Below are 72,089 nucleotides of genomic sequence, written 5' to 3' on the forward strand. Positions count from 1 at the left end.
ACTTGCCTTTTCCTTCTTTGGACTAGAGAATCAAAAAATGGAAAAGCTTAGTCCTAGGTATGTCATATGCCTCCAGATAAAAATTATGGGCAAATCAAGCCTATGTTTGATGACCTGTCTCAAGAATTTTTCTCCTATTCATTGCAGACATTTGAAGTGTCAAGAAGTAAAATAGAAGTAAAAGAATAATTAGATCTAAGTTATGCAGTACTGTTAGACAAGGTAGATTAGTTCTGCTTGCTTTAACTGGACAGAATTGGAAATCTTTCTCTAATTCTCTGACTACAATGGGAGTGATGCAAAAGACGCAAAATGCATTTTGGCTGAACTCATATTTATCACAGCGTAAGAGTAAAAAAATTTGAATGGTAAATTTAAAATAAGAATAATATTGTAAAATTATAATGAAAATCAAAATTTATTAAACGCATGGACCTAGATATGGTAGTATTACAGTCATCTAGCTGATTTTAAGGTGATAGAGCATTATCCCATTATCTGGTAATTTCTACACAAAGTTCATACTCTTGTTCAGCTGCAGCATCTCTATTTAGACAGAACAAAGAACTATTAGAGAAGTTGCTGTGAAGTCTGTTCCATATAATTAAAAATAGAAGTGCTTTATTTCTTCTCTTGCTTTCTTTAGCTTCAAAGGTGAAACACAGAATTTTCATTTGTCTTTGCTAATCTCACTTTGTCTGCTAGGCAGAAAAAAACCTGTCACACCTCTTTTAATGCAGATATGTGTAGACTATTATAAAACTACAACCTAAATTTGTCTTGAATAAGAAAAAAAGATGCATTTTTCCAAAACTTTGCTCATTACTAATCTGTTTAAAATATTTTGTCATAAATGAAGAATACCTGAACTTTTCTGACTCTTCTTCCATAAAAGTCTTAGTCTGTTGTCTAAAGAGGAAATAGCACTTCCTTGACTGTTCTTCTTTTTATACATTGAAGAATTGTGTTTTCTCACTTAGTTACAGTTTCATACTAGAAATTCACATTCAGTCAGCCACCTACCATGAACCTGAAAGTCTTAAGTCTCAACCCTGTGCACTGTGAAGTGACTTAGATTCCTTGTTCCCAACAAAGAACTTGTTTCTAGATGTGGAATGTAACCCTAGATCTCAACATTAGAGACGCCTGCACAGTTACTGGGCTATGAATTCTGTGGTGGTGGGTTTTCATTCCCTTTTGACATTGTATCCTTGCTTATTTTGTTATGAAAGCAAATAATTTTTTTCTTTCCGTTATTAAGAGTTGAGAGGGCTGGTGGGATGTTCTGGGTTCTTTACCATCAAAAGCATTCATAAGCCAGTCAATCACGAGGCTCCCCTCCCCAGTGAATGAAAGTTATTGAGGAGCCTTCTTTTTCATTTTCCCTCTTGATATACCTTAAAAACATCACTATTTTCTATCTCACTCAACACCAATCCACCTGGCATGGAAATGCCTTGTTGAACACAACAGGGAGAAAACCCGGGTTTAGGGAATTTGATTTCTAGAGAAACTAGATTCATGAACTGCTTTCAAACAAAGTAGTAACAGCAATCAGGCACATCAATTACCGATTCCCATAAATAAATAAATAAATAAATCCACATGAGATAGAAAATATTTTGGAATAATGAATTCTCAATTTGTTTCAGAGAATATTTTATAAATATTTTCTAGAAAACATAAATTATTATTTAAATAATACCATGAGGTAAGTGTTTAACTAACATAAATTCAAAAATAAACATTAGAAAATAACCTGAGAAAAATAAGTAATACAGTACAATATTTAAAGTTGGGGTTATTTTAAACACAAACGTACGAAATTGAAATAATATTTATCATACTTTTGTGTCTTATCTCAGTTTTTTGCTAACAGTACAGATTTTCCTCTGCTTGTTTCAAGCTTTGAGAACAGCAGTATGAATTCTGCTAAGTCATGTTAAGTGGAAAAGAGATTATTGAAATGTTCACCTTTTTGCTAGCGGAAAGTTCTGTCACATGCAGTGCTTGAGCATTGAAAGAGTTGAATAGTTCTGTTTGCTAGGGCTTCAGGGTCTCACTAAACTCACATCACTGCATCTTGAGGTACATCAACAACAGGCGATCTGTAAAAGAATCCTAATGTTAGTTTTCTCTCACTTTTTTGCTGATTTTTGTAGGCTTTTTATTATCTGAAACTCTACAATTTCAGTTTTCAAGAGTGAGTGGTATTTATTCCTGCAGCTAGACTAATAATTCAGGTAACAAGCTGTTCATGGGCTTAGAAACAACTCATGTTTTTTGTTTCTAGGTAGCTGACACATCTCTCTTGCTCAACTGTAATGGCAAATATCTGAGACTCAAGAGAAATGCAAGTCATAAACTAGATGCAAAGGAAAGCACACCCCCCACCAAATTCTAAAAACCTTGATCCAATAGTTAACTTGTTCTGAAGTCAATTCAAAATGTGTACGACTTTTCTGGGGGTTGAAGGGAAACAATAACATTTTTTAATTGCATCCAGTATTGTCAGTGGTAGAATTTGGTATTGATATTTTATTTGTGTGTAGAGTACGGTAGAGTGTTTTCTGCAAATACAAATACTGTGTTATATCCATGAACAACTAGATTAAGTGTGGAGCACTTTTCTAAGAAGCAGAGAAAGCCAATATTGGAGGCCATTTTTAATTCTTTTTTCTGTTTTTCTCTAAGCTGCTGGCAGCAGAGGATATGATTGAAACCTTGCTTCAATGGTAAGTCAGTCACCTACAGCAAACACCTAATTTACTTTATCTTTTGTTGTAAATTAGAAGGGATTCTACTGTGGATTCAGTCATGCACAGATGACCTCATATTTATTTCTTAATTATAACCATGAAATTCTGAAATGCTACTGAGGTGTCACAGCTGAGACTGGAGTAGCCCAAAATGTGACTTTTCAGTCCTCTGACCATAATGAAGTCAGTTCAGGGATACTGAAGTTCTTTCGGTGTAAGCTGTGTTTCGTCACAAATCCACTTGGCTCTCTTCTTGAATTATCAGGTTGTGTGGATTTACTCTCTCAATTCAACTTGCAGGTTTAGAATATCTGGCATTTGGTATTAGCCATGCTTGCTTTTTGAAATTTGTATTGAAAATATGCTTGCTGCATACTTGCTTGTGACAATCTGTTTATAAAAATTTTCCCATTGGAGATCCATAGGAAAAGAATCAGTAGACTAGTAGCACTGGTGTCATGCATCGCCTTTATTTCTGCTGCTTGTAGTGGTAGAGCTGCTGCCCAGGCTCCTGTGGGCTTCAGAAATGTGCTCAAAAAAAAAGGTTCCCTCTCTGCAGTTCCTCTTCTATCTATGCAGAGAACTTTTCTGCTAAAGATATTCCTGAGTTTCTCTCACAGGACTAAGGAGTCTTTTTTTCATATAAAAATCTGTCAGACTACATCAGTAAATTTTCCATATTTGGAAAACAAATTGTAAATCTGGGCACCATTAACATCCACAGATTTAGCAGGAGAGAACCTTTTACTACCTGAAGTGAATGTGTCGGTTGTAAAGTATTTCTTTCACTGGTCCTACAAAACACCTTCACCACTGGAAGTTCTTTCACATTGTTTGTATTGATCTTCTGGGGCTTTGTAGAGAAAAAAGTATGCTGCTGGTTCCCTGGCGTATCTGCACCACTTGTGAATATTTATAAATGTTCATAGGCATTATTCCAATATTGTTCTCTTTGTTTTGATATTTATGCTGATGTTTTTACCAAAAGTTTTATACTTGTACACTAGCTGTACATTGAAAAGGAATCGGGTAAGGGGTATTTCTGATGCAATATGTTCACTGTGATATTCTTAGAGGAGTTACTGACTACTGCAGTTAGCAGTCTTTGGGCAAACAGAGTTTGAAATTTTTTTGAAAGCACAGAACATATCTGATTCTGCCAGTCCTCCTTTGGTTTCATAAATTGCATGCATCTAGCAAATCATTGGGTCTACCTGAAAAGGAACTTAAAAGACACACTAGTTGAGAGAGGGAGGGAAATGAGTATTTTGGGTAGTAAAGTAGAGATGCAGAGTTTCTGGAAGTGACAAAGAGACATTCTTAGGAACATGAAGGTTAACAAGTTGCTCCTTGCAGCTGTGACAAATAGATGGTTTAATACTGAACTCAAGTAACAGGAGCACCTGGCAGTCAATGTAGTTAACAAGAGTGGCTAACATTAATGTGGTTAGTAAGCGAGCAACACTAGAGAGTTCAGCTCTCAAGTATTAAATGCAGTGAGGCCTTCCTACCTAGCAGCAGAATAATGAGTATCTAAAAGTTAATTTAAGCTCTTCCTCAGGGGCAGCAATTCAACCCAGACATCAGCTGTATTTCTTAGAGACTGAACATGAACTTCTAAGGGGGGGCAGAATTGAAAGAAACCCTCAAAATTCCTCAAAGCATAGCACCTGGAAACCTTCAGATGCATGCAAGATTCTAAGAGAAGGTTTTAATATGAGACAGCTGAAGCCCTAGTGTGAATGAGGAACACCTGAAGCGGTGGAAACGAGCTTCAGCAGCTCCCATTGCTTTGCAGGCAATTTCAGGACAAGAGTGAGAATTCAGCCTGCTAAGGGATCTGTTTTTTGGTGGCTGCTGTATGTTGTTTATCTTATTCCTTGTTGCCAGGACCTGAAAATAATAATTTGCCAGTTCTGTGATAAAGAAGTGAAACAAGTACCGATGGAGCTGAGGATGTGTTAATTTTTGCTGATGGTCAGGTATGTGGTTGATGTTCTCTAGGGTGCTGGTGGTGTTTTCTTGGAAGGTTTTATACTGTTGTTTGGGTTTGTTTTCTTTCCCCTTCTCCATTTTCTGGGGCTCAGATGCTTTATCTGCAGGCAAATGTTGCTTTTTGTACAGGCTTCTGAAGGGGGTAGAGAAAAGTATGAGGATTCAAGCCGGTTAAAAGTTGCAACACTTAACAACTAGAGAAAAGCGATTTAACTATGTGTCTTTCATCCTCCTCATAATCTTCTTGCGTAGACAGTCTGTGATGAATAGGTATTCATTTATATTCTTCCACCAGTTTTTCCTATGTCTCTCTGTACTGTTTTTGAGAAAGAAGATGAGGGCAGATCAAGTTGAATAATTCAAATGAATGTTTATAAGATTATTTTGTGATTGTTAGGAAAGAACTTTGCAGATTTTGCAGATCACATGTCTTCTAAATCTTGGGGGTTTGGGCTGTGGTGCTTTGGTCTGGTGGTGGTTGTTTCGGATTTCTGGGTTTGGGAGGTTTTTTGTGTCTTCCATGAAAGAGTTTCAAGCAGTCAGTTCAGGTAGTGACTTTTTAAATTATTGTAACCTACTTTATTTAGAGTATACAGCTATGGACAACATTCATCCTGAAATGACACTGATTTCTGTGTGTTACCATGGTTTTTAAATGGAATAACTAAATCAGAATTAGAAAAAATGTTTTAGAAAGGCCCTTTTTCTAGGAGTAATGACTTGGCTACAATACCAAAGATAATGAAAAAAACCCAAACTTGTAGCTGTCTCAGGAACGTGTTTCAAACAAAAGACTTGGTTTTTTGGTTCTTATTTCCTTAGTGTCTTTACACTTCCCCATTTCTGGTTATCTAAACCTGTCTGGTTTTGGGAGGGACTCTTTATCAGGGAGTGTAGGGATAGGACAAGGGGTAATGGTTTTAAACTGAAAGAGAGGAGATTTAGATTAAATGCCAGGAAAACATTCTTTGCTGTGGGGGTGGTGAGACTGGAACAGGTTGCCCAGAGAAGCTGTGGCTGCCCCATCCCTAGAGGGGTTCAAGGCCAGGCTGGATGGGGCTTGGAGCAACCTGCTCTGGTGGGAGGTGTCCCTGCCCAGGGCAGGGGGGTTGGAACTAGATGATCTTTAAGGTCCCTTCCAACTCTTAACAGTTCTGATTTTATGATCTGTTGGAGTGCTGTAAACTGTATTGGCTCAGAATGGTACTCTCTAAGGTAGTTTGATCAAATGAATTGGTACTAATATATAATTAATATTCACTGACCAGAACCATAATTGAGGGATTAAGATAAAAATGCCTTGCATATTTTTGTGTTTATAGGAGGTTGGTAATTTGTGTCTCTTGTAATCTTGTGGTTTACTGGAAAACATACAGTCCATTTTAATTCTGCCTGTACTGTAACATACACTATATAAGGTTTTCTAATTTTTAAGAAAATCTTTCAGTCTTTAATATTTTTATTTCGATTTATTTATTTGATTTTTTTTCTATATTTGGAGGAGGTTGAGGATATGGTAGACAAGAAAGCGGTGGAGTTATTGGTATATGTGATATAATTGTATTCTCTCTTTAATGACTATCTATAGAAGATGCCCACTGCTAGTTAATGAACCTTTAGGTAAGGCGTAAGTCTTCACTATTGTGAAATATGTCAGAAGCGTTTTATGAGGAATTCTGAGTCATTTGTTTATATAATTAAACAAATCTTTTGGTGAATGTACTTCAATCATGAGTTCCATAAAGAAAGACAGAAATAATCACTTCCTTTTGAAATTCTTTATTTCTTTCTGAACGTGTCTATGCCAATTCTATTGTGCGAACAATTCGAATGACAGTTTGCCCACATTTTGTTTGTGTTTATGTAAATATCTCTATTTGCAGATCTGATCTAAAATATTCCGTCACACATGTTTTTCTACACACAAAAGTAACTCATACAAGAAAATGAAATCTTGCAACAAAGGAACAATAATAAATATAGGAGAAATTTCATAAATAGCTATTTGTTTTCTTAATAAATAAAACAATTTATTTCTGTTGTTCTCTTGTGTCACTCCAGAAGCAACTTGTTTAAATTCTGAGGATAGTTAGAGTGTTGATTTATTTATTTATTTGGTATTTTTAAAAAACTTGTGCTCGAGTCTATCTTCCAAGTACCGCTAACTTATTCTGGCTGCTTGTAAATGCCCCATTCATTTCTGAGAAGCAAACCAACTCTTAGGTGGACCAGGTGGTGCTTAAATCAAAAGTATTTAAAAAAACAAAACCAAAAACAAATCAAAAAGACCATCTCTTCCTTTCTCTGCAAGGTCAATTGCTTAATCCTTTTCCTGAGATTATACAAATTCATCAGTGCCTAGTGGGCCTGCCTGTCAGTGCCCTGAACCTTACACAGTCACTTAGCTGGTACAAAATAAGTGAAAATTGATGTAAAATGCTATCAAATCAGAACAGTTGTCTTTCACATCAATTGGCATAAATGACTATGTAAATTACAGCAATAAGTGAGATTTTTCTGTCACTAGATGATTTGAAGAAAAGTGCAGCCTTGGTATAAACTCAGCAGTTCCTTTCTGTTTTTGCTTCTTTGTATATAAGCCTTAAGTTTTTCAGAAGAAACACTAACCTCAAGTGTTAAAACCTGCAAGGCTTTGGCTCAATTGTGCTGACAGGTAAGAGTAAACACCTATAAAAATGGAAGGTGTTTCTCTTCAGGCAAGTTTTTAGCTTGAGTATGGGGGGAAAAAAGAAAAAGGCCATTTGATGATGCTTAGTAACTGTTAAATCTGAGATTGAGCTGAACCTATCTTTAGCTGATGACTTTAGTATAGCCATCATTAAACTTACTACATAAACAAGAACTTTTCACAGGGAAATTACTAGATGACCAACCTCCACAATTAAAACCTCTGGTGATTTAACTTGTCTAAAAAGGATTCTTTTAACATAAAATTCCCTATAATTTTGTCGTTACAACCTAAAGAGAAAGTATTTAAAATACTTAATTCTAACTTTAATTCTAACTTAATTCTAACATTATTTTGTATAAAACTAGCTATTTCTCGTACACTTATGATATATTTTTTTTAAAATGTCCTAGGGCATTGAATGTCTTTCCCTGCATCTAGAAGGAACTGAGAGGAAATTAATAATTGTGCTCATCTTTCTCACCGCTTTCTCCTGCTCCATCTTTTTTTTTCCTTTTGTACTGCCCAAATCATAAATCTGTTCTGCTTGTTCTCTAATGTAACTTGTAATCTTGATGTGCAGGAGAGGCAAAACGTACCTTGCAAATCAGTTGTCAGCCAAAGTGAAGTGGGAAGGCAGATCCCTAAAATGCACTCGGGTCCTTGACCTCCTTTGATTGACACAGATACGCGTGACTGATGCAGTGGCAGAGTCAGCAAGCCATGAAGTGGTTTTATTTAACCAGGGAATTGTCCGTGTCTGAGAGCGTTACTTATATGGAGTGTGCCAATGAATAAATATTTAAGTTTGTACGTTAATGGTGCCTTTACAGCAGAACTGAATCTCTGGCCAAGATTGCAGCGCGTGATGCCTGTGGGCTGAACAATGAAATGTTGGGGGGGTCTCCTTAATGTATGAAGAGTTGGTAGCAACTCACTGTAATAGTTGACCTGACCCAACTCAGTGTTTGTAAAAACAAACAAAAAAACCTCCTCTGAAGGCCAGTGCCATGCTCGTATCGCTTATGTTTACTAACAGAGGAGGTAGTTCCTACTCTCCATATGAAACCCTATGGGGTTGGTTTTATTTTGGTTGTTTTTTTTTTTTTTAGGAGTTTCACCAGGCTCCATCTTCTGTCCGTTAGCCTGTAGAAAGCTATCAAAGTACTGACTGGACACAGTTTGAGCAGCTCTTGTCTGTTAGGAAACAGTGGATTTCTCCCAGTAGTGGATCCTGTAGCATTATCCCGGCTAATCCCAAAAAATCCCTTTCCTCTGGTACGCACTGCATGATGGTATTTCAGGCTTATCCTGTACCATTAAGGTGATTAGGGTACCTGCTATTGAAAAATGATGTCCCTGCAGTAGAACGAGAGGGAGGTCGCAGAAATACAGCAGTGAATTGGAGGGACACAAACCAAACCATTAGTTAACCCAGCATTTAAAATATACCCGTTTAGTTCTTGAAATACTGAAGAATTTTAGACAGCCGCTGCACCTCAGCTATTAAATACTGCAAATACTGCTCCTTTGCTGAAAATGATTACTGGGTGAGAACTCTCTTGTTAAGTTTGCATAGGGCTGGCAGGGTTTTTTTTAAATGGTATTTTTACCATTTGTAAGATGCTCGGAGTGCTCACTGTTGGTTGTTATCTTTTGTCTTAGGGTAAGTCTTTTAGACATGCACTTACAATGTAGCTGAGGGGTTTTAACTGAAGAGCTATTTTATTTCACCAAATTAATACTTTCTCAGCTTAATCCTGTTTCTACTTGTGTGTGTATGTGTGCAATACACCTAAGCAGTTAATAGTTTAATGCTTAGTGTTTTATGCGTATTTTAATTATGTTTCAGAGGATAACCATTTGAAATTCCTTGGTAACATTTATTATTTATGATATTTGAGGTAAAACATACAAGTATAAGTCTGTGACAGAGCTGTCATTGTAGATCTTGTCTGAACAGTTTTCCCCAGGATCAGGATAAATCTCTTTTTCTCCAAGCATCACATAAATCAAACCTTTCTGAATGCTGCCTGTGATTAGTACCCTCGGAGTAGGTCTTTCCCTCAACTGTATCTTCTAGTTCTGCACTCTTGCCAGTGTCTGCAGTGAGGGGGTGTGTTGCTTGGAAACCTCTGTCTGGTTTTGTGCATCTCGCCAGACTTATTTACTAATGTCGACTGTCATCCCTCTACCTTTTGCACCTCTTCCAGCGCTCTCACCTTTTCTGAATATCTTCTGTTGTTTCCACAGCCTGCTTGGATTTTTCCTGGGCTACCTTTTACCCTGCCGCTGCCTCGCAGACCTGCCTGTGCTCTGCTCACATATCACTTTATTATCTCAGTATTGAGCGTCATTTGGAAAGTGCAATGCTGTCTGAAGTTATAGTCTTCACCAGCCAATCTATCAGGCTGAGGGATAAAGATTGCTTGGCAAAAACTATGACCTTTATAATGATAAATATGTTGTCCTATTCATCACAATAAATATAAAGCATTGTCCTGACTTGCTGATAGGACAGTGCATGTACTATGAGGAGCAAAGTTATTCCATGTATGGCATTTCTATGTACGCAGGACTTTTATTTAAGAATTAAATAGAAATAAACACAAGCGTGAAGGTTGAATAAGACAGATTCGTTGAATTTAAGACACGTAATTAAAACACCATAGACAGGAAATTTATTACTATTAAAATAATTTTAGAAAGCATTTTTCTATACTAAAGAGCTAATTTGTATTTTTACGGCTTGATTAATATACTGTGATGAAATTCTAAAGCTGCAAAGCATTAATTGTCATAGAACTAAAACTAAAGCCTTATATTTTAATTTTAATGTGTTTAGAGTGGTTTCATGCTGTTCAGTTCTCCATATTCTGTGTGTTTTAAGCAGCTAAAAGATTATTTGAAATGAGGAAAACTTAATTGTTTTAAATTTAAGCAGGTTCAATGAATAGGGCAGTGCACTGTGGCTTAGAATATCGGAGTTTAATTTTGGCACCTTTTACTGCTCTCTAACATGATCTACATCAATTTTTAACCCTCGTTTTCTTTGGCTCTTTTCTGTAGCTTCAGTGGACTCTGCAGTAGGTGTCCTTTCAACGTGTTTATAAGATTCTAATCATCTTGGGGTCCTGATCTTATCATCCTTTAGAAATATGGGGGGAAATGATTAAAACTGTGTACAAATGTGAACAACTTTATATAAATAGGGTACTGATTTTAATTCACTATGTACTCATTACATTTCTATATTCCTTTAGCCCCAAATTCTATTTCCTTAAAGTTTACGCTAGGCAGTTTAAATGTCTTATAGTCATCATAACTTTCAAAGTAAGAGAGAAATATACTGCAGATTTAATTTTGGTTTTGCCAGTGCAATTCAAAACTTTCTCTAAGATTCATAAAAAAAAAAAAAAATATAATTCACTGAACAGTAAACTTTACACTTACTCAAAATTGAATGTCTACCGCACCATGTTTCTGTTCATGGCTAAAAATGACAATTTTATGCAATGGAAAAGCAGTCACCCCTAACTTTCTGATACTACTTCGTACCTTGAAAGAAAGGCAGAGATCAGAATTTAAGCCTCCAATACGTTTATGTTTATGTGTGTCTTTTCTGGGATCTATGCACTAAAGACAGAGGTACTTTATAGTAAAGAAAACAGAAGTCATGTATATGATGAAGGAATTATGGGCTGAAATCTTAGCCTCAACATTAAAATGGAGGTTAGACTAGATTGTAACGTTGCTATCTTCTGATTTTAAAAACTGATTCACTGAGCTGATGATATCTTCCTTTGTGCTCAAAGAAGCATCATTTTATGATCCCTTGTTTTTGAAATGAAGTATTAAAATGTTTCCAGTGCATTTAAAATACAGCAAATTCTAAAGGCAGGGATTTTTTTCATTCATTTGTTTCTCCCGGTATACATGAAATGCAAAGTTACCAGCTTCTATGTGGAATGATTTGAACTCATAGTCTTGTGCATTTTCAACCCAACAGAATTTGTCAAGTGGAATCTCTATGCTATTGTGAAATAGCATAATAGTATTTTCTTTCTTAGTTCATAAGTTTTATCTTCCTGCCTCAACCACCACACTTGCAAAAAAAAAATTATCGGGAAAACATGGGATTTTTTTTTCATTTTTATTTTCCCTTTTAGTAATGGTAGAATACACTAGGGCTGGGGGGGTGTTTGTTTGGGTGACCATATAAACACCCATTTATCTTTTTCTTTAAATAAATCAGGCTTTCCAAGCTTTGTTTTTATTGCTTGAAAGTGTGGAAGTATTTAATGTTCATTTAAAATTTCCTCAGGCAGCTTCTGTGAGTTTATCTGCTCATTAAAGAACAACAGAGCATTTCAAATAAGCAGTGTTGCTGTAGTGTTTGATACAGAAAGATTTCAGCTACATATATATATCTTCATTTTTCCCCTGGAGGTTCTCTCAGATAAGTAATGTTGGGATAAAGCTAGGTGGAAGAATAATAAAAACTGAAAAAATAGTATTTATATTTTTGATCAAAACCCATTATATTTTGTTCCTTAAAGGTTTAATTAGCTCTGATTTTCTTTGAATTTAAAAACAAGTTGTCCTGTGGTAGTATTCTCCCCACAGCTACTTGATGACATGTGTTAAGTCTATTCTTTAGCGTTATTAAGGAATATTTTTTAACTGAATTATTCTAAAGTGTTTTCCCCTCTCTCATACCTTGAAATTTTACCAGAAGAGGAGCATTCAGGTTAATGAAAAACATTTCAATTGGCTACCAGTCTGCTCTTAGAGCAGATGAGTTCCAAATTATGAAAATGGTTTACTAAGAGGGTTTATCTAGAGATACTATCAGTCTGATGAAGGTTGAACAGAATACAGCTGCAGGCATAAACACTCAATTACCTGAGAAGCCTTTGTCCACCGTTATTTTCAATTTGAGCCAGAAACCCTGTCCCTGATAACTCATAACCCATCACCCAGTCTCTTTAGTTATACTAACCTGAGGGGAGAAATCAAATCTCTGCTGAAATATTAAAGAAAATACAAAAATACTCTTTCTGGCTAGTATGTAATCCAGGCAAATTTTATCACTCTGCTAGGACTTCATTTCTATGAACCTTTTGACCAAATTTATCAGGCTGATGGAGATTTGGTAAAGCTTTAGAGAGTGCCATTAAAATCCATACCCATTGAAATTAAAATTACTTTCTCTTCTTGCACAGAAAGTGAATGCAAAGTTGGTAATAAAAGTGCCTTCTATTAAAGAAGATTGCTTATGTCAAAAATTCACACTTTAATCTGACTGCCTTTGAACTCATTAGGTTTTATCAAACTTGAATATATTGGAAGCTAAGGAAAAAAATGAATTTTAAAATGAAGTGTAACTTGGATATAGTTGTGGGGGGGTGGAGAGGAGAGTAACAAAGATGAGTCTGTTCAAAACTTGTGTTCCAGATCCAAGAATGGCTTGAGGTTAAAAAGTATTTTGAAGGAAAATGATTAGGTGTTAAAGATTGTAGGACTGAAATTAATTTACATGATTAAAATCTGCTACCTGTATCATGCTCCATCATGGTGCATCATGACAGAACTCCGAAGCAAGGGAAAGCAGATAACCAGATAACCAGTAAATGTAAATACGTAAAGAAGCTCACGATTTGCCTTTATTAGTTCACTCTGAAGTGTCACTAAACAAATACTTCTCCCTGTTAGGTAGATTTCAGATTCAACCAACGTTAACGTACAGGCTGTGTAGAAAGGATGATGTGGCTCCAAACCAGTGGAGATGATGAGCACTGCTGCTAAGACTGGCTCAGAATTTCAGGATACTAGATATCCTAAGTGAAACAGCTGGGTTTTGGTTAGCCAGACTCGGTTGTAATGGGGAGGGTGGGCAGCAACAGCATTTCAAGTGAATGTGAGCACAACACAGAAATCTTCCCCACCCAAGAACACATCTTATCTGGTGAGACCACACAGATTTCTGAAGTACTTTAGACTTTTACCAGTGCAATGACTTTATTAAAGTAGTAGTTAAGAATTTTTTTTCTTCTCTTACTTTTCTCTCTGTTCCACTTACGCCACCTATGCTCTGCCTCTTGCTGAAACAGAAATAACAGTACCAGAATTGTCTCCAATCAGATTTACTGGTCTTTTGCATACTGCTGATGAAGAAACTGAAAATTACTTCTCTGTGCAAATAGTTTAACATTGTTGTTCTTCTATTGCAAGTTCAGAAAGGTCAATAATTGAAATTTATTATCAGATTATTGTATATCTTTGTTTCTAAGAGGAAAAGTTTGCTGGGTCTTGGGATAAGTTTCATCTCAGTTTTTAGAAATGGGTGGGTAGGAATGAAAAAAACTCACTCTGACCTTTTTCTCAGAGGGGAAAAAACCTACCTGTTGACATGGGTAACTTAGAATTCTCCAGGGATCTTGCTGGGAGGTAGGGGTTTATGCTGCTCATGTCTATGGCTGGATAAGATGGCTCCTGTTGCTGAGATCTTAGATGAAGGAGGGACCTAATGGTTATTTTCCTTGCTGGTATAACAATTTTTGGGTTTTGGTGTTCAGATTAACCAGAGATGACCCCTTACCCCCCACCAAAAACAGCATTAAAAATGGTGATGGAGAGACATTACGTTGTCTGTGTCTGCTTCCGAAATCTACTCCCTTGAAACAGTGACAGAAATAGCTAAAGCCCTCCTTGTTTACTGATATCTGTTAGGCCACAAACAATATGAAGTTTCGGGGGTGGGGGGGGGGGGGGGGAGAGGGGGAATTATGATTCATCTCATCCTAATGCAGGCAATTAAATTATGTGAAATGAATTGTTCTTTAAGTATATTTACTTCACTCTCTGGCTATGAAAGCAACTTGGTGTGATTAGCTGGGGGGGGGGAGGAGAGAGGGGGAATTAAAAAAAATATTATGTGAATGTTGTCCCTTTCTCTGTGGGGAGAAGGTATTTTTACCTCTGTGTGTGTGTACACAGTACACATTGTAAAGCAAAAACCTCCTTGAATGCCAAAATATCCTTTGGCAGTTCAGAGAAACTCAGGAAAGCTGGGTTAAAAAGAATGAGTTCAGACTTATTTTGAGATTTGTTCTATCATCAGTTGAATAATACTAATGTTTTTGCATAGTTTAAGCAAAATAAGAAATAGGTCTTTTTGTGGATCTTTGATTCTTCAAGCAAACAGAACGTGAATGGGGTATTTAAAACCAATTTTATTTGCCAGTGGAACTCATGTTTTATAATATGGTGGCTTTTGTTGAAAATGAATATTTTGCATCATCTCTATTGCAGAAGATGGGAAACTCTGCTTAATTCCAGAGTATTGCTTGCTGAATGTAGGTTTGTGTTGGATGCCACTGTTCTTAGAAATTGTTTTTCATGTTACTCTCATACTCAGCTTATGGGTAACATGTTTTTTATCCCAGATGGCTTAAGAATATTCCCTTAAATGAGCAATCAGCTAAATGTATTTGAAGGGACTCCGTGAAGCAGACTTTATCAATTTCATTTTTTGAAAAAAGCATGTCTGTGTTATAAGGGATGTAAAGTCATATCCTGATATCGTTTATTCACAGTAGAATATATGTCATAATTCGCCTGTGGGATCTGAAATGTAGCCATGACATGCAATGGAAAATGACTGCAGATTGGCAGAGTGGGAAGGAGGAGATCTGTGAGATAATGAGTTCCTGCAAGTGACTTCTTTGACATACATAGCTGTGTGACAAATGTGACAATTAATAAGCTACAGTTCACGTTCAAAAAAGGCTTTGGAATCATCTGTAATACACTTTATTTTTCTCCGGGAAACCACTTCATACTGTGTTTTGTTTATTTATGATGATGGTAATTAATATTTATACATAGTGTGGGTAAAACAAAGAATCTTTTTTGAATCCTCCAGAATGGAAATGATTTCTCCCTAAAATAGAATTGATTCAATATAAAGAAAATCTTATATTTCTGGCAAGGCTGCTAAATCCTCAGAATGCTGTATGTGTGTATGCCCTGGATAAAAATAGTAAGTGTATATATAGTTTTTATCACTTAAGTCCTTTCAGCATCTCCCAGAGATAAGAAACATTTGTCACATTTTGAAGGGGTTTTCATTGACAAAGGCTTCAATCATGCAGAAAGCTGTTTTCAGATTTCCATAAAACAAAGCAGACACCATTTACATGATAAATTGCTCCTAGACAACAATCTTAGCTGACTACCCAAGTGCTTGATTCTGTTATCACTGATTTGTCCTTCAGTTTTCAGCAGAATGAAAATGAAGGACTTGCAACTAATTGTGCCAGGAAAACAGAGCTAATTTGCTCATACTGCCAAAAAAAAAAAATAAATGGATTGTAAGTCATTAGAGTTGAGCGTAAATCATATGCAATAACAAAGCATTATTAATTGCTGTACTGTCCTACAAAGAGCCTGAGGGTGATATTTTGTAGTAAAATTACTTCTTGAAAGATCTCACATTTTTTTTAAAAGCTCAAAGACATCTATTTCTTGATGTCGCTGAAAATATATGTCTTCCAACAAAAGCCATGAATCTGAGTTATTTTTAATCAGTACCAGTCAAAAGGAGGAAATAAAGTTTAGATATGTAAATATGTTTTGGACTCCTGTTATTACAAAATTTTATTCTGATAAGATATTGGAAACTAGATACATTTTTAATTTTAACCTCTCAAAATACGAAGCAAGAGGTTAATCAGTACTTTAACTAGTATCAAGCTGGACTGCTAGTCTGCTTTAAGTACTCTGTTTTATCTTTTCCCAGCCAGACTGACAGATCAGAATATCGCAGTTGTCGAGTATGCCAAAAGAGAAAATCTGACCTCAGCAGAGAGTTCAAGCATTCCCTTCTGAAAGATGCCATATTTGTTCTTTTTTTTTTTTCAAAACTGTTTGGGAGTAAAATTAAACGAGCTTTGACACTGATGTAGACACTTTTTAGCTATTTTGGTCACAGTGAAATATTTTCTCTGTTAGCAAATATGCATAATCTTAGCTGTGCCTTCTGTTCTATGATTATCTGCTCTTATGCTTTCATCTTGCACCTTTTTATGGTTCCAGGGAGCATTTTTTGTTGTATTTTTTATTTTAAAAAAAAGCCATTTCTTGTATTTTTAACAATCATCTTTTTCTGCTTTTTGCAGTTTCTGTTCTTATTGTAACCATGTTTTTGATTAGGAAATGACGTTGGGACAATAGGCTTGAAGATGAAGCGATATGGGTTTTAACTTCAACATGATCAGTGTAATTTTGATTTATATAGAATTGGGTTTAAACTAGACTTGGATTCTGTCCCTAACCAAAATATTCTGAAACAGGATTGTGTCACGGTCTCATCTGAAAACAAATGGGGTAGAGAATAAATAAAATGGAACTGGAAGGGAGAACTAGAATAACAATGAAAGGATGTAATTTCATAACTTTGTGACCTAAACAACTAGTTCCAAGTCATTTATTAATATTCCAGTCTCAGTTACTGTGCAGCTAGTTCACCTTAACTATCACGATAAAAATAGACCTTGAGAAGAGACAGAAGAGTAGCAGCATAAAGACAAATTGATTATTTTTTTTTACAGTGATGATTTTGTGTATATTTATCTTTTAAATTTCCAAAACGTAAGAAAAAAATAGCCCCTATTTGGACTTCTAAATAATACAGACACAAATCCAAAGAGAAATACAACAAAGTTTGAGTTTTAGGATTATTTACTTATTTAGTGTCAGCGGTTCTGCAGAGATACGAGTGTGCCCTGCATGGATTTCTGATCAGATACTATGCTGTTGCTATTTAATCCTAAACTATTAAGAGACTAATCAGTCTGACATAGGTTTGAAAAGAATAAATGAAACTTAGCAGTTGTATTTTGGTTTTCCTGGTGTGGGTTTTGGTTTTGCTGTTGCCTTTTTTTCCCCTGATTTTCTTAAATAATTTACATATTTCTCTGAGCTTGTTGTGTAAACACTGATGGGCGGCATGTGCAGCTTTAGGTGGAGTTGTCAAACTTTGGGCTGGTATGTTGGCTTCTGCAGTCTGACAGAGTAATAAGTGAAAGAAAGGATAGCTTTTAGTAATAAATATTGATATTCAGATCAAAGGCATTTCCGCATTAAATCCAATGAATGCCTGATTAGGAGGAAAAGTCTCTGACAGAAAAGATACCTGACTTACTGGTAATGCTCTTCCTCCTGTACAGGATGATATTTGAGCTAGAGCTTGTAAGGACTACTGCACTGTATGGATATTTTAAATTTTGTGAGTAGTCTTGCCTGCAACTGTTGTATTTAGTATGTTAATGGTTACAATGCTGATAATCAAATTAGATCATAAAATTCACCTTAAATCAAATGTATGAGACTCAAACTACCTTTATTTTAAAATATTCTCTTTATTTCTCTATTCTTTCTTGCACCATTAAGATATTGAGGCAATAGATATAGCTAGGCAACTTTCCCTCACTGTTTTCTGAAGCTCTCTATGAAATTCTGTTTTCATATGTGAAAAGATCAGTCTTTTCCAAATAACTTTAAGATTGCACAGTACCTAAGAAAATAAATGTCCATAAGGACAAGAACAGTCAAGTGAATTTTCAGTCCTGCAATGACTTCAAAATGTATTTCAGTCCGGTTATAAATGTGGGCAGTAATAATAATACTATTTTTGAAAGAGAGACAATGTTGCAATTTCCTGAAGTGACTCTTCAGGACAAACTTTTGAAAATAAAAACTGCTCTTTCTAACTAAAAGAAACTAGAGAAACTGACTACAAAAGGGGAGTGAAATAGGTTCACATATTACAGAAATGACATTGTATGCAATATGTCATTTTAAATCTGATCACATTGGCATGGAAGATTTGAAGGTTTAAAAAAGACAAGGCTAGGAATTAAGTAAATCTGAAACTTCTGCAGCAGTCACACAGGTCCACACACACTAAATTTGCTTGTGTAGGTGAAAGTTTACAAATATTTGTTGAAAAGTTGCACAGGATATCAGGAAGATTCATAGTAGTTACTCAGAATGGCTTTGTAGGATTCCAGTTGATTGCTTAACCTTAGTGTTTCGTGTGATTATTGTTAAAATATAAATACTGGTAGTCATGCAATATGTATCAATAAGAAACTGTATGCATGCAAAATTTGAACTAAGACCCTTTTTTTCCATTCAGCATTTGGACTCATCGAGAAACTGTTATTTAATGTAATCTCAAACTTCAGGTTTCCCCAAATGCCCTTAACAAATGATGGGGAAATAGGGTTTATTTCATTATCATGAAGAGAATTCTGGAATCATAGAAGCCGTAAAATGCCTTAAAGTGCTTCCTTCTGTAAGCATCAGAAATAGATAAAGACTGGTAAATTGAAGTGCTGTGAAGGGCAGGAGTGTGGCAGACAACTTTACTTCTGCTCAGAAAGTAACCACGGGAGTGAACGGGAGAGGGGGAGGTAGAATTTGGGCAGTTAATGGAACAGAGAGAGCAGTGGTTTTCCTTTGGATACAGCCTAACACTGAGCAGTCTAAATAGCAGATAAATAATTGTATTTGTCTGGCATGTGTAAAAAGCACACAGAGTGATGGATTGGCATAACACAGTGTGTGTTCTTTTCTAGCTATGTAACATTTTTCTGTGCTAGGAAAAACAGAGAACTATAAAGATGAGGACAAAACTGTTTAAACAACTGTACATTTCTCATCTAAAAGTGTCTGGTTTTTAAATAATCTAGGATGCCCTGCATAAATGTACAGATTAGTCAGTTGTGTCAGCTGTGCTTTGTACATCTTAGTGGATATGTGGTTATTGAACAGCTTGATTTCCTATTTCTCCCCTAAGCCTTCAGTATTTGATTCTTTCTCTGCCATCTCCTGGCAGAGGCGGACGTGGGAAAAAAAAATCTTGGACCGAAATTTTTCTCTACTCAGAGGAATCTGCTAAAATCCTTTCCTGATTGAAGAATTAATTGAAAATTCTGTTGGAAAACATAGCGTCTGATTTCTATGTTGCTCTTTAGGACTGTAATTAAGGGGGTTTCTATGTCAGATAGTCAAAGACTTTTTTTGCTCTCTTGAATTCTGCAATCCCAAACATTTGTTCTCCAAAACAGTGTATAGCACTTCTTTTGTTTCTTCTTGACTGTTGTTGTTCAAGCCTGAGATAATTTATCTGGGTGCCAGTTGTCTTCTGAATTGTCAAAAGACTCAGATATAGTCTGATCTTAGAAGAATGAAATTTGGTAGCCTAAGGTAATTAAGTGTTTTTATCTGAGATAAGCTTAATCAAGAAGCAAAGAAAAATCCCATCCCCAAAAAGAACCCCAAAACAAACGCAAAAACTAGAAACTTGTACAACTGAGTACTGTTGTAGTATAAGGATTCATCTGGGTGACAGTTTCCAGTCTGGAAGCATCTGGACGACCTTGGCTTGCCCATCTTAGCAGTGGGATACAGGGTGCCATCACCAGTCCCTGTGAGAAAGCTGACAAAGTTCAACAGCAACCCGGGTTTACTAAATGCTGTCTTGCACCCTATGTGAATGCACAGAGAGCTTAAGCTTCCACATCAAATGAGTGAAGAGTCACAACGCCTTAATCAGGATGACTTGCAAAGACTAATTAGTCTCTCTCTTGATATTTTTGGCCTTCCTTGAATTGCATCTGATAGAAGCAAAACTGCCTCCTTCACTTGCTGAAATGATTCCACCACTGTATCTCTGAATGATGGGATTCAGAAAGGTGTCTTCCCAATTGTGTGACTCGCTGTGTGATCGATAAGACTGTAATTTGGTTGTGCGCTTGATGGGTTCCATGGGATGTGTAGTGGGAGATGCATGTTCCCAGAGTTCAAATTCTTTTATCTTTTTTTCTTGGTAAGAGTTAGGGGACTTGAAAAAATTTTACACTGTTCCCAAACCTATTAACAAGATTTTGATTAGGCTATTTTACTTATTTTTTTCTCTCTTTTCAGTTTGATGTCATCATATTCCAAATGCATCTTTATTATTTAAAAGGTTATCCTCTGTTTTCCTCTGTCTAGTGCTACTTATGCTGTTCTCACTAGTACTAATGTTCCAGTTAAGTCTTCATTAAGCTTGACCTATGTGGCAAAGCACAAGGATTACAAAACTGTCAGATCTTGATCTTTAGTGCTGCCAAATTTAACAAATTGTTTATGTGTGTGAAAATTTTTGGCGTGTCTCTTATTCTGTGTAGGCTCTATTTTGGAAGGAATAGTGATCCCTAGAACTGAAAGTAAGGATACACGGAACTATATATATAAAAAGAAGAGGTTTAGGAGTGAAAACACAAATTAAAAAAATGAAAAGAAAGCAGAAAGTTCTCTAAGGAAATAGAATTCTCAAATTGCATGGATTTGTCATTTGCCAGTAATCTAGGACGGTGATTCTCTGACTGTCCTCTGTAGAGCACTTTTATGTAGTCTGAGGAGTTACTTTTGTCAAAATTGTGCAGCAATGATGAAAAATTGAAATAAGAGGTCAGCCCACTATCCTAGGAAATTTCACTTGGGTCTGGCTTCAAGGAGAATTGCCGCTGTTCTCTTATATTTCTCTGTCTTATGGGGTTCCTGGACAAGAAATGAAGTTAGTTTCTCTTTCTTTAATGTTTCTTCTGTGCTATAAGGACAGCTGATTTCAGTGCTGTTGGTACTAAAATTGGAAGGGAGAGACAAAAGAGAGCAAGCTAAATAGCAGAATCATCTGGAGTCATGTAATTTATAAGCCTAAATAGTATGTACTTCAAGCAATTGGGTGAGAATAAACATTAGTAAATATAAAAATATTAGTAAATGAAATAAAATCTGTTAGTGGGGCATAGGAAACAAAATAAACATGATCTTAAACTTACCTTTCCCTCACAACAATGAGAAAAACAGGTTCAGTCCTCATGTTAGAATTGTTCTTCTCCTTAAAAATATGGCAACAGTATTTTTCATGTAACTGCAGGATATTGCTTTGCAAAAAATCTGAGACCAGGACATGCATGTAAATTACCGAATAGCAGCTGACATAGAGGAAGAAGAGAGAGGAAGGCTTTTGTTCATAAAAAGAGATTTCCCCTCCATGAAAATAAAACACCAACTGAAAGGCATCATGTAAGTCAAATAGGATTATGATCTTAGTGCAATGACAGTTTCCTTTCAGGTGAATTAAATCTGATGGTAAAGTGTTCTGTTATAGAGAAGAATGGATTGTGTTGCATCCTAAGATACACAGGATACTGAAAGGGGGAAAAAACATTATGGCAATGGAAGATAAGAAACCTCCTTAAAGGAAATTTGGGAAGTATTTATTTTGTGGAAAAGCAGCAGAAATTAGATGACTAGAGGGGAAATGATTAAATATTCACAGAATACAACTGCCACAACTATCAAATGTTTCGAGTAACTGGTTTTTTCCAGTGTGCTAAATTTCATTCTGCATGTTTGGCTAGAAAGTTTTCTTAGTAAACTTTCTCGTATTTTGGCTACTATGCATTCTTTGAACTGTTACACATTTCTCTTTTATCTCTCGTGTTTCTACATTGATCTTTCATACAAATACTTATATTGAAAAAGAACATATAACTCTGTTATTTACTTTGGAGTTCAAGAAAATTTCCTGTCCTTTAATTTTCAGAATATGTGGAAAACTTGCACTGGTGCTGAAAGAATATAGAGAGACAAACCATATTTCTGTATTTTTGTAACAAAATTGAGAGATGGGACTGCTTAGATTTAAACAAACAAAAAATCAAAACTCAAAGCTCTTAATTTCAGTTACAGGAAAAGTAGTCATGCAATCTCACTACTAATAGTGGTAGTTTCACTAATGAAAACAGGATTTTCTTCAACCAGTCTCCAAACTTTCTCCACTATTGTATCTCAACAGGCTCTCAGTAATGTTTTTTTGTAGACACTAGTGCTGCAATCTTTAGTGAAGTAAGACCTTGACTGAAGTCAATGTAACTTTTCTCTGTTTTGGAAAAGCACACTTTTCCTTGAAGTGTCTCATTTGTCTTTACTTTCCATTTGTTAGCAGCTACTTATTTTGCAATTCGAGCAGGTTGTCATCTCCATACATGTATCAAATGCTTCCATCCTGATTTTAAATTACTTTATGCAGAAATTGTTATAGCTGTCTTTCACTGATATCTTTGTTTCCACAATTTGTTGCAATAAATAGTACCAAAAAAACCCAGGAAGTAGAGGATTTATCCATGAAAATTTATGAACTTAAAATGTGTTTTCTACATCATAAGTTGCAATGTTAAGTAGAGCTACCTACGATAACTGGGGAAGCATGGTCATGCTTCTCCATTGTCAAAAAAGAATAGAGATAAATCTCAAAAGTAAAACCAAAGAGAGCGCAAAAGCAAGTGTGTTGTTTCAGTAACCTAGATGCTTTAGTACTCAGACATTAAAATTTCTAATGGCAATTTTAGCCTAGGATATAACAAAAATAACTTTTCTACATGAAAAGTAGTATATTTTAAATAAACAGTTTTAAAGTATATGTATTTCTCTACACATAGAGAATTATAACACTTTCTATCCCTTCTCACCAAAAGTCTATCATCAGAAGGACACTAGGTATTTTTAAAGCAACAAAAATGCTGTTCAATAAATATTATTGTGGGTTAACCATACAGCTGTTTTCTTATTCCCTCTTACCTCCAGTGGGACAGGGGAACAGGAAAGGCCAGGGAAAATCTGGGAGTCAAAATTTAAAAAAAAAAAAAAAAAAAAAAAAGAAAAAAGTTTAAGAAGTGATGGATAAGTGGAAGAAGAGAGAACAAAACAAGTGACAAAAAAGCAATCACCACCTCCCATAGGTCAACTGCTGCTCAGCCAATTTCTAAACAAAAGTTGGGTGACCACCCTAACCCTGCCCATTTCCCCTTTTATTGCTCAGCATAACTATGTTGGGTTTTCTGGGTTTTTTTTTCCTCAGACTATGAGGACAGCTTTGGTACCTATATAAATATATCTCCCTCCCTGTTACAAGCAGTGCTGTACTTAAATAAGTGCAGAGAACTAGGAGATACGTTCTTGGAAATTTGAGATTCCTGTGTAATGTCCTTGATTCTCTGCCCTTCTGAGGCAAAGGTCTAAGTGGTTCTGTTTGTCTTCCTTGTAAGCGGGGTAGGATAATTGTTAGTTTTGTCTTGCAGATAAGCAGAATGCACCTATCATTCAAGTATAATTTAGAAAAGAAAAATTACACCATCTCATTAAACTTTCCCAGTATTAGAAAAGTGGAAGCACAAAAAGAGATTTGGGGCAAAGGAACTGGTATAAATAAGAAAAGGACAAAAGATATGAGGTCTTGTATGAGTTGAATTATGAGTTTAAGCTATTGTCTGGAAGTAGTTTTCTTCACTCATTGCCATTCTAACGAGCTGCAGAGATGGCCTCTGAAATCTACATAAAGGCAAGAGTTCAAAGGTTAGGAAATAATGAAAGGATGATGCTCCCAGTCTAGTGAAGTGATAGTTTTTTCCTATTGAGGGAAATGCATACAATAAAAAACCCAGAAAATGCAAAAGATGTTAAAATAACTGTTTTAAGTAGCATTAAAGGGGAGAACATTAGAGAAGATCACATGAAGATTATGTCTATTAGCATGGCTTCTGGTTATAGCACTGAACAAACTGGTCTTTTTAACAGTTTGTTCTAACAGTCCTTCTACTGTGAAATATAATGCAACGTTTCCCTTCATCTCCTTCCCCCTTGCGTCACATCTCTCCATTGCAAATAGGGAATGCAAGTGGTCACAATTCCAGTCTTCCTTCCTTTCTTCTATGTGGGTGACCGTGGTAGCCCTCTGGGACTCTTTGAAATGTGGCTGGTGAGCAAGATATTTTGTTGTTTACAATGACTAGCAATGCTTGCAAGCGTACGGAGAGCTTAATTAGTTTTTCTTTATCTCTGTTTCTGTGTGTCTCGAAGTCTCTCAGTGCTGAAATATATGCTTTCTCACACACTCCGAGAGGAAGAGAGAAGCACGTTGTGAATGAGCTCATTTTGAGCATCACCTTATGGTTTCAGCAGCTCTGTTGGCTCTGTGCTTGGAGCAGTGGGAAATGTTTGGCAGCTCAGTTGCGTGATTTTCTACACACTCATCAGTTTGATCCAAATGGGTGAACAGCTGGGATCTCACCATCTTGGAGACAATCACTTACTGGAGTTCATTTCTCTGGCAGACATTATGCTGTAATCTTACAGAATGGTGCTTTGCTATTTTCCTTTCTTTCTTTTTTGCCTAATGAAAATAATATTGAAGTTCAATGAGAGGGTCTTTATTAACTCTAGCAATTCATTTCGCAGTTAAAAAAGTGTATTATTATATTTCCAAATTTTCAGGGAAGGCATGACAAATAAGATTTCTTGTGGACATAGTTTAATGGGGTTTTTTATCCTTTGAAAATGGAAATAATTTTTTTTCTCATTTGAAGAAAATACCAAAACCATATCAGTAAAGTTCAGTAATTATATGCAGTAGACCCACAAATGGTCCCATAGAGAAAGATTCTATTTGTCTGTAGAAAGGATGACAGAAATCCTGATTCTTCCAAAAGGAAACCAGTTAAGGCATTCAGGCAAAAATACTCTTAAAGTATTTCTGGTTGGTTGTTATTTATTTTTTTTAAGGTTATATAAGTACTTTATAAGAAGTAAGGGGTTACCCCCCAAAACATGAAGTGATATTTTATTGTTTATTGAAGGACATGTACCTCACTGCCACCAAGTAGCTCCAAAAATCTAACAGAAATTTCAAATATCAGATTTTTCTTATTTCATGTTTGATTTCAGACATTGAATGATTTAAAAAAGAAAAAAAAAAAAAAGCAACACAAAAACAAACAACATTTTTCCACCAAAGGCCATACATTAAGGTGTTTCTCTTCTGGAAAAGAACACCAAACATACTGAAAACATTAAAAGTACTTAATCAGTTAAGGGTAACAACCCTATTCAGGTAACTTGGTTCTTCACAGTAGTAGTAAATTATGTTTCTTAGTTTTCATCATGGAGAAGACTGAGATAAAAACAGGTGAAGCGAATCATTTGCCGGTGAAGGGCCTGGAGAACAAATTGTACAAAGGGTGATTGAAGGAGCTGGGACTGTTTAGTTTGAGAAAGAGGAGACTGAGGGGTGACCTCATCCCTCTCTACAACTATTTGAAAGGACATTGTAGAGAGGTTGGTGCTGGTCTCTTCTCACAGGTAGTTAGCGATAGAAGAAGAGGGAATGGCTTCAAGCTGCAATAAGGTAGGTTTAGACTGGACATTAGGAAAAAATTCTTCACAGAAAGAGTGGTCAGACACTGGAATAGGCTGCCCAGGGAGGTGGTTGAGTTACCATCCTTGGATGAGTTTAGGAGTCGATTAGATGTGGTGTTGGGGGATATGGTGTAGGGGAGAACTTTGTAGACTGGGGTTGATGGTTGGACTCGATGATCTCAAGGGTCTTTTCCAACCTAGATGATTCTATGATCTATATTCACATAGTTAGGAAATAATAGAACAAATTTTTTTGGTAATTTTAATATTTTAATTTTAATAAGTAATTTTAAATAAAATTTAAATTAAAAATAAATTTTAATAAATCTTTAAATAAATTTTAAAATTACTTATTAAAATATTAATTTTAAATTAATTTTAAAATTAAGGTTAAAAAGTAAGAAAAATATAGATGTTAATTTTCTGGATGACTGCTGGCTATTCGCAGTCAGCTGATCAGATTACCTTAATATTACACATTATAACCTCCCTGTGCAGTCATCTCTAGAGGAAAAGGAGCTGTTTGTCCACACCTATTGATAAATCAGAACAAGAAACATAATGTTGTCTTTATATAATCTCCTTTGCTTAATTTAAGACTCTGTCCTTAGTGTGATGAAATACTATTGTTATTATGTGCCTCTTTGAACAACAGCAGTATATCTAACGCATCCTGAGTAAGGAAATATTTATAACTATGATCTCTGTAGTATTCCCCTGGGTAATGAAAGTGAAGAGCATGAAGACTTTCATGCCCTTCAGCCTCCCTAGGGATATGGTGGAGTTCTCATTGCTGGAGGTTTAAAAGACGCAGATGGTCAGGTGCTAGATAATCTCATTGACGCTCTCTTTTCCCTGAAAAGGTTGGACCAGATAATCTTTTGATGTGCCTTCCAACCTGGGCTGTTGTATGATTCTATGTGGCTAGTGGGCTTGCAGTCAGCAAAGGAGAGTAGGTTAAAAAGTTGAGGACCTTCCTCCTTTCTTCCTCCTGATTTTTATTCTCTGACATTAAAATAGACCTGAAGTCATTCCATTGGAATCAGATGATGGTACTTTCAGACTGGAAGAGAGGTGGTGCATTAAGGGTGACTGGGGCTGGACCAATGAACCAGCAGTGGAGTTCTGCCTTAGGAGGAGGGGAAGGGAGGGGAAATCAACATGGGAAAGACATATCCCTGGAAAAATCATGTAATTGGAGATAAAAGAGTACTTCACAAGCTGCTGCTGGAGAAGTTTGTATGCACACTGATGACTTTGTGATTCTATTATTATTATTTTTCTTTTTCAAGTTTTTTCCCTTGTTTTCAGTCTAAACTTACTGGTTCTGTGAGGAAAAACCATGCAGCTGAGGGTACGTAAAAAACATTTGGGTCTACTCCTCTGCCACTCCCACTGTTTAGAGTTGGGACTAAAATTTGTTTGACAAGTTTTCAAAGTCCCTATGTAGTTGAATCTAGTCCTTCTTTGCTGGAGGAAAAAGCTGACAGGGAGGTTGTCTATGTATTCTCAGTCCAGCTAAGAATAACCTTTTCAGTTAATAATTTTCCCTCCACAGCCCATTCTTTCTTAGTCCAATCCAGAGTGCAATTCTCTTGAAAAGTTAGCTTTCCAAGAGAAACAAACAATACTATTTCCCAGACAGGGGATAAAATGATCTATAGAGACAGTCTTCACTTCCAGGTGCTTCTATCTCTTCTCTCCCCTCCCTTTTTTTTTGAATCCGTGCTGCTTGGAGCGAATACTATTTCCCAGACAGGGGAGAAAATGATCTATAGAGACAGTCTTCACTTCCAGGTGCTTCTATCTCTTCTCTCCCCTCCCTTTTTTTTTGTTTTCCTTCTCTCATGTTCAATATTTTTACATTCAGTCCCATGAATTTATATTGGTTCCCATTGGTTTTCCTTTGATTGTTTTTTTTTTGTGTGTGTGTGTTTGTGGTGGGTTTTTTTTTGTTTTTACTTCTCAGTTTTTTGTATATTCTAGATAATTTCTTAGAGATCCAGGTTTTTACCTTGGTTTTGATATAACTTTTCTAACTTACTGAGATCCAAGCCTTATCATTATATTTCAGAACTGTAGCAGTGCTGGAGCAGAAAGCCCATGCTGGCTCTGGTTTCCTTTCTGGTCTCATTAAGATAAGATGAATCCATGACCAACATCTTTGAGAACAAAGGAATGGGTGTGCAGCCATGAATCTACCATAAGAAAGCAATGACAAGCTAATAACAGAAAGAAAACACATGTAGCATTTTTAAGAGATATTACATTTAATTCTTTGTAGTCCTCAGATAATGGAAGAACTTGTGTAGTCCCAGTGTTCAGCCACTGCTGCGTGCGCTGCCTCAGCACTTCTGCGGGATGTTTTGGGTATTACCTGAAACTCATACAGTACAAGTTATTTCCTTTATTTTCTACCAGTAGCAACTCCTAAGACCTCTTTAAAGATAATTCCTCCTTTGAGTTTTTATTGATCACTCATCTTCAAAGAAGTGATAACTTTCAGTCAACCTTTAGGGGTCAAATGGTTCTCATTCCTGTATTAAAGCATTTCTTCTCCTAAGCCTTTTTAATTAAGCCACTCTTACAGAGAATCCTTGGACTTAATCCCTTCATGAAGACTGTTTACCTTTGCTTGTCCAAAGGTTGTTGGAAGACATTCTTGTCCAACAGTATTCAAAGATGCCTTATCAAATTCTGAAAGATAACTAATTAATCCCAGAAATAAGGCTAACATCTCTATGCTTAAACAGTTCTCTTAACTTAATTACCTGTTCAAAGTGTGTCAAGTGACCTTACTATAGCTGTCCATAAACTTCATTTTTATGTAGTAGGAGTATTGGACTTATCTCTGCTCAAAAGACATTGGATCCTGCTGAACCTTTGAAGGCAATACATAAGCTTTCTATAGAAAAAATGTATTTGAAGAACCAGTAGTTTCTACATGAATATGCATACATGTATGTATATAAGTACATGAATACATAGATTACATTTGTGCTTGGGAAGTTTTCCTTAAGACCTAGAAAATCTGGCTTTTAACATTAACTAATTTTTTGTAAAGAAATGTGGGAGGCAATCTACTTGGATGACTTTGCAGTTTGGATAACAGATCGTAAGCACCACTGACTCTGAAACTGGGAAGATGGATTAAATTGGAACATAGATTAAATGGCTGACTGCAATTATATTTCAACTGCTTTTAAACCCTGCACTGGTCAAGTAGAAGCCTAAATAAGCTTTTGCTGTGATCTAAGGAGTTGAGCGTCCCATAACACATGCTTTGGAGCTTGGCAAATGTCTTACTTCATCTAGTCCGAGGGAACAATTTGGCATTCTGCTTCTGTTTCCTATCTAGAGAGCAAGTTTGCTGTCTTTTGCTTGGTTATACCTTTTCTTTGAAAAATATTTTATCTAGTGTTAGAGGCAGCTAAAGGCTTTCCAGAAGTATAGCCAAGACTGAATTTTTGTCACTCAGAGTATGCAGCACAAAAACCTGTCTTTTACTCTCATAAGAGGAGACCTGAAGTTTTGAATCCGCCGTGCCAGATGTTGTCATCTTGTTTCCTGTCCATCTAGCATCAGCAACAGTTTCTGGAAGGAGTTTATCCCTATTATAAATTTGGAATATGAAGGCATAGAAAAGAGAGAGAAACTATCACGAAAGATGGTATTGTTATATGCGTAATAGGAAAGACATACAAGTCAATTGAAAATTGTCGTTCGTTCTAATGCAAAAGAATTCAGCATTCAGGGCAGTAGAATAAATCTGCACGTTTTATTGTGAAGACTGTTCTGCTAATTCTGGTTGAAATGTGTTAGAGTAACTGTGGAAGAAAGAGGTAAATAGTTAATCGGAATCTGAAAACAAGGAAAGAAAAAATATGCTGATGCTCCTTAGACGACAACATTTGAAAATATACAGATGTGTTGTCAGGCTTGAAACTGTACTGCAGTTGTAGCTGTCATAGGTTCACTCAAATGAAACCTGTACAGGTCAATTCATTTAACATTTTTCTAGTAGATGAGAAAAACAGCACATCATTGCTTTCTGAAAATGAAGAATTTCAAGTCTAGGTTTTGCATGAGTGATCAAGGATTTCTAGCTATGACACATAAGGCAGCCTAAACAAAACAAGACAAGAAAGATTGCGAATAAGATCTGTGAGGTTTCATACTGCTACCAAATATACATGTTCTGTTATTATAAAAGACTATATTTTAAATGGGATTTAGTCTTATGTGTAATGTCTCTGTTGCCATATTCATTCATTTGAAACCATATCTTGCTGTAATTAAGAAGGTAGAATCTATCCTAAAACTTATATTAATGAAAAATGGCAAGGAATAGGTCTGAAAATGGCTTCTAGCAATGATCCAATCCATCCCTCTGCTTCTGAGCAGAATCAGATGCAATTAACACCTGCTTGATATAACTAAGCTGTTAATAACACCTGCTAGTGATGGAGTCTTTAAACATCTCTTAGATGACTTTCTAACATTTTGCATTCTTTTCTCCTGATCTCTATCCTGTATCTTCCATCCTGCTATTTAAATGCACATTTTCTTCACCTGTGGTCAGTGAGCATGGAAATCCATTTTTATACCTTTTCTCCTAATCATTATGTAAAAAGAGTGGAAGAGGGTTAGGAGGAAAATGGAAGAATATATTGCTTTATCAAATAAATATAGGCAGCCCGGAGTACTAAATAGATGTGTAAAATGACTATGAAACAGAGCAGCAAGCTTAAATAATTAAAAGCTTTATCATCTTATTCAAAAGATTGCATGGATCTATATGGGTCTATGCTAATATACTAGCTTATCTTCTATTTTTACTCTATTATAACGCAGAAATGGTCTTTGGTTACTGCAGTTATGTATTTAAGTTGTTATAATTGAGGTTTAAAAAATGTTGTAAAACGACCCTGAATATATGTTTTTTGGTTGGGGTTTGTTTTGGTAGTTGGGTTGGGTTTTTTTGAGGAGGGAGGGTCTTAATTTTTTGGTTTAGTTTTGTTTTTTTTCCAGTCACATGTGATAGCATTGGTGTTTTGAAAAAAAAAAAACAAAAAACCAAACTCTAAGATACATGATTTTTGGGAAGCATAAAAAAAACCACAGCATAGATTTTTAACATGCAAGTGGTTAGTATGAAGGAAAGGTTTTGGTCTTTATCCACAGTTGTGTCACACTGGAACCAAATATCAATCTGTAATTTCCATTTTAGAATATGGACAGTAGATTAAATAGATATTTTATCTGTATGCAAATTACATTTGACTTTACGAATATATTTCCTGTTGTAGCACATTATTAGCTGAATTGTGCCATTAAGCATGCAGCATTTTTCAACATCAATTTAAACAGAACTAAATGTGTCCTCTTGAACATAGTAATTGCATCCTAGCATCTTTTTTTATTTAAAATAATTCATTTTACAGAAAATAATATGGTTTATCTTCTAATATAAATTCCTTGGGGCACAGATAATGCATTATTCTCCATTTGGAAGACAGGCACATCATGGGAACTACTAGAAATGAAGGATAGTAATTACATTCCTTAAGGGGAGAGGGAGAAGCTTAGTTTAAATTTTAGGAGAGATATAAATGAGTACTCTGCACAGAATGAATTTCAAGCCAGATGAGCAAACCCTTTGTCTATATTTTTTAAAAAAGCATATCGTGAATCAAGTTCCAGGTTGTTTTAAATAAGAAGCTTGAAAATATGCTGAATGTTGGGTTTGAGTTTGTTTACTATCAGATAAAATGAAATTGTGTTCATTTCATTCCATACTATTATGGAATTGAAGGTAATTAATCTTTTGTCTTAAAAGAAAAATCCAGTAGTTAAAGACGTATTTTGTTCATTCATGGGAGAGCGGGGAAAAAAGAACCCAACAAAACAAACAAACAAAAAAACTCCTTAGGGTTTGTGAATAAACTTCTATACCCTGTTAGGCAGATTTTCCTAAGAGGAAAAACAATAATTAAGCATGTCTGTCTAAACTGACTGGAAGTTGTATTGCACAGTGTTCATCTTATGCCACTGATGTCCATTCATGTTAATGGATGCACTGCAACAAAGATTCAGAAAAATGAAAGGAAGAATTAATGCCTGTTTTGTTGCTAACCTCCACACATTATAGCTGAATGCAAATGGCACCATTTAGAATGAATTAATGTTAAAATCTGAGATATTCACCAAACTTGTCTCTCATGCTGCTTTACTAATTTGTTAATATAAAACCACAAAGCAAAGGATGATCTTCCTATTTTTGTTGTCATTATTCTAGTGTCCTAGAAACTCTTCAGCATTCTCTAGAAATGCAGTCAGTTATTTTTTATGAATCCATGTTCTTATCTTGCTTTTTCACCTAAAATTAATTGAGTTATATTCATGGTGGTTGATCCTGAGTTTGGTGCAAAGTTTTTTTTAAATCTGGATTCTTTCATAGTAGTTGTGCTCTATGATTTAAATAGATTTAGAAAGAAAGGTGTTACTTGCATTGCCCTAAAACTACTTCATTCTTAAATGACTTTCAGACATTTTGAGGTCTCTTCAAACTGTATGCCACCATTGGCCACTGTCAATAACAGTTGTGCCTTCCATGGCCTTTTGCAGCCTCGGGGCACAAAGAGCTTCATGTATGTATTTCTGTTCACAGAGGGTGCATTTCTGGGTCCCCTAGGTGTATGTAAAAGGCTACTTTGAAATGTGCTCACCTTGGTTGATTAAGAAACAAGATCATCAATACCTGAAGTATGTAAATTATTCTTTGGTAGAAAGACACATGGTGGTGTAAAATGGCCTAATGTGCTGGAACTCTAAAATGTCAGCTGTACAACAGGTCATAACAGCAAAGAAAATAATCAGATTTATTGGTTGTCTTTCTGATATGTTCATGGGCTACATCAAAGGTGGGAAGAACCCGGGGTCCAATGCTGTGTGTGCTACCTGGAATGATTTGTTCTATCCATGTCGAATTGTTTGTAGGAGCCAGGCTCCTATTATTGCAGACATTTGCAAGATCAGATGCATCTCTTTTTTCTTTTTTCTTTTTAAATTCTTCTATTTTGTGGTATTACAAAGAACATTAAAGCCACTGTAACTTTTTAGTTGGATTTTTTTTAAACACTCTGGTAATGTAAATACATAAATGATAGGTTGGTTGTCTCTTAAACAGAAAAATTATAACTTTTTATAGCAGTATGGAAATTTTAAAATGTTTTTCTATCTGTTTGGGTAGAACAAATGTTATTTAACTAATACTTAAAATGACTGCTGAAAATTCTTCAGCTGGTCTAAAGCTGGGAAAAGTTGAGTATACATTGAAAATATCAAACAGTCCCGATGTAAATGTTTGTTCTTACCCTTGAAAGGAAATAGTTAAGATTAAATATAGGTGCTTACTTTCAATACAAGTATTTGAGACCCTTTTGAATTTTAATGGAAGAGCTATATTTTAATTCATTTAAATGTAATCACTTTTCTTCAGGTTGCATTTTATGACAAGTTTGACAATCAGTCACTGTAAGGGAATATTTTCAAACCATAAGGCCTTGAATACATTAAAAAAACAAAGGTACTTTTATTATCAGAGAAACTGATAATGCTGAAAGCAAGCCAAGGTGGGGAGGGAGAAGAAAAAAAAAAGTCCTTTCAAGACTTCAACCTTTAGAGATCAGTTCATCTGAAAGCATTCTTCCCTGGTTATGTTTTAAAGCGTGCACACACAGAGATACACAGACACACACACAGATTCAGTGGTGCCCTCAGGGTGCCTCCGTTTGTATTACAGGGCGTCTCATTCACAGTTCACCCAGGATAGAACTGCTCAGCTTCCCTTTGTGCTCTCAAAGCCACCTATAATAATACAAATAGAAGTACCCTCAGGGCACTGCATACAATGCATCTAGAAAAAGGCAGAGATCCTTTGGGGTAGGAAGAAAATATAAAAAGTAGGAAAGAATTTGTTTTCCTCCATGGTAAATAAAACCCAAGTATTTGGCAATTTATATTTCTGAAGTTGAGCTTGTCGTTTTCTGAAAAGTTGAGACTTTGTAGTATCTTTTAATTTCAACAGCCAAATGATTGGTCACAGCCTGAGAGATGTAGGTTGTTCCCTGGGAGATTTGCCTGTTCCTGTACACAGCGAACATTTTCAGAGCAATTTACATTTTCTTTAATAAGAAACCAGAAGCTTCAAAATAAAAGGCTGAGCAGTACCAAGTAAGAATTCTGCATGACAGAGACTCCCTTTGCAAAATAAGATTGAATCATTATTAATGTGCTTGTTTTTCACCAAAAAAATATACTTAAAAAAAAAAAAAAACAAACCAACAAACAAACCTGTTTCAAAGCTTCCTTTTTTTCTGAGCTACTCCTGATCTTGTCTACCACATTAAAAAAACAAACCACCAGATATATGCAGGAAGCTTTAGCTAGTCACACTATCTCTGTTTAACTTGGGATAAATGAATCTTGATATATTTGATATAATCTAATAAAGTTTTTTTCATAATAATTAAACAGAATTGTTTTGTCAACAGTTTTAGCCTTTTATTTTTAGTAAAGGTATAGAGGAATGTGCTTTTCTACTCTTATTTCTGGAATACTGAATGTTTTCTTATGGAGAAGGCATATTACATGCTTGTTAAGATGACAAGAGAGCCTATATCACAATTTGCATAAAGTGTCCTTTTGTGAACACTTACGTTTTGGATTTTTACTGTTATTTTAGGAGGCTGATTATGAGCAAGATTATCAGTGAACTTAGTTGTTACTTCCAGTGATCTGAATTTATTTAAGGTGTTCTGTAAATGTTACTAACTAGGTTCCCCAGCTGCCATAAAGAGTTTTGCTTCCACAGAAACCGAGGGCGCTCTCAGGCTTTCTTGATAATGTGGTTCTACAGTTTCGTCCTTTAGTTACAGAATGTATGATAGAGCTCTTTATCTTACATACTGTATTCTGCTTTCATATCTTCATATTGCTACTCTACCACTGGTACATCGTCTGTTTGATTTTTTTTTTTTTTTTTGCAGTTTCCTTTGTGCAAGAATTTTAATAAATCTATTTACTGTGCATTTTTCCCCATTTTACCTCAAATACATGTTGTCCTGACTTTATAAATACATTTCTAATTTTAGTTGTAATTCTGAAAAGTACCATTCTAGCTACAGTTTCCTAACAGGTCAGATGCTTGTGTCCCTGAACTCTGGCACATTTGGGTATATTGCTCTCTGAGTGGAGGCAAATTTCTCCCTTGTTTCTTAAGCCCGTGGAAGGTGTGGTGGAGACTGGAGATGGACCTGGGAATTGATGAGCTCTCACTTTCTTAAGGTTTTAATTTGTGTAAGGTGGACCTCCCAGCCCTCGTGACCCAATGTCCAGCCACAGAGAACACATAGTAGGGCTGATGCTTGAGCCATGGAGGTCCTGAACTGTTACCCCAAGGTACCATGGTCATTGGAAGCATTGCCCTCACCTCTTTGATTTCTCTCATGGGCTGAACAGTGGGGAAAGGTCAGTTGACTGCCACAGACTGCCAGACCATGACATAGTACTGCAGGCTCTAGTGTCAGGTTTTTCTGTGGTAGTCATTAATGTGGCTTACCATAGACAATACTACCTTTCAGCTAACCACAAGCCTGAAGAAAACTGGAACTGTAAGGAAAGAAAACCAATTCAAGCTAATTCTGGAGAAGATTGGAAAGCTGTCAGCAGGAGGAAAACAATTTGAAGAAAGACAAGTATTTGCTGTCAAGAGTCATTATCCTTTAAGAGGGCTGCTCTCAGATTCTTGCGGTTTCTTGACAACTAAATAAAATCAGGAAGCCAAAATACATATTTGGCAACTCAGGGATTTTTTTGTTGTTGTTGTTTGATATCACCTCTAGACTCAAGCAGCAGCATGATGTATGTTTTCTTGCTTCCAACCGCTAACATATCTGATATTGGTTACAAAAGCCTGAGGAAACTCCTTTTCCTCTGACCTAAACATGCTTTCCAAAGTATAAAATTATAATGTATTGGTTTCTATCTGCTTCTACTCTTGCTTCAGGCTGAGAAAAAAGGGAAGCAGTGTTGCTTGAAAATTTGAAGTTGTTATGCAGAAGACTTACAGCACCCCTTGATTAAATGCTACTAGAGAAATTGTTTTAATCATTATTACCCTGACTAAATGTTGTGATGGCTCCTTTAAATATTAAAAAATCAAACTCTTACCTGTGAGCACAAACATGAGCATAGTTTTTGAATATTTGAATATTTCCCTATGCTCCATGAAAAACTTAATAGAATGCATTTTAAAAGTGTTACTGGTTAGCCTTTATCAAAATGAATTTTCTTTTCTACTGTAGCTGATTTTTTTTTCCTTGCCATGATTTCAGATAATCAAGATGCAGTTTCAGGTTCCTGTTCTATTCCATATTCTGTTGCAAGTTCTTAATTGTCATTTTTCATAGTATGCATACTACATGTATCATTTGTTTTGATGACAAAAATTAACAATGAAGAACCGAAGGTAAACCTAAGAATTTTGCCTTGTTGACCTGGTCTGAATTTTATGTCTATGTGTGGTGGTCACTGTTTTATAGATGAGCTTGAGAAAAGGGATGAGGGATTGAGGAAGAACAAACTTTCCCTCATATAAAATACAAGCTGGTACCCTCATAAGCCACACAATGTTTCAAGTAAATCAATCCATTGTGTGTCAAACAAATTTCCTGTGGCTGAAGGGGAAATGATGAATTGACGGTATGAAGTTAAAAACACTACAGTCATAAAATAAATATAAAAAAAGAAAAAATGCTAAAAGAATTTCCTCAATGTGTTGAGCCAAATTAAATAAGAGGGATTAACTCTCCCATTTTGATATTTTTCAGGAGTTTTTAATTTGATGCAACTTGCGGAACTGTCCAAGTGTTAAATCATGATTTGGAAACTTTGCTGCTAACTACAGAATAAACGTGATACTGACTGGAACACAACACAAAAATATAACCTTTCCTTGCTTCTTACAAACGTTTACAGGTAACCTATTCTAGGTGTCACTATGTTGTCATCCAAACTATTCCTAGTTGGAGTTTTGATCCTTGAAGAAATGCTTATACGCACAGCAGTTAAGTCAAAAGTATTATGATTTACTTCAGTTCAAGGTAGTAAATATTAAATGACTATTCACAAACTCTACACTATATCTGGCTTTTAAGTTATCATTCTTCAGGTACATAAAACTCAATGCTTTAGCCCACTAAAAGTATTGTTTCACCTCAAGAGAAGTCCTGAACCCAGTCCTCAAAGAAATTCCTATACTTCTGCCCTTGCCATTAAGTAATATGGTAGAGCTTTGGTTGCTCTTTAGTTTTTCCTGATTTATTTTTCCAATTTGGGATTTTTAGCTCAAATAAGAGGATGGGACTGAGGGAACGGATGGGAGAAGGTTTCTGTATAAACACCAGTAGATTTAACTACTGATAACCGAGAGATCCAAGGTGCTTATGTTTGATACAAATCTCTACAGAGAAAAAGAGAGAGTACATTCACAAAATATTTTTATGTACAAAAAGCTTTTTATTTCAGGTTTAGCTCCATTTCACACATGGTTAGGGAGAAATTCATATTTATTTTAGTTTCTAATTTTTTTGTGTGTTATAATTCACTTTACAGGCAATCTCTAGCTCCAAAACACAACATATATCTCATACTTCCAAAGGTTTTTCTTTTTTCTGTGTGGGTAATGTCTATGAATCATTGACTCAGACAGTCACTGCAAGTTGCCATCCTCTTGGATATTCAACATTGATTTATTAATGCATGGTTGGGCTGGCTAATTAGGGTCTCTGTCTTCCACATTTACCACTGAGCTGTGGCCAGAATCAGTTGTCCTGTTTTGGTTTGGTTTTTTATTTTTTTTTTGTTTCTGTTCCAAATCTGCAAATATACATAGTTCTAGTTTTTAGGGGTAGAATTTTGAACTATGTTAAGAGGAGAGAAATCTTACCATATGTCAGTCTTGATTTCACAGGAGACAATATTGATGTGAATCTTTGAACGTAGGTGTATTCTATGGCAATTGTTGTATATGAGTATGTACTATTATTATTTTATTTTTTTTTAATTCAAATGAAAGCTCCTGAGAGAAAGCCAAACCTCTTGCTCTCTGGGTCAGATAATTTTAAACTACCCTCCTTGATGTATTAAAAAAAATGTGTACTAACAATGTGTCAGAAATTCTTACGAAGAAAGGATCCAAGGTTTCTGAGACTTTGAATTTAATGTCCTGTCTCTACATCCTACAAGAATTTTTACTCCCTTTTTTCTGCTCATTCATCACTTCAGCTCTCCCTGCTTTACCCGCAGTGCCTGTAATTTAGCAACATCAGAGGGACAGAAAAAAAGAATTGAACTGGAAACCCAAGTAAAATATCTCTGATTTAAAATGAGATTGAAGCTCCTTTTTGGCCTAAGACATCTTGCAAGCTTTATATTTTTGCTGGATTTCACCAGGACAGAATATTTATTCTGGTAAGCCTCTATTTTGTATACCTTGTCTCTCTTCTGAGCTTACAGGTTACAACAATTTTTAATTTAATTCTCGGAAGGCAAAAACCAGTATATTATTTAAAATTGGGAGACTGTCTTCTACATGAACCTAGTGGAACACCATTCATTTTGCTGAAAAGATCAACGCTTTATGCTAGGCTTGTGCCAGATTTTTGGATATTCTTTTCTATATGTTTGTTCATATTGTCCTTTCTAGGTCTTCAAGCAATTAGTTTTTATTTGCATGCATCATTTCACTGCTTTGCTCCCAGGATATAGTCCTTGCTCCCTGGCTGTCCTATGAATTTTTTCCCCTCAGCTTTCCACTTGGGCTTTTTATTCATTTCTTCTGGCTTCTGTTTGAATTCCATATCCTCAGGCCCCTTCCCTTCTCAATTTTTAGTTGCTGGCATTTTGTGCTGCTTAATGTAAGAAAGCACCACACTGGGGATGGGGTTTGGTTTGGTTTTTTTTAATCGTCTGAACAATGACACAAAGTCACTTATGATTCTTTCTTTAAATGAAATTGCCTTTTTTTTTTTACTGTTGTTTATTCATATGACTGTTTTGAGTTTAATTACTTCTTCATTCTCAAAAATTCTATATGACAGAAGAAGCAGCAATTTTTTAAAGAAACCTTTCAGAGAAGAGAGATTATTTTCTTGTTACATGTTTAGGAGTTTCACAGGTTTTCTTAAATGTTGATTGATTTTGAATTTTGTCAGGACTGGTTTGGGCATTTGTTTGTGTTTTTATCACTGGGTGATATTATGTTCAAAGGCAAACCTCAGAAAAGGATAATTGGAAAAAAATGAAAATATATTAAAGTTTGGTTTTATGAATTCATTCCTTTCAATATCTATTTCAGTTAGCATATAAGTATGCTTTCACATTAATATATTTTATTGGTTCAAAATATTTTCCACCACAATCATCTAAATCAAGTTATGATCTATGCATTCATTGTATCATTTTAACCACTACTGCTTTAATCAAAATGATTTCATAAAAATATAATGCATATTTTGTATTCTGTGTTTATATTTAATTTTGAAAAACTATTTATAAATTTAATAAGATGTTATGTAGTGAATTGCATTATATTTGAAATGAAGTATTTTAGAAATGATAATGTGGACATTAATTGTGATTAGTTTTTTTCCCCCTCACATAAAGTTGTTTTATATATGTTAGTACTTATTCCCTTTAGATACTTATGCATATAAATAATTGCAATATAAAATGTTTGGCTTGCGTTTTGTCAATTAAGGGATTTGCAGTTGGAAACTTTTGGCCTCAGATAAGCAGCTCTCAGATGTCTGTGGGTTTACCCTGTGCTTACACTGCACATGTATGTTAATGTTTGCAGAATTAGAAGTTGATTCTGTAATTGTAAACTTTTAAATTCATTCATATTTCAATTGAACTAAAACTTGGGGGCAGAGTGTGCTGCAATAATAAATGAAGAAAGATGATTGAGTATTTATTAAAAAAATAAAGGTGTCTAAAATTGTTCCCAGTAGTGAATAAATTTGCTGGTCCTGTACTGGTGACAATTAGTAAAATCAGTGAAATACATATTGTTAGGGAGATGAGAGAATATGGAAAATACAAAATATAGAACATGGCTTCATTTTTTTGTTCCTCTTCTCCACGTGTACTCTATTCTTTAGGTATTCAATTATTTAATTTCAAAGTTTTATTCAGCTTCAAAAGGTTCATGTCCTTTGACCTATACAGTCTCCTTAACACCAGCTGGAACTAAGAAATGTTTTTGCAGGACAAATAGACATGAAAAGAACAAAGAATTGGATGCAAGGTGAGAACAGGACATTCTGGTGCTATACTTGGGCTGTAGGATATCTCTTGAAAGTAAAAACCTGATGTTCAAATACAACGAAATTTTCCAAGGAAAAGTAAGTTTCCTGATAGCTGAACTTTTTTTTTGTCACTGGGAAAACTAACTTAACTTATGACACAAAGTGCCACTTAAAATATTTATGCATTTCATTATTTAGAACATATTTTTCTGTTTATCTGTTCTGATGAATAGAGACTATTGATCATTATCTCATCTTCGTACTGCACTTGACCCTCTGTTCTCACCAATACTGTACATATGTAATTCCATTCTTTGTGTTGAAGTTTCTCATGAGCTGTAGCAACAGATAAGATAGAGGGATCAACACCATTACATTTACAATTGAGAAGACGGAGTAGTCAGTATAAATTAAATAGTCATTATTTGGCACAACAATATTTGTGGCAAAAATCTCTCTCTTTTTTTCATTTTAACTTATGCAAATATTGAGAATGGAAGCACTCAAACGTCATGTATGAGTTAAAAGTGACATTGGAAAACCTAGGCAAATTAGCATTAGGGGTGGTATATGAAAGGGACAGTTTGTATGATACTTCCTCCAGTTGTGCCAATAATTGGATTGATACTCAGTTTTGGTTATTGACAATAGTCTGTTTTAAATACACTCCTGATTTTGAAAATAAGAATTATTCTCTAATCTTTCATTGAAGTTACTCTCTAAGAGAGGATATTAGTTAGACTCTCAGTAATTTCTCATTATTTTTATTTAGTTTGAATTGTTGGTATTACACCATGTTATTGAGGCTCTTTAAAAATTTTATGCAATACGATCAGCTTATTATGCAATAGTGACCAGCTTTTGATTTTTGAGTTTTCAAAAGGGCTAGCATCAGGGTTCTTTCCAATCAGTCTTTGAATTGCAAAGCGTTCCTTTCTATGCTTGGAATCTGATGAACTTTAGGGCAACCTATTAGATTAATCTAGTTTTATTTAGTTTCTATTTTATGGAAAGATAAAGGATTAAGAACCAACTATGGAGTGATTACTGTAATGCTGTGTATATATTCTGCGCTACACTGGATGTGCATCTGTTACCTAAAATGGGTTTTAAAAATCTGGGACACTGAGGCAGTGTATGTATGTGTGGCATATATGGGTATACTTTGGGGATCTGAAATTTGAATTAGCTGAATATTGTCTTGTCTTTTGTTCATTCTGTTATGCATGTTTCTGTTTATTGAGAATGTGGAGGAACTCTGATCTTAACTCTTTCCTAAATATCCCAGGATTTATGTCTGCTTCAGTATTTTTACTTTCACTAGGACCCTTAAAATATAATGTAGAAGGGGGGAGTGAGAGAAAACTAGCAAAATCTAAGTCATATAGACTATTTAACATTCTTTAAGATTGTAAAATAATTTCACCATCAGAAGCATAATCAATACGTTGTTCTAGCAAAATATGATCTGTTTAGATGTTGATGTTTCAGTGCATAATCACTGCAAGAATAGCACCGTTCACTTCTTGTGTATGCGTCATGGCAAACAGTGTGCACGTTGCCCAGAAAGGGGTCTTGCTGACTGAATTTTTTTGACCTTTTCTTACAGGTCTAGGTTAGGGCACAGCTGGAAGGTGGCAAATAACTACTAGGGTCTGTTATAGAACAATTTCTTCAATCATCTGTATGTGACTAGAAATACTATTTCTCCTCTTGTGGGCTTGTAAAGTCCACAGTTCAGTTTAAACGCTTTATGGTGTAGAGGAGCATCTCTTAGTCAAACATGTGACTTGGCTGGAGGAACGTGTCTCACGTGCTATTGTCAACCACAAGACAATGCTTGGTTCTGCCTGTACCAAGAACTCTTCCACTGCAAAATCAAGAGGATACCTTCTGTTCTCTAGCTTCCTGCTCCCAGGGACAATAAGCAAGAATATGACATCAAGAGCTAGAAGATTTTAGAGTCTGAAATTAGAGCTCCTCTCTAGTTAGTCCATATTAATGTCTGACTATACAGTGTTGCCCAGTGATGAAGAGAGGCACAGTCACTCTGACTGTCATGATTCCTCCTTGAAGGTGAGGATGAGCTGAGTGACACTGATTGCATTGTTTGCCTGCATGATGAAAACACCTTCTGTTTCCTTTACTTATTCATTGACTGGTAACTTGGTGTACATACACTTTCAAGAAAGTTAGAAATTACCTCATTTTCTTCATAGCAAATTCACAAAAAACGTAGCAGGCATGTGTTTGTCAAGCTGACCGTCGCTTTTTAAAATACTTATTCTTTCTTTGTCTTCTAAGGCCCCAGGTAAAACCTAATCCAGTTATCCCAGTGCCAGAGTGTGTGTGGACAGCAGCAGCACAGCTTCAGAAAATTCATCTTCATATGGTAAGAGTAAGGTTACCTTTCACTTAAAAAAAATAAGAACAGTTGGAGCTAAGCACAGAAATGGTTAAAAGAACTTACAAACCTGTTAAGATAATTGGACACACTAGTATGATTTATAGATTCACCAGTATAATTAATTTAGTTTGTATTCTGATGGTTGTATTCACAAGTAGAACTAAAAGCCTAGCTTCATTAGATTACATTAAATTGCTAAATGCACCCAGTCATACTAAACCAGGAAATACTGAAAATTTGTCAAGGTTGTGGATTTCTCTTGTCCCAGATCACTTTTTTTTGTCTTTTCTTCCTTTCTTTCCTACATTTTTCTTTGTCAGAAAATTACTTGAAAACTGACAGAAGTTGAAAATAAAATTGAGCATATTAACATGTTAATGTATATTATGGAAAGGTCTTTTCATTAATGTGCTGATAACAGATGTGTTTTTATAGAGTAGTCTGCTGAGTTGAAGTACCATAGCAGCCTTTGTGTTCGGCAGCTTGGGAACCATAGGAATTACAAATGATATGTAGATGTTCATTTACATATCCTTATTGCATCAGTTGAAATAGAGTTGCTGTCTCTTTAAAGCATTTGTAAAATTACATATTTTATTCTGATATATTCCTTTTTATTATTACAGAATAGAGAATAATTAATGTAGTACTAGAATTCCTCTACAATTATTTCAGATGCCCATTGCACATTAAAAAAATATTTTTCTGTGAGAAACTTTAACATATAAAGTAGAAAGGTCTTTAGGTAACTGTGCAAGATTGAATGCCATAGATTCCTCCTTTTATCAGAGACTGCTCCATAGTTTTGCCCCTGTAGCTTAATCACGGCCCAATCCTTAAACAGGAAACAAAAATAATTGTTTCTTCAGAAAACTTGGTGACCTGTATTGCCTTTTTTCTCTCTTTCTTTTTTTTGTTTTTTCTTTAAATGGGAAAAAATGTTATAATTAGATGCTACTTTCTTGCTCTGATTTTTCACCAGACACACAAAGGCAGGAGTATTAGGCAAGAAGTGAATGATCTCCCTTTGAATGTTTTGGGTTTTCTTGCAGGCAGGGTTGCTGTTTGCAGAAATTTTACGTAACAAGGAAACATAACTCAATTTTAAATGGTTTGTTTAAAGAAAATATTTCAGAAAACTCGTTGAAAAAAGGAAAAGTACAAATACTTGAAATGTAGTACATCCTCTGGGAATTTTACCTCATTTGGTTTTCTTTTGTCTGGAGTGTTTCTGCCTTTTCTATTCCAATTAATATACACGAACTATACAGATACTTCTATAAATAACAATTTGTATGAACTACATGGAATTATAGAACGGTTGGGGTTGGAAGGGACCTTAAAGATCATCAGGCTCCGTGGGCAGGGACACCTCCCATTAGATCAGGTTGCTCAAAGCCCCATCCAGCCTGGCCTTCAACACCTCCAGGGATGGACCATCCACAACTTCTCTGGGCAACCTGTTCCAGTATCTCACCCCCCTCACAGTAAAGAATTTCTTCCTAATATCCAATCTAAATCTCTCATCTTTCAGTATAAAACCATTACCCCTTGTCCTATCCCTACACTCCCTGATAAAGCATCCCTCCCCATCTCTTCTGTGGGCACCCTTTAGGTGCTGGAAGGCTGCTACACAGTCTCCCCAGAGCTTTCTCTTTTTCAGGCTGAACAACCCCAGCTCTCAGTCTGTCCTCATAGGAGAGGTGCTCCAGCCATCTAATTATTTTTGTGGCCCTCCACTGGACCATTCCAACAGGTCCATGTTCAATATGTTTCCAGTTTGCTAATTAAACATTATATATATATATATATATATAAAATATATGTTTATAGCTGAGTGCATGACATGAAAGGTCAGGAAGAGAGCGTATTTCCTGACTTACTTGACTTTGGAGAAATTAAAATTAGCTTGTATCTAAGACTATTTAAATAATACAGGTAACTGTTATTCTGCAACTGTTTGAAGAAGGAAAAAGTGCATATATTATTTTCAGTATATTATGTTCTGTCATAAAGTATCTCTTATTTGGAACAGCAGGTAAACCACAGTTATCAATTTGGATTATTAAATACAATATCATGAATTATTTTAAACTGGCATTCCAAACATTTAAGATCATTGAAGCAGGAAAATAACATGCTTCCTAGTCAACATGTTTCAGTTCTGATATTCATCAACAGTAATCTGATGGGACAACTAATAAGAGACTGCTTCAGGTTTACTGGTTCTGTGGTTATGAGACAAATCACCTGATGGTCATTCCTGCAAATGTTTTGGTCTTTACTTAACCTAGATCCTTCCCTGGAGATGTCTTCCATCTGTACTTTGAGAGTTAGTATTTTATCATCTTTTACCAGAAACTCAATGAACAAAGATTATGATTTTTCTAGCTTCTCTCCTCTTCTTCCTTTCTTCCCGCCTCCCTCTGGGTGAATTTGTTTGATGTTGCAGTAGCACTGTAAAGAACAACCTTCAGAAATCTCTTGGAATCTATGATTCTTTTTTTTTTCTGAATCCATCAGAAAAAGTATTTGACGAAATAGACATATTCTTATAAATTCAAATTTCATCTTTCTGTATGTTCTTACTCATAGAAAGTTTCCTGGTTTGTAATGTATGGAGTAGGTTTGGGCTTGTTGTATTTTGATTTGGAGGTTTTTTTGGTTTGGCTTGTTGAGGGTTCTTTTTTAAAAATTGCCTACAAGTTAAACAATAATAAAAAAAAAAAAGTCTCCACCCTAAATTATGTAATAGTACTAGAATAAGTAATTCTTCACAACAATATAAAAAAAAAATATATTTAACTTCTTTCATTAAAGAAAATACAAGGAAGAGCTTGAATATTCTGATAGCCAGTCAAGTTTTCATGTCTATTAAGTAGGTGATTCTCCTACATAGAAAAATGATACAGAATTTATTGAGATAGTAAAATGGATGATCTGTAAGAATAGGTTAGAGATCTCTTTGGTTTATTGCTCTGTAACAATGAAGAAGAAACACAAAGACATCTCATTCAGGAAAAAAAGAAATGGATTCTAGACTCCTGCCAGCAACATTGCTCTTACCATTATTATTAATGTAGTTTGGCACATAATCAAAAAAAGAGGCTGTTTAGATATCAAGGCAGAAAGTTCTCAGGCCAAAGCAGATATTCTAGTATAGGGCAAAATCATGACTCAAACATCAGAAAACACATGAGCTTCACCTCTTACAGACCAATAAACACTTACTCTTATTTAGCCATTAATACATAATATGATTTATACAGACCCATCAAACCTGTTCTTTGACTACTCCTTTGATTAAATTGTGATGGAAATAAATGATCCAAATAAAATTAGTAGGTTTGAGGACTGATTGATCATACTGTATGATGAGTTTTAAATAATTCAGTCCTTAATGGGTACCCAATATGCTTAAATTGTATTTCTAATTTTCCTTTAAATAGTTTGCATTGCTAATTTGCTTCTAAGAGATTTCTGCCAATCAAGTTAAATACTTTCTGCAAACTGCTTACATTCCTGTCAAAGCATACTTGTTATACTAAACACCCACATTCTGTTCTAGTTCCATTTTAGTGACTTCTAAGGTTTTTTTTAATCTTTCCTCCCACTCTGTGTTAGGGACTTCTTATTGATGGGCATCCGGGAAACCGAATGCAATATTTATTTCTAAAATACTTTCGCTGAATGACTGCAGATCTAGACAGTACCTAAAAAGGCAAATCTCAGGTTTTGAAAGCTGTGTGTGGGTGTTCTCGCTCGCTTCCTTCCGAAGCAGCTGTTCCGCACCAGCAGTTCTGCCACTCTTGCAACGAGGCACAGTGCATGCCAAAGCCAACAGCACTGCGGAGATCTTCTTGAACCCCACTTAGGAAACATTCCCTTCCAATACTTCACATTCCAGATATCAAAAGGTGTCAAGTAAACAGTGGAGTCTGAACAGTTTATAAGCCCATATAAGAATAAACAATCTTCGGACAGCATTCTTGAGTTTGAAATGCAGCATGAAGAACTTTTTTTTTTTTTAGCAGATAATACATTTGTATTAGTTTGTGTATTAAGATATTGTGTGGTAACAGTCATTATCCTGTGTAAACATTATATTGGGATAATAAGAACATTGTTAATGGTTTAGAAACACACTCTACATCTTCTCATTCAGGGAAACATTAGCAGATTTTTAGCTTTAACAAGCAGAATTTTACCCTTGGGAGCATCAGTATAGAAAGCAAGCCAGCTCAGCTAGTTTGTCCACTATGATAATTTAAGGCTAACATAATATATTAATGCAAAATAGCAGCATTAAGAGAATTCGTAATTTTCAGGCAGGTTTTCATTCTGTTCAGAATGCCGAATGTGCAAACGAAGGAAGGAAGGATATTTTTTTTTGGCAGTGAAGTACCTAATAACAAGTGAAGGTGTTGACCCACTATTCATTTCTTATTTAAATTCTCCTTAGCCAAGCAAAATTCCCTTTTGAAATTCATCACTTGACTTCCATTGAAGTTTTGATAAAAGAACTTCAGTATTTGTTCCCGATGGTGAATTCTTTCATTTTCTTTCCTCCCCCTTTTTGAAAGGAGCTTTATGTGTATTGTACCATGTTATTACATATGTGCTATCATTCATGTTTACTTCAATTTTGCAACAGCAGCTTCCACCATGTAATTTCCCATTCATCCTTTCAGCTGGTGAAGAAGTTTTCAGGGACTTGAAAGTGTGTATTTTGTGGCATTTTTAGAAAACTTCAACTGCCAACTTTTACTCTGAGACTTGTCCTCAGTAACAGTTTCCCTGACTCTGCATGTCTTAGAGACTGCTCCCATCATTGGCCTTTAATGTATCTAAGGAGTTAGTTTGCCCTTTATCTCTCAGACTTTACTCCCAGTGACTTAAAGGGCAGTTGCATCTCAGTAAACGGGAGCAGAATTGCACTACAGAGGCCCGGATTCCCTTTGTGGCTGCTTTGATCATGTATGATCATGGAGGTGTTGTACAGCTAGATTTGTCTGAAATACCTTTTTTCTTTTTCTTTAGTTTTTACCTTTATTTATAAATGGATGTGATGTTCCTCCTATTTTCTGTTGAGTTTTTGTTAGATTGGTTGGGTTGGGTTTTTTCAACCCTAGCTCTTAAAGTCCTTGGCTTATATCAAGCTTTGTTGGTTCATACCAGGTAAAAACCTCTCCTTGTATTTTTGACATTATTTGCTTTATATTTAACCTCAAATACATGAGGTTAAAGTATTTCCCTGTCTTTCTCTGTAGGCTTTACTGGGCAATTTGTCACAGGTCTGTCTCATTCAGTGTTTGAGTTCTCATCCATTCAGTTGCACCTCCTGCTACAACTGTTTTCAACAAGCTCTTATGCAATGAATTAAGTGCAGATCTATGTAGTATTAAGTTAATAGCTCCACAGAAATTATTTTAGCATGCACTAGTGTTAAATAACTTGTACTTGCTCTACAGAATCTAGAAATCATGATATTCTTTAGTATTGTGTATTCAGAAAGCACGTTTACCTAGCTAGCCACATAGGTCTGTGCTCTAATGGTAACCAGTCCAGAAAATAAATGAATAATCAGACATATGTCAGGATTAAGTCCTGTGCCATGTACACCAGAAAGACTCGAGGTAGTAAAGAGCTTCTGCTGCGTAGATATTTTGAAGGTCTAATGAAAAATCTGCTGGCATCTCAGGGACAAAATGATTCCTGGTGTCCCCAGGACTATGTATCAGCCTTTTAGGTATGTTTTGTTTGCTTGTTTGTTTTTTTGGGGGGAAGGGGGAAATATGGTTTTGGATGGCTGGTTTTTAGGGGAGGTATGTAGTTGTTTGGGTTGCAGGTGTCATCTACTGCTCTTAAAAAGTTGGGGGGGAGGTTAGCTGATGGTCTCTTTGCTAACTGTACTCTTTTAGTGGTTTGGATTGGTTTTGTTGTGTTTTGTTTTTTAAACTTTGTATTAGATAAAGAGCATTTGAAGAGTTCTTGTTCTGGAGACCACCTACCAATAGTAAAAACTTTCAGCACATTATAATTGGGATGTAATAAATAATAGATTCAAGAAATCTATTAACTGTAGATGGTTTGTTCTCAAGCAAGTCGTCATTACTAAGCTTATTCTACATTTTAAGCTATCGTCTGAACCCATAGTTGCCTCCTACATCGCCTCATGTCTCACTTGTTTGGGGAATACCATCCCCTGGGACAAAACAATTAGAATTCTTGATCCTACACAAGGACACATTACTAGATTTTCAAAAATGATAACTGTTTTTATTCCAGTTCCTTAGTTCACTCTTTAAATCACTGTGTCTAACACTATCAACATGACAGGTAAGCCCTTACCTTTAAAAGCAGCAAAACCTATGAGAGAAATCAGATTTATTTGTCTGGGTTTTGCAGCCATGCAAAATTTATGGCTCCGGAAGTTCTAGTAAGGGCCTGATTCATTCATTTCTCTTGGCATCAAGAATATCTTTGGAGCATTTACTGTGCTGTGTTTCTCTCTATGCACAATGCAAATAACAAGGTCATTATTCTTTTGCTTTTGAAAAATACGATCACTGGTGGGTATGGTTTTGAATTTCAATGCATGTAACTTAAAGTACAATTTAAACAAATTTCTGATACATCATGGTAGTTACCTGCTGTCTTCTCCTCCACCAATCCCACTGAGTAAGATTCTAGACAAAATTAAGTCTTGGTCTCTAGTATTGGTATTAGAAGTTTTAGTGCATTACAGATTGTTGCAAAATGTGCTTTCAGTGTTTTATTGTTGTTTTTAAGATGCTGAAATTCAGATATTTTGGAAATAATCAGCAACAAAAACAGTGTTACTATGAATTTAAAATGTATTGGGACAAGTATAATTTTCTGGTTTGGATTTATATTGTTGTTCAGTTTAAATCTACTTTAGTCAGTTGGGGTCCATTGAATATGTGCTTTGCCTCAAAGTCATAATTCGCGTGTCTCCTGTGATTCTTTTAGTTATTTTGTATGGCTTCAGAGTGACAGATTTAAGTCTTCTTATAGTTATTGAAGTTGAAATTTATCTTGATTCTAGTCTCTCATGTTTTAGTGGAATCTGCAACAGAAATAAAATTTTACATTTAGGAGAACTCTCTGGTGATCTTTTCTCTAGTATATCGAATATAGAGTTTGATAAACTTTTTTTAATCATCTGCTGCAGACAGATCTTGTGAGACTTCACCTTCCTATAGTTAGATTTCTTGTTAACACAGGCATTTTAGTTTGTCATTTGAATTTCTGACTCTGTATCGCTGGTTTGCAGATATTGAAAATACTTGAAGCGTATGATCATTGATTACTGTTGATGCCCTGGTATACCATTTTTGGTGCTGGACAAATTCTTCAATTATGACTTTTAAGGGCCATTTTATGTATTTTACTTTGGAAGTTATGGAAAAGAGGGTGAGTTCTTAGTGGTTTTGGGGCGTTTTTTTGATGGGTTTTCTCTTGCATTCATATAAACAGTAAGATTTTTGAGCCGTCCTACAGCAGGACTTCTAAGTACTAGGGCTTTCAGTAGCTTTTATAGTAACATTACAGGTTTAAAATTTATAGGGAAACTTTAATTTGCTGAGTGATCTGTTGACTAAAATTGGGCTGTTTAATTTCTTTTACATGCTTCACATAAATGGTTACATGCTTTCATTTCAAAGTCACTAAAAGGATAATGAATGAGAGTTGTGGATAATAAAGAGACAAGGATGAAAGAAATCGGTGTTCTAAAGATTTTTAAGAAAACCCAAGACCTTTTTTTAAAGATCACTGCAGCTTTTCAGTTTTGCCGTTAAAATAACTGACTTCAAAGCATGTCAAAAAGCCACACAACTAAACGCCTGTCTGTAGCTTTGCATGTGTTTAGGAAGCTGTATATTTTCTCAGGCATACATGTAACTAGAGGTTTACAAGGCCCAAGAAGCCTCACAGAAGGCAATTATTTTCCTATGTGAACAATGAAATCCCATGTTTGCAACACGTTTAGTTTAGCTGTGCATGACAGGACGTGAGTTTAGATCTTTGATTTGTGCCTGTTAACTGCTAATGTTTTCAATTTATTGGTAAAGTGTTTTTGAAACCTGAAGTGAATGGCATCAATCAAGTTCATCATGTTCTGCTCTTAGAAGAGAGTATTAGAATATGGCAACTGATTGTTTCATCCTAGAAACTGGTTTTTGAGCCCCAGTCACAACTGTTGGGCAAAATTTCTTAGCAAAACCATTAATTGTTCCTTATTACGTTCTCCTTAAGCAGAGCCATCATTCAGTTTGTTTAACCTAATAAACTGATAGTGACAATTCTACCTGTATATCATGCTTTACTACACAAAAAGAGTCTTGAGGATATCTAAAAAATTATAGTAATAGGCAAGTTTACTAAAATGAGTCAAGCTTTTTTACTGATGCATTTTATAAAAACACCTAGGTTTTTCAAGGTGCTTAGCAGATTTTAGAGTTTCTAAAGTAACAGGCAGGGATACTCTCTTAAACAGCAACCGGTCACATTTTGCATCTAAACCAGAAACTTTATGCACGCATTTAATTAATAATTATTATTTTATAAATCCTGATCCAAAGAAATTAATAACTTAGCTTATTTGCTCAAGGGATGCATTTCTTTTTGAACAGGGTAAAAGATATTAGCAAGTTAATATCTTCCCACTGTAGTGGAAAGTGAGTGAAAATTAATGAAGATAATAGGCTTTACTCAGATCATTTCATTATTGTCATAGCTTTACCTGCCCTGTTTTATGGCTGCGTTATTGTCTGCAGTGGAATTATTGTCTTAGCTCAGCCTGAATTACTTTATAAAACAGCTAAAAGGGATCAAATTACATAGATTAAGTATTTTTACATCTTGTTGCTTTCATTAATTGCTCTGTGTTGCGGGGTTTTTTTTGATGTGGCTTCCCTGATATTTGTAGAAGTAGGGGGAGGTGGTTTTATTTTTGAACTGCGTGCAGGATACATACATTCAAATAAAAGTTTCTACTTGTGGACTCTGCTGATTCCTCATTTTTCAATGAGCCATGTGACTGTAGAGAAAACTGAAGTTCCCAAAACAGAAATTGAAACTTTCTTCTTTCTTAGATGATTGACTCCTCTGGGGCACTCCTCTGAAGGATGCCAAGATTTATCTGTCTCCACTAGGACATGGGAATAAATAGGGTAGATAAACTGACAAAGTCTCCCTAAATAATTCTTCACAGGAATACTCAAGGACTCTACTAAAGATGCCAGTGGATGTTGACAGGTTCAAATTATGACCTTAAGAGCATGCAAAGTTCATCTTTTTACTTTTAAATTTTGCTGAGGTATTTAAATATCTCAAGTAATGCTGCTCTCACGAAATGTCATCTTCAGGCAAGAAGCTCAACCAAAACCAGAAAAATACCTGAATTTGTCCAAATGATTTGTTTCATTTTCCACCGTCTAATAGAAAGCTGAGGCATTTAGACAAAAATTAACAATGCCTGTGGGAAATGTTGTTTGTGGGAAATTCTTTGTAGGAATGAAAAAGCTTTTGAAACAGAAAATTCTCTACTAACTCTCTGGGGTAGATTATTAAACCTTTCTTGTTGTTGCTGTTGTATTAGTTCAATAAAATACAGTAATATCAACATATATACCACATTTTTCTGTGTGACATAAAGTGCTCCCTTAACACCTGAATCAAGTAGCATCGCTACTTGCCAGTAGTAGCCAGGGCTTAGCTGGTGTTGCCAGCCAGCACATGTTTTTGTATTTAGTTTGCTAGGCATATTTGCTTTCCCTTCAGCTCTTACTCTTTGTATGGCATGCCAGCATTTCTTAGTTCCATCACATCCTTATGCTTGCTTTCAGTTTTCATTTTTTCTTGTGCCAAATTTTTTGCCAAATGTTCTGTTTCTTCTATGGATGTGTTTGCAGCAGGCTCCCTCCAAGTGTCTGTGTTTCACATTTGAACAGCTCATCAGCGGGCATATCAACTTCTCTTGCTGGGAATTTGTTTTCTTCCTCAAAGAGATCTTTGCAGCTTGATGTTGACAGCTTTTGTCTTCCCCTGAGGCAATTTTCTTTAGGGTCTCTGGGTAGTCTGTCAGCTGCTTTTGTAGAAATAAAAAGGCAAACAACTATGCTAATTACTTCAAATATGGTTTGCATGTAAAAATTGCTACAAGTGGTGAGGACATTGTTTTGACCCTTTCTTCTGGACATAATCATTCAGACTGTGTATGCATCTTTATGCCTTGCAAGTATCTAGGTTCCTTTAAAAAAAAAAATAATATTTAAAATTGGAATAGTTACTGGGCTTTTGATTTCTTTATAAAGCTCACAGCATCTGTTGATTTGAAATACTCCTTTAACCAGGCTGAAAATGAAAATATCTCCACTCGTCTTTCTTTCTCTTCTTCTGCACCTCCTTCAGATAAGTGACAAATGCAGTCATAGGAGGGAGGAGGCATCCTTAGCAGGCTGACAGCCCCTGATCCCCTTCCGTTTGCAGATCGACAGAAAAAGCTCTGTGACCCAACAGGGGCGGGACTGTGGGAAGCGCGAACAGAGTTTGACTTCTTGGCGACATTGGAGGAGGTGTTATGTGGCAGGTGGCAATGTAGCAGTCTTGTGGAGACCAGTCAGGAGTAATGGGCTGGAAAATCCAAGGTCACCAGTGCAGTATCTTCCTGATGCTTAGTACTGGTGTTGCATAAAGCAGTGGCTCAGTTTATTTAAAGCACAAATGGAGGTAGGGGGAGGGGGGGGGGGATGATGCAGCATGATGTTCCTTTCTGCAGAGACTCTGTTTTCTACGTAAGACTTATTTTATTTCTCTTTTTAAAGACAGATGCTCTTTTGTTCTCTGCTTTGACAGCTGGATGCTGTTATACATGGCAACTGTCACCCTTTCCTGAAGTCATGCAGGCTTTGGTACCTGCAGGTAATTGGGCAGGCAATGGGGAATCCAGCCCACAGCCCATTAGACTATTTGGAGCGCTATTGATCCCAACCATCCGCCCCTCCATTTCAGAAGTGTTTGCCTTTTCTGAACCAAGTTTGAAAAGGATAACCAAGTTACAAGGGCAAGAAGTACCTCCCAGTGAAAGGTCGTGGCAACCAGCTCTAGGTGGCCCAGCTTGAGCCGAGAACTTGGACCAGGTGACCTCCAGAGGTCCCATCCAACCTCAACCAGCCGGTGAAGTTCAAAATCCCAGAGGACTTTTTTCCGACCAAAACTATTTCTTCCATTTGCGCACAGTGAGCTTCTTACTCTAGATTGCTCCCACACACTTGTGTAGGTTGGATGTGACTCTGTAGTCTGATGTGTTGCTGTGTTTCTGGAGACTGATGGAGGATGTCAGACTAAAAAGAGGAGAGAGCAATCTCTGCTGCAGAGCAGTGGTTTTTTGCTTTTTCTATTTGAAGAGATAATTATAAAACATTTTCCAAATTTTGCTTAACTGTTATGGCAGATATTTGCAAATTCTAGCAGTACATTATATAAGCCATCAGCCTATCCATCCAAGTAGTTCAGAATACGTTTTTGTTTGGTTGGGTGTATTTTTTACAGCTTGATCAGTTTTACGTTTTTATAGGAAGACTTAAATTGATCCTTGTTTTTCTATTTCACTGTAGAGCTGTCAAAAAGGCAATTTCTAGTTTGCAGATGTGTGGATTTTGAGGCGCAAGGAAAACTAAATCCGAGAAATCACACATCTGAATTCTCTGACAAACAAGAACTTTCTGTCCCTTTAGATTTTGAGTTGAAACTGATGTCCTTGTCAGCATCCCATATGATACCAGTAATGAAACTGCCAACGTTGTCAACTCCATTGGGCTAGCTGCCTGTTTCCCTCGAGGTCTCAAGATCCAGGACAGCCCTGCTGGCAGACTCCCTGGGGCTATTGCTCTGCAGCTTCAAGAGGCCCTGGCTCTGGAGCAGACTAATAAATTATATCTGACTTCAGCCAAAAGGTGCAGTTGTACCTGCCTAGGGGCCAGAGTCATCAGGAATCCAGGTAAAAGATTAAACAAAAGAGATGATGTCCAGTGTACTTAAAACATAATGTTTATGGATTAGCTCTTCTTTGAAGACATCTGGTTTCACATTAATATCCCTAACTAGTTCTACCTTTCAACCAGATCAGACAGATCTGGTATGGTTGTGAGGGCTGGACTGTGCAACAGAAGATGTGTAGTGGCTTTGTGTAGCTAAAGAGGAGGTAAGATGCACAGGCCCATCAAACAGATTTTTTTTTACCTTTCAAATCAGACCAATTCAGCTCAGTAGATATTTGAAGCAGAGAGACTCTGCCTACATTTTGAAGCTTATGCAATTGAAACCTATTTTTGCTGTATTCCATATACCTCTTTGACTTGACTTTTGATCATCTTCTGCTATGACTCAGGGAGGGTAACATAAGCTCACTACATCACTCTGGCTTTTACGTCTGTCTTTCCTTGTTCTCACCTGAATCTATGTACTCAGAAGATGAGACAAAGTTGTCCCACAAACCCTCTCTCTGGATCAAAAGACTCAACTCTTTCTTAACCTTCATCCTCCCCCTTTATTATACAGCCTACCAGCCTCTCCACTTCCTCGTTTTGACTCTAGCCCATTCATGTCTTTTACCCCTACGTTCATACTGTAGCCTTCATCATCTCTGTTATCCCACTTTTTCAGAATTCACTTGCTTATAACCTGTAAGTTTCTAGAAACAAACTCTTACCAGCTACATTTTCCTGTTCTCCCCTCTCCAATACCTGCAAGCAGATGCTCTTAAAAGGCATTCTTTAAAGAAACTGAGAATAAAAACTCCTCTGGAAGTTAGCACAATTTTCTTGAGGAGGTTCAGAGTACTTCTGCTATTGAATTCTGAGGCAGTGCATGCAGTACACCCATGCTATGTCTGTGTTGTCTTGGCTGAATATGCTATTCAGCACAATCATGTAAATTTAAAATTAAAAAGTAAGAGTTTTATTTCTTTAGCAGAAAATTAGAGGAGCTGAGACAGCTCATTTAGCATGGCAGCATTCCACTGAGCCGAAAGGTAATTTTCAGGGACTGCATCTTTGGTAAGTATTCCTGCAGCAGTGGGGTAGTGATTTTAATGTGCAGTGCTGCATTTTAATAGCCAATTGAGATGGCTATTAAGATATAGCATTGTACATTAACATCACTACTGCACAGAGAGCGGCTGGTGACTGCTCCTCAGATGATGGCTCTCTCTGCATTCTGCTTCATAGCAATGGTTTCCTTAGTAGCTTCTCTGATCTCCTGCAATGGAAATAAAAATCATTATCTAGTTAATATTTCACACTGTGTTGGGCAACCAGATCGCAGGGGGAGAGAGCAGGAGAGTAGGGATGTGATGCTGGGAGCAGGGCGGGGGGTGGCGTGGAGAGAAGGGGGGCAGAGGAGGAAAGAGTGTGAGAGAGAAAATTCCCTTGTGAAAGGATCACTTCTTGGTTTTCGTCTAGCAGACTCACTTTGGCTCAGTGAAAATGTGGTTTGCTAACGATGAGACTTGGGATACAGTGCCTAAGGGAGGACTGTGTAGCAGAAGTAGCTGTGTGTAGCTAAAAGAGGCAGTAAGATACCAAAAATTCATAAGACCCTGGGAAATCTGAGAAAATGCAAAGAAAAAGGTACAGCTGAAAAACCATATGTAACTTGAAAACTTATCAGAAGTGTTTAAGAGAATCATTCAACTTCTAACCTTCACACTTAGAAGAAGTAAGGGCCTAATCGGTTACTTGCAGTATAGTTTTCTGATGTGAAAACATTTTGGTGTCAGTCTATGCAGTTCACAGGCATCTTGCAACATTTGCATTGCTGAGATTTCCAATCTCTGTTTTCCAGTGAAAAGAACCTGATTACACCTGAACAACCTTCCTTGCAAAAATGCTGAAATTACAGGAAAAGGGTCTGTGACATTATGATCTTCTGTCTCTCTTACAATACTTGCGAAATGACTTGGAATATGGGAAAAATATTAGTCCCTGTGACGGTAGATAGCCTAGGTTAGGGTTAGGGAAGGATGCTTTGCACAAGGTTGGCATAGCAGAGGGAATGATGTACTCAGAAACTCCCTTGAATGGCCTTACTGTATCCTTTATCTCTGCATTTTCCTTGGGAATGAGCTACAGCAATTATCTATCATAGACTTAGTTTCTGGAAACTGGCTTGAAGCAGAGCTACGGAGGACACTTACTGAGATCAGTAGCTCTGCTTTTCAAACTCTTTTAAATTCACATTCTGTTGAATAGAAATGCTTAGGAGTTTATTTGTTAGCTAACAGATTTTTAAAAACATGATAGACACACTTGCCAGGAAATTGTGAATTGCATTGGTTGAAAAAAATATATATATTGTTGCTTAAAAACAAATTAGTATCTGTCAATTCTTATAAATTCCAAGAATACATGGTACTCTTCAGGCTGTTTTTTTATTGCCTAACATTTCAACCTATAAATGTTGATGTTTTGCTAAGCATTTTGAAAGACAAAATCAAGTTTTTGACAATGTAGAAATAACAGTACCACAACAAATAGATTTAAGAGGACATGCACAGAGAGATAGCTGTTTAATATTTAACCTGCTAAAGAATCTATCGTGTTTAGTTGCCTGCCTGTCTATGCTTTCTAGTATGATAGCAAATCCCATCAGCTCTGTGAGCCTTCTTACAGTTCTCTGGGTTATAAGATGCAAGACTAAGGTAAAATTAGTATGGTAAAATTTTATTTTGGTTTTTTCACTGTTAGGAGTTAATTTACCAAGAACTGTCTCTTTAAAATATTTCACAAATACAGTGATGAAAGTGTTTTTAACATGAAGAAGTAGTTCAGGCTAAAGATATCTACTCTGTAAGCATCTACTCTATGTAAAATCATAGATGGATTTTTATCTCATCTCATTCAGTATCTGCAGCATCCCTAATGAATTAGTGACTGATGGTACCAGCAGGGTAAAGCTTAACTATGTAGAGTGATCAAAAGCCTGGGAAAGAGAAAACGATGTGAAATGGTAAAGATTCGGAGTATTTTTAAAATTATTTTAATGTAATAGTGTTGGCTCAAGGAATTATTTTTGTTACCAAGCAAAAAGTGATGAAACATTCACATTCTTTGCTGCATGCCATATTCTGCAGTTCTAATTCAGAAGAGCCAATTCAATTGTATATTTGTTTGTTCCTACCTGCTATCTTTAAAACTATAAGAGCAGCAGTTCAGCATTTTCATGCTGATATGCACCACTAGAGGCCATCATATACCTCCTTAAATATTAGATAGATATGCAAATTATTCTAGAGATTATGCAAATACTCAATGAATGTAAAAGTCTATATAAAAGGGCATGGGAAAACTTATTTGAGAGAAGACTATCACAACTGATTAGTGTGAACACCACGTCTTCTCAGGCCAATTCTAATTGATTCAGAGCACCCATATTCTCTCATACATTCCTGCGTAACCTTTTAGTAGATCATCGAGTATATGTAATAAGTGAACTCTGGAGATTGTAACTGTTCTGCATAGTCTGCAGATCTTCTCAATCAGTAGATACAGTAAAGCTTAGAAAATAAAGTGTGAATATTTTAGGTTGATTTCTGTATGCTTGGATTGGAAATTGAATATTTCTTCCTTTAGTCTTCTTCCCATCTGGAAAATGGGATGTCTTTCTTGACCCCCCACAGACTACTTTTCAGGATTCATTAATAAGCTAACATGTAGCTACTGCTTTAAGTAACTGGCTGATATATAGAGAAGTCTTTATGTTACACAATGATACTCTTGAATCTTAGAAACAAATGATTGACTTTATAGATGAGGAATGACAGGCAGCATGATTTTAATTGGAAAAAATACAAATTAGCATTCATTTCATACAATCAAGAGGTGTTAGCAAAAGTAATACAATAGGGTGGTAAGTAAAAATTAGTTTTACAATGGGTTTGGATGACTTTATGAAAGGGCTATGGTATACCTTATCCAGGAGATCTCCTCCGGTCCTTTGATTGTTTGGATCATTTCTTCAGGCAAACTAAGCATTCAAAGAAATGTTAGCTTATTTTACTTTGCTTTTGAAGACTTGCTGCTATGGTACTTTTCTTTACATAATAGATTAATAATACGCAAAAGCTTTGCATGTGTGTTTGAGAAGCAAGTAATTAGAGTAGAAGTATTGCATTATCTTAACCAGCTTGGTATGCAGTATTTTCTCATCAAAATGTTGAATGGAGAGAGAAGATAAATAACAAATGTCAAGTACTACTGTAGTACCTCCAAACTACTTGTCTGATAATACAAGCAGCAGTAATCTGCCCACTCTACAGTGTATTCAAGTATTTTTAAAACAAGAAAAGGATAATCTATGTAGCCAAAAATGAAAAACGTTGAATATAACAGAGGTGATACAGTAAGTGTTTTTGTCACAACAATACATACCAATTTCTGTTTTTTATGAGGGAATCTATTTCATAACTCTTGGTGGTTTTATGAAAATGATTTTTTGCTTCAAAATTATAATGAAAGACTACTCAAAATAATTACAAAAGATCACCAGATATGCTGAGGTTATCAGGAAAAAGAAGTCATGCACAAGAAGGCACAATGGTAGTTTATATTTTTTTCCCCACTGGATTTGGAAAACACAAATTAAAAAATTTACAAAGCTCAGGATAATTGATAAATCTCTTGATAAAAGAAATAAAATTTACTATGTTATTAATCAGATGAAATAAAAAAGCAGTAGAGAAAAGAGACTAATACGACAGCATAACTCAGTTTCCAGTGGCCTCTGAACTGATCAATAACACTGAATATTATTAATTCAATATACCCACCATGTGTAACTTCACTTCAAAGAGGCGAGGGAAATATCTCATTTCCAGCCTTGTATTTTTGAAGTTCATTTCAGAAACACACTTTTCCTCAAAGGAATTAAAACTATATGTACTTGTCTTGCTCTTTATCTTACTGTATTATTTTTCTAATATGTACGGTGTTCTTCATTTTAAACAGGTTTCCCAAACTGATATACAGCAAACTGATGTACAAGATGCCATTTGGCTTCACTTCACTGCTATGAAAAACATGGGGATTTTCTGCCCATGCTTTGGAGACCAGCTCAACAAGATTGCTGAGAAGACCAATATGTAAGTAAGGTCCATTTCTCTTCTTGGGGACAAACAACTCTGTAAAAGAATAGAAGGTGGATTTTAAAGAAATCTATTTGATCTAGTCTTGTATAATTTCTGTTTCTGCACTACATACGTTTCATGGGTACCTGTGCAGAAATGGAAATTGCCCAGACTGAATGGAAATGAAAGCGTGGTGCAGATATCTGACCTGTTGTACTGTAAGTGTGCTTCATACAGTCTTTCCTTTCAGGGTTTATTGTCTTGGTGAAAATGGTGCTTTTCCAAACTGTAGGGCTTCTGGACCCAAAGTAGCACATCAGCATTTCTTTCCACTGTGTCAATTTATCAGCTTAAATGTTTGTTAACTCCGAGAGGACTGAACCATGCTTCACTGTATGGTGTAGACATGTGATTTGGAGCATGTTGCTTTTCATCTTTGTGACTCAATTTCTCACCTGGGAGATGGTGATAACAATGCTAATGTGTCTCATTATTGTCTTGCCTATTTAAACTGTAAGCTCTTCAGGGCAAGGACTGTCTCATACCATATGTCTTCACAGAGACTGGCAGAATGAGTCACTGATTGCATTTGGGGTCTCTTGGTGCCACTATAATTAAAAGAGAGACAATAATATTAAAAAGAAAGAAAAGGGGGAAGGTAGGTCTGGTATCAAGAGGCTTGCATATTTCCTGGTAGCAACCCAAAAGCAAGAGAAAAGTTTATCTCCAAGGAGAATCCTTGCTTTCTCAACTTTCTCAAATGTCATATTGTTTTTCAAAGTATAGTAGGGAAGCTTTGCAAGCAGGCTAATCCAGAAGACAATGGGTGGTATTTCACCATTACAGATCCTAACTCTAAGAGAAGGATTAGTAGTTTGAGCTACTGCAAGGGTGTGGGTTGGAGAACAGATCAATTTTTTAATAGAGTTGCACCTATAATACTAACACATTGCCTCCTTCCTCATTAGAGGTTGAACAGATGTTTCCGAGAGCAGATGAGGTGTTTGCATTCGCAAGTGGAGAAAGGCAAGCTGATGTGAGAGGGGTGGAGGCTGATTGGCATTCTGCTGGAGCACAGCAGTTGCTGACAGAGCTGTATTCTGTCCCAGTTAATGGTAAGAAGTCTTTCACCCATTTTTTTATGCTGTAGGATAAGACTAATGGAAGGTGTTCTGCGGTTACTAGAGATGACTGCTGAAATATAGTCCTATATGCTAACATCTCCAGCTTTGGCATCTCTAAATCCATGTCTTATTTGAAAATGTTCCTAAAAGTTGGGTCCTGTACTCATTTTGTATGTCAGGTGAGGACTGCTCAGCAGAAGTAGTATATTTTCCCTTCATTCAGGAGTAGATCAAATACACCATGTGCAGTAAATCCCTGTTTACACTTTGTCCTTCTTGTTGAGGTCTATGCTTCAGTATAGTCTATTTTATCTCTGGCTGATGTTAAAATCAGGAAGTGCCTTCTGTGTCAGAAGGCCAGCTTTTTCTAAGTTTGGGGTTTTTTTTTTGCCTGGCACGTATTTGACTAGATTTATTTTTATAGCCCATAGGAATGCTTCACATGGATTATGTACAGTGGGCAGCAAATCGGGATTTGGTCTGAAGGTTTTTATGAATTTCTGTTTGTACCCTGGCACAGAACAAGAGTAAAAATACATCATTATTGCTTAACTAATCCATGCAGTTCACATTTTAGATTCTTGTTTAATACTCAGATGTCCAGCAATAGCCCACAGTGTTTGTAGAAAGCATAAGGACCATGATTGTAAGGGTATTCTGTGCCGAAGTGACACAGATTACAAGAGCCAAAGTTTCATGTCACTATGTCCCTTTTATTACTCATAAAAAGCCACAAGCTTACATTAGAGTTTTGACAAACTTCCAGTATGAAATATAAAACAGGCTATTGGCTGTGCATTTAGATTTTCCAAAATGGGGTTACTGGGTTAGTACTGAAGAACTTCTCATTTGTTACATTGCAATAGTTCAGACCTGATTTGGACAAAACTAAAGAACTCTAACATTTATTTTCTGCCATAATGCAGTCCTCAAGACCTGGATGAGAGGAGCTCTTGACAAAGTAAAATACTGTATGCATCTGAGATGCAAACTGAAACACAGAGATGCTGGGGAAAGCAATCTTGCCTGAAAGAAAACTTACTTAAATATCAAGAGCTTAAATGACCCTTGATGGCCATGCACTCATGCACTTTGGTTTTATTTCCCCTTCCTTTTTTAAAGTGTATTGAGCCTTATAAATGGAAAGCAATGCTTGTTCTCTTCCAGCAACTGTTTAAATTATATTGGTATTCTTCACTCTATTCTTTAGCATCTTGATCCGAGTTCGTGTCCTTATCTCACTGAAATGAGACTTTTGATTACAGGCCATTGGAAGTATTTAGAGCAAAGTTAAATTACTAAATGTAACTTTTCTTCCTGACTCAGATGGAAAATTATTGTTTCTAGAGGAACAAATAGTAAAGAAATTATGTTTAACAGAAAGAGCTCTAGAACTGTCTCTGTTCCCTACTGGAGGTATGATATCTTAAAAAAGGAAGGATGGGTAATGGCCTTAGTCCTTCCTTCCCACTCTCAGCAGTGCTTGGGCAGGCAGCACGTCCTTCTGCATCCTGCAGTCCTTTGCAGCATAGCTTTCAAGCTGAGGGAGGTGGCATATAACTGGTTTCACACCCATCTCTGCTCAGAATAATTTATCTGCTTTCTGGAAACTCTGCTTGTAGCTGGCTGCAGCAGTGTCCCCATGACTTATGCTAACTTATTTACCAAATAGCTCCTTACTTTTGGGAACTTATAAGATTTTTGTAATTGTCTCTATCGCATATTTTAATTATTTTTTTTTTTAATAGGATAACTTAGACCAAAAGCCCAGTCTAGCGTTGGTGATACTTAAAGTGATAGTTGCAAATTATAAGCAAGCCTGGCTTCTCCATAAATAGTCATATAATAGTTCAGTTTGATACTTAAGAAAAAAAAATATTCCTTTCCTTATTATTTCTAAATGAAATTAATGTCTATTTGTTGACTATCCTGTGCCAAGCAAAAATTTTTATGATTAGCAATAGCAGCTCTCCTCAAATTTTCCCTTTTCTGTGATTTCCTCCTTATTCTAGAGAAAAAAATTTCTTCATAAGCAACGTATCCACTTCAGTGGAAAGATATAAGTGAAAAATGAAAGCAAAGCATATGTTGAGTGGGAAGGACATAGATATAGTGTACGTGAGAGTTTTGCCTTTTTTTGTGCCCACATTTACAAAAAGGATGAGAAGTTTTTGTAAGCGGAGTTGGATGTAAGTTGAGAAACAAACCTTTAGTCACATATGTGTTCTGTTTGTTTATCTGTAAGTTTTGCTTTGGGTATCTCATCACTATTTTTCGGAAATCTTATTGTTACTTCTATAGTCAATAATAATATTTAAATTTTTATTCATGACCGTAAAAGGAGAATTCTTCATGCCAAGTTATGTGTAACTATAAATGAAGGCTACAGAGGTTTAGCAAAGCACCATAACAGTATCCCTGGCTCCACTAGTCATGACTAAGACCTCACTCTGAATTTCCCTGTTGTCTAAGGGCAATAACTGGTTTAGAATTGATTTGTTAACCTGCAGCTGCAGCAAGTAATATCAGTTATTTGCTGACTCCTATTTTTGTAATTTATTTTCTTCTCTAGATCATTATGGCTTGTTACTTTCAAGATAGGTTTCAAATAAGAAGTAAGGTCCAAATTATTCACAGGATCTAAACACATGCTTAAGTTAATATTTTATTTTTACGGGAATTTCTATTGATTTCAATAGAACTACTTATTATGCTCAAAGGTGATTATTTTCTGGGTCAGGGGCTAGTATCACATAATTCTTGGGAAAAGGACCACATTTATTAGGGTCTTTCTAGTTAATAAGGCTTAGTTAACATTTTTCTGTGAAGTTTAGACTAGGAGGCAGATTCAAATTTCCCCAGCATTTGGAATTCAGTAATTTTCTTGGAGATCACCTGTAGAATAAATTTCAATTTTTAAAAAGCATCTATCATCATGCACATTTATTTATCTAAAAAGATCCTCTTTTAAACCCGTAAGAGCTTAATGCCATAATTGCTTTTAGTGTCTTGGCCAAATGTGAATTAACAAACCTCATTGGAAAATGTGATTATCTGCATCCTTAATTGTAGGGTGACCCGTATCTTTGTGAATTTCAAATCACCTTGTTATATTCAAGTCCTGCATAGGTACTACCACTGAGAAAGGTATTATAAATTGCCTATAATAATAATAATTAATAATAATTAATAAAGAGGATGGAGTGGTTAGCTTGGTATGTAGCCAAGGCACTTCTGTTGAATTAACAGTGGGTTTTTTCCATTTTTTGTCATGTTACACCTACTGTGCTTAATCACTATATAATATTTTCCCACATGTTAATAGATAAACTCTGAAAGCACACATCTTACATGAAAAAAGTTTCAGCTAAATCCATACAAAGAAAAAGTAGGGCATGAAGGACATAGGAAAGCTCTGGCTTCTGGCTTTCTTTACCTCATTTGATCAAATTTCTTTTTCTAATGAATCCCTGATTAGCTTAATAAGCTTCCACTGATTGACTGGGAAGCTGGGATATAAGCCTGCATGGGTCAAGAATATCAAGAATTTATAAAATGCAGTTTTTGGAAATACAGTCTTGGGTTTTCTTCTGCTCCTGTGCAAATACCTCATCCAGTATCAGTAGATTTTTTAAAAATCACTATTAAATTACTAGCAGAATAGGTCTGCTAATGGTGTCATTAAATGCTTGGCATCCTGATTATCTGTTCAGGCTGGACCTGGACTGCGTCACAGTTGTCCTTTGTCCTCCTAGCATGTATGAGCTTTTTTTCTCTTGAAAACTCAGATTTAGCAGACGGCCAGATGGAGATCTGGTAGTTCTCCTTGCTCCAAAACTGAAATTCATTCATGATGCAGACAGAATAAACATCTACAACTGGGTGTTCATGCTCTTTCAGTTGTATACAGCTACTAATGACCTTCAGGGAAAACTACTGTTTTTTCAATGTGTTATATTAAGCAGCCAAATGCCACGCTAATTAATTTTTAAAATAATCATAGGGAAGAGCAGTGACTGTTAGGGCAGGAAACTGCAATAAGCAAGGGTAACATTAACATGTTGTACTATGAAAATTGCTGAAGCAATTTACCCAGAAACTGTAGCCATTATCAGAATTCTTAACACCCAGATTTCTCATTCTCTTTTGTAAGCATTAATCATATTTTATTTTTAACCAAGAACCTCAAAGCAGAATTAAATTAAGTGAAAATTTAATAATGAAATTGCATACAGTATTATTCAGAAGTTATGCAGAGAAGCTTTAATATACTCCATTAGGCAGAGAAAAATGTTGAAAGGATATGGTTAATGTTCATCTGCAGTCAGTTTCTCTTTCCATTACAAGAATTTTGCTATTGACTTCGATGGGAGGAAAACCACTCTCTGCTGATACAATGTAATAATGTAGGCTAGTCTCCTGAATCACTAGAAAAGCATTATAGAATAAAGTCAAACTAAATGATGATGACTGTTACTCCACAGGAAAGAAGATACTTACTAAAAAGGGTAGAGTTATGGTTGTGGGGCTGAACTGGGACCAGCAGTTGTGTGATCAGCCTCAGCAGGGGTGTTGGGGTGGCACCAGTGAAGCAAAAGGGAAAGCACCTGTGGGACCAGGTACTCAAAATCTTGTGTCAGGTCTGCCAGCCCCAAATGGGGCAAAGTGGGGGCACTGCTTCCCCCGACTATCAGGTGACAATAAAGGTATTGGGGAGGCTGGGTTTAGCCTCTTTTCTCAAGCATTCTCCCACAGGGTTGTATGGAAAGGGAAAGAGGAGGAAAAGGTAAAATTTGAAGAAACATAGGATGATTTTTCTCTCTTTTGGGGGGACTAATTAAAGGTATGAGCTGGGTAAAGTCTTGAAATTACTGGAAGGGCTAAGATTAGTGGGGAAAGCTAGCAGTTCCAAGAAGCTCTATGTCTCAAAAAGAGGTATGCTCTGCTGCAATGTGTTACTGCATGTCTACCACCCGCTCCAGCACTGTGTGAAGTACATGCTTCTTTTTAGCAATCAGATTTCTGGCCTTAGCCAGACCCTCAATCTGCTGCCTTTTAAGAATCCTGGCAACAGTGTCATTGTTAGACTTTAAAGACTTGCTTCCTTAAATGAAGGGGGGACGGGGCATTGACAATATTTTTCATTAATTTCCATTTTTCCCCATGACAGAAATTATCTGTTGTTCTCAACATTCACATCAAGTATACAGTTATCTCCAACCTGAAGAGAAGAACGCCCGTAGGACCTATATTTACCGGGCTTTTTTGTGTTTATCTTATTGCTATTGCTGAACCTCTTAGAGAGAAACAGAAAGGGTACAGAAAGAAAGCACAAAGAACTGCAGCGTGCAGACAAAGCACCTCCATCCTGTAGGGTAGCCCTGGAAGTGCACCTCTGGAGCTGAGACCTTGCTAGAGCTGCTCTTCAAGCTTGAATAAAGGTGCTCTCTCTTGTCATCTGACTTTGTTCTGACAGAACAAAGACTCGTTTTTAAGAGGAGGAAAAAGACATAAATGAACAACTTTAAACTTCAATTTTAAAAGATTAAGAAGGTGCTACTATGCGTACGTCTAAGGAAGAAGGTAATAGTGTTTACAGCCACAGAGGAAGACTGGAAGAACTGGGAGAGCTTGCTTACTGTTGCAAGAGGTGAGTGTCTTAATGGGAGACAGAAGATGAGACTTTGTCACGGAGTTTTTAATGTCAGAATTCCTTGTTTTCCATCTCCTTTCTAATAGCGGTAGAGTTCAGCTGAAACCAGTAAAGCTGTAGAAATTAATAGGGAAACTAGTGATCTAAGCAAGTGATCTGTGCAAGGGAAACCTGCAGTTGCACTGGCAAGACATCATACCTTTAGAAAAATGGAGTGTACGTACAATACATTCTGCAAATTTCAAACATTTGATGAAGTACAACCCCCCAAAATAGTAATGCTTTAACAATACAGCTCTCTTCCCATCACATGTATCAATAAAATGTGTTCTTGGTGTTCTGATGTCCAGAATGGCACAACTCTAACCGCTTTCTTTTCCTCTTAAATTTCAGTTGCTGTTTTTCTCTCCTTTCACTCTGTGCATATTACTAAGAAAAAAGCAAGGAGTTGTTCAGTGATGTCTAAAGAATAAATGAAACCAAAGCTCCTAAGAGGTGGAATTCACAAGTTAGCTTGAAATGAACAAGAAAATCTGAGGTTTCTGATAACAAATGAGCGGGTCTTTTTCTTCCCAGTTAATTGAAATCAGCGTGAAGGAAAAGCAACTGACTTGGAACAAGTAGTTGACAGAGCTTCGTGTTTGTATAAAATATTGCTACTGTCAATGGCCAAAGCAGTGATCAAGACAGGATGTTGAAACTGGGAAGAAGACCAAAAAAGAAATAATCACACTTTTTATGTGGGAACCAAGGTAAATTATAATAGGAAGTAGGCTGTAACACAGTGATAGAAAGGCAAAAAAATTGCTGGTGCTCCTGCTAAATAAATCAGTAATGTCACTATGATAGTTACAGTACTATTCTTTATATTGATATTAGACCTACTAATAACTCCCTGCAACATATTGCCCTAAGTTCTGTCTTTAAATGGTACCTTAGACAGCATGTGTATAAATTCTGTACACCATGAGAACCATTTCTTTTATTAAGTTAAAATGAAACATCATATTCTTGTAGCAAAACCAGGGATTGAATTAGAGCACTTCTTTTTGTTCAAATGAGAGAAATTGCTTAAATAGCACCCTTGAACTATTAGACTGCAAAGGTTTACTTTGAAGCTATACAGTGGAAGAAAAAGCACCATCTCTCTTGCTTTCTTTAAAGTTTTAAATACTTATTTTCTCATATAAAGACTTTGAGATTCTTGTTGGCATTAGGACAGTAACCTTGTCATATTTCAAATACACAATCTGTATAGAAGTTCTTTTTTTCAAATGGTTTATAGCTGTGACTTTCCAGATAGAGCTGTGATTTAACAGGTCAGCTGTTAGGCAGATGTCTCATGAAAGGTAAGTGGCATTGGTAGGGTTGAAGGTTAAATGTCTTTGAAGTCCCAAAAGCAGTAACAACAGTCAAATAATACATGGCTTGTGAGAGCTGACTCTTCATTCTATGTATCTTGATAAAAAGTTGGACTACTATACAAGTAGCGCTGACATTCAAAAGTATCAAGAAATCATCTTGTAAAAAGTTCTACCCTTTCTACTCTGGGGTCCTTACATTTATGACAGGCCACAGCTGGTATCCTAAAATATGGAATTAACAGATAAGATTGTCGACTACTTTATCTGTTACTGATGTTTAGAGGTATCTATTTCTTTGTTTTAAGTGTTCAACTAAAGCTATAAATGTAAATTAAGTCTCTTAGCATGTAATCCATGGGAGACGGGAGGAGCCCATTAAAGTAAACGAAGCCTGGACAGGAGTATTTGACCTGAAATCGGAACTAAAACATTTTTAGCACTGGTGGAAATTCAGTTCCTAGGACAAAATCATTATTGTGCTGATTTTGTTGAAATAATTTTCTTAGTGGAAGGAACTTTTCACTGTAAATGAGATTGTTTGTTTCCATCCATTAGGAGTTTTTACTTTGGGTTTTTTGGTGTGGTTTTTTGTTTTTTTTTCCTTCTGAAAACTGATGAGAAAAAGCAGTTTTTCTTTTGCCAAGTTGTAAAATATGAGGACAGATAGGCATCTGGTAAAGCTGTCATTGCTCCAGAGAATTCTTTGGAGCTGTAACGCTGTCTGGGTTTGTCACATCGCTTCTCTTCACCAGTAGTTAGGGGTTTTCTGTAACGATCAATTAGTGTGCATGCAATATGTGTGATTTGGCACATGCTCAATACAAAATTGTGCCTGAGTTTTTCTGTAGATGCTATCAGGTTGCCCTGGACTTGGCTTCTGAACTCTCTGAAGCTTATATTTTTGGCTGTCAGAATTGTAGGTTTCTGATGTTACAAATAAATGCAAAGTTATAAACAACAACACCACTTTTTTTTTTTTTTTTTTTTGAAGCAGAGGCAATAAACAGTAAAAAGAAATATGGCACAACAGACACTACTTTTAAAACAGAAAGAGTGAGTCCTTTCAATTTTCCATCTGGAAAACATCGATTTGCATCACTGAGAATATAATTGTTCTACCAACAGGCTCAGTTTTCTACATGATCAAACAACAAAGGCAGCTATAATGCTTTTCAATAAGATGAAAGTCTTGAAAGACCTGATAAAATGAGAGGGGAAATTCCCCAAGCCACACGTGTAAAATTCTGAAGCATGTTCACACAGGTAAAGAGAAATTGGAGATATAAGGCTAGCTATACGGATGACCACTAGTGTATTTAGAGGTTTTTAATGACATCAGTTTCATTACACATGTGGATTACTCTAATTTACTAGTGTTTAAAGGTAGGACTCTGTATTACTGGAGTTAATTTCTTACTGTTAACTTTTTTTATTCGTATTCTTTGATTCTGTTTTTGGTTGGGTTTTTTTGTTTGTTTTCAAGAGCAAATGTGATTTTTTTACTTCTGATGATTTTTAACGTGAATACTGTGAAATACTCAAGAATACTTTTAGGTTTTTAAAAACTATACTTCTATAAAGAAAGACATATTTACATGTATGTGCATAAATACTTACTGTGTAAATACCACTGTCTTTGAGAACAACTGGGAATATTACAGAAGGTCTAAATTTTGGGAGCAAACTAAAGTTACTCCTCAGAGTTCAGTTAAGGTCAATACATTGCTAATAATCAAAAATATGTGAAAAAAGACTCATAAAAAGAATGTACATGTGTACAAGGAAAAGGAGGACTGGCCAAAAATGCATAAGGCTTAGAAGTAAACTTGTAAACAAGAAAAAATTGTATACATACAGACTATCATGCTTTAGTTTTGAAGTCAGATTTCCCAGGTTCAGAATGAATCAATTTCATGCTGTACTTTCTGGGCAATACAGGAAAAAATTATGCCTCTCCCTGAATGACTTGATTCCTTTTATCTTGTTGAAATAGGCATCTTTTGCAAATTTTGTACTTATCTCTCACTAACAATCTAAATATTACATCTGGTGATGTCCTTTGATCTACTGCACTCTCTCTTCCCTGCCCATAAGAAACTTTCTATTGACAGTCTATTAAAAAAGCACCATCACCGTGCCTGGTTTACCAGAGTAGGGACCACACTCCCACCTGAAGAAATTTCCATATCCTGATCTTTGTCATGTTTGTGTTGTGATACACCTCCAACTATGCTTTACCTTAAAAATACTTTCTGGCATATAATGCATCCCTGTCCATATATTTATATGGATAGAAGATTAAGAGATTCTAATAGCTTTTTTCCCACCATTCCACAACAAGTTGGGCTAGAATTGTATTCTCGGTATGCCTATTTTTTTTTTTTTTTCCATTTTGAGTATGAGAATTTTGTCTTTTTACATTTGGATTTTTTTCTTTTTCTCATCTATAATCTCATAAATCTTGATGTGAATGCATCTGTAGTCAGCACAGTTGTCTTAACTACCATTTGCTAAACAGGACGAAGCTTTACAGCTTCAGAACTCTGTAGCATTTCTTTGAGCATCATTCAGAGAGTCACAGCAGGATAAGTTTGTCCCCTCCATGGATTTTCCATCAGCAAACTCTCACCCATAAACAGATGCTGCTCTGGCATAGGAGGGCTGTTGCCATCTGCTCTCTTGCTGTCCAAGCAGCTCCAGCTCTGGTGCCTCTTTCATCAGAGGTCTGTGCAAGCTCAGACAGAAAATATTCAGAAACTATCTTCTTTATCCAGAAGGTCTCTCACTATTGCTTATCCCCCTGGAGAAGATGGTGAGCCAGCCCTTTGTGTCAAAGGAGGCAAAAACGCTGTGCAGAGCTTGTAACACACTGCGGAATGGTGGTATATAAAGTTTGTTAGAAGGATGATTCGGGGAAAATATTAAAAACTTGTTTTGTGGTTCTGTAGGTCACTAAGTGTAATACTTCCTCCCCACACGTGCAGGGGAAAAAGCACTAGACTTGAAAAAGTAGAAGGGAGCAGTGAGGTTATCTTCAGTACCAGAGTCCTGCAGTGAAGACATGTACCTCTACAGCATTAGCTGAGCACCTGTAGCACCTATTGGTGTAAGGTTGTGTAGACATGACTCTTTACAGAGACAATTAAATGACTTTTTGAATATGCCAATCCAGTTTGGAAGCATGACTCCTGTACTCATGCATTTACTCTTTTTTGGAGCCCTAAGAACGTTTTGTTTCAAGCAGTGCATTTTGTCAGTTGGGAGGAATTTTTTCCAAGCGATTTGAAGTGACCTGGTCATTGCAGAGGGAGGAGAGAGATCACCACCTGGGGGGTGAACCTGGCTGGAAGTCATTGCCTGCATCAAGGATAAACCGATGTTCTGCAAAGCAGAGCAAGCTGTTCAATAAGAGACTGTCTGACCTCAATCAGGATAATGAGGAAGTTTGAGACTAAAAGGATAGGAGAAAGAGCACCTTCAGTTATTTGATGTATTGTGTGTGTTTGATGTGAAACTAGCTTTTTGCTTCCTTTTTTATATCCCTGGAAACCAACTGGACAATCTTGCATAACTATACGAAGATGTTATGTGTTCCTTTTTTTTCTTTCTGTTTTTTTAGCATGTTAAAAATTGGCCTTGCATCACCATTGGCTGTGCTATGCATCCAAGATATGGTATACATATGAAAAATACCCCAAGGAAACAACCCTCAAAATAATGTATTGTCAAACTAGTGCCTAGAAAACTATTAAATCAATCTTAAAATGCAGTTATCTAAGAAAGGTCCTAAATGACTTCCATATTTAAAAGTGGAATAGTACAATACTTAGCTGTTATATGTACTACATTTGTTTTTACATACGCAGGAATTTTGACAGAACCTACTAAAGGCATGAAAATATAAATGGGTTTGTGAGTAGCTTTAGAAAAAAAGCGAATAAAGTGGAAATGTTCTGTCATAAAAGAGAGGAAAAAAAGCCAAGACAGGAAAATATTCCTCCAATTTGTGAAAAGAAGCTAAATTGTAGTTAATCAGATATTACTTACCTCATAAATGTGCATTAATGTTTCTTGAGGAGATTTTAGTTCGTTCACAATAATGAATAGTTCGTGTTATTGACAGCCATCAAACTAATTTATTTTTTTTAATCCTTTTGTGGGCTTGATCTAACATGCAGCCTAGCTAATTTTTGAAGTCCCTTTTACTCTACTTTTTTATGATTGATGTGTATTGTAGAAATAGTTCAAGGGGTTACTACCTATAC

The sequence above is a fragment of the Calidris pugnax genome, unplaced genomic scaffold, assembly GCF_001431845.1.
Source record: "Calidris pugnax isolate Ruff unplaced genomic scaffold, ASM143184v1 scaffold42, whole genome shotgun sequence".
NCBI lineage: Eukaryota > Metazoa > Chordata > Aves > Charadriiformes > Scolopacidae > Calidris > Calidris pugnax.